The sequence below is a fragment of the Fringilla coelebs genome, assembly GCF_963513975.1.
Source record: "Fringilla coelebs genome assembly, chromosome: 14".
Lineage (NCBI taxonomy): Eukaryota > Metazoa > Chordata > Aves > Passeriformes > Fringillidae > Fringilla > Fringilla coelebs.
In genome coordinates, this window is record NC_140040.1 from 9195645 (window position 1) to 9253126 (window position 57482).

At 41.7% G+C, this 57482-nt stretch overlaps 1 protein-coding gene across 2 annotated transcripts; it reads left to right on the forward strand.

The window, feature by feature from the left end:
• Window positions 1-10098: 10098 nt before the first annotated feature.
• On the forward strand, window positions 10099-56712 carry SLC12A4 (solute carrier family 12 member 4; the record flags this gene model as incomplete). Of its 2 annotated transcripts, none has more annotated exons than XM_084215437.1 (24): window positions 10099-10372; window positions 30018-30112; window positions 31387-31518; window positions 37317-37463; window positions 38040-38094; window positions 38431-38561; window positions 39180-39421; window positions 41357-41571; window positions 42461-42625; window positions 42704-42802; window positions 44371-44428; window positions 45057-45231; window positions 45616-45734; window positions 46217-46315; window positions 46626-46745; window positions 47377-47481; window positions 48428-48596; window positions 49835-50030; window positions 50710-50879; window positions 51045-51176; window positions 51273-51380; window positions 52028-52212; window positions 55145-55278; window positions 55566-56712. In XM_084215437.1, the coding sequence occupies 24 exons, from the start codon at window positions 10099-10101 to the stop codon at window positions 55655-55657; spliced, it is 3417 nt and encodes a 1138-aa protein (XP_084071563.1). In that variant the 3' UTR covers window positions 55658-56712. The 2 variants fall into 2 exon arrangements, with proteins under 2 accessions (XP_084071563.1, XP_084071564.1); XM_084215438.1 differs by lacking the exon at window positions 10099-10372 and adding an exon at window positions 26467-26638.
• Between the last annotated feature and the right edge of the window lie 770 nt (window positions 56713-57482).

The following is a 57482-nucleotide window of genomic DNA, read 5'->3' on the forward strand; positions in this document are numbered from 1 at the left end:
ACTGGAGTCCAGAACTAGCAGTTTCACTCAGGAACTAGAGATTAGGATTAAGACATCTGTGCCAAGTAGTTTCCAAATATTGCTTCCTGTTAAATCATACAAATTCCATCCATAGCTGATGGCTTACTCAGAGAAGACCGTCCCCTGCCATATGGAGAAGAGTGCTTTTTTGGTTTGCTTGGGGTTTTGTCTTGTTTTTTAAGATGACAAGATGAGTGACAGGCCTATTCCAGTTTGAACTGCATGCCTACAGCCAGCTTTAGAGACCCATCCTGCAGTACTAAACTCCTCTTTTTGAACCCTGATCAGGACAGTGGGCAACTGGACAATTACTGAAGGGTGGAGCTAGATCTCTTACATTCAGGTGCAGGCAACGCTGTAGATACTATTCTATAATTTGAGGACAACAGTTTGCAGCATTTTCATGATGATGGGAACAAGAACAAGTCAGGACAAAGCAGGAATTCTGGCTAGTAAGAGGGTGGTGGAAACCTTTTTGACATTTAAACAATTATCCTAATCAATAACATGTTTTAGTATTTCATTTCTATTCTAGCTGGCTAAAATGACCAATGGATTCATAGACATGAGATTAGACTGAGATATTTTTATTACAAATCTGCTGTTTTGGCCTTTGGAATATGTTTTGAAATACACAAGGTATGTGTGAATAGAAGCTCCTGTTGCAGAGAAGAGCATATATTGAAATAGGCCTACTCTTCATAGGCTCAAAACTGATATTTTAATCAAATATACTGAGATGTATTATGAAATTATAAAATGGCACTACCATATCTTTTTATGGTCAGTTCCCAGTGCTTGCTGGAAAATGCTTTCCCATTATACTTGCTGTTAGTGGTGGTTTGTGATACCAATTTTTATTTACTAATATGACATCTACAGAGTTTAGACTTAGTGTAGAATAAAAGCCCTGTAGTTGATCTAAGGAAAGCATTTGTAAACACAAAAAGTATTTAACAACAAGAGAAGGCTGAGCATGAACAGGATGAAAAACCAGCACTTTGGCTTTTTTCTAGAGGAATGTGAGACTGTTCCTACCATCTATTTCTGTACTCTGTGTACAAGTAGGAACGACCCTGTTCTTTTATAGCTTCAAAATTAAGCTTCATTAATTTTTTTAATAAGATGGTCTCCTTCATAAATATATTCTAATTATACTTCTATATGTTACCAAATTCTTTACAAATAATGAGGAACGACCTAGTTGCGCAGAAGCCAACTTTAAAAGAATAGTTTCTCAAGAAATACTGATCCAGGATATGCATGTAAAAAGGGGAATTACTGATTCAGAAGTCTGGCCTCCCTGATATTACTTGACTGTAATGAGAATGTTTAACTGGTAAAATGATTAATTCAATTGGGCAAACATTTAATTCCCATCAGTTCTTGTTCTACTAGGTTCATAAGCCATTGGAAAGCTTCCATACATGGTCTCTTTTCTCAGAACTAGGGCTCTGATATTTGCTTCATTACACAAAATGTAAGATGTTTCTTTATTTCTTCCAGCTGTTTTCTTTATGCTGTGTTGTCACTTTACTGCCTGCTAATTTTTACTTTTTTACCTTCCCATACTACAGCATGGACTAAAAATACATATTCCTTTTCTTAAAGGCACATAAAATACTTTTCTATGACTTCTTATCTATAATGTATCACACTCGTTTGCTGACTGTTTGTGCAACAAGTAATTTGTAACCTTATGGCAAAACAGAGACATGAAATTTCAATAAAATATTGTTTAAAATTGTGTAAGGGTACTGAGGTAATCTCACAAAACAGTGTAGGTGTTCAGAGGCCCATGAGACCCTGAAAGAACCTCACACCCCTGTGGCAGAAAAAAGGCCAGAGTAACATGAGGACTCTAGGTCGATAACAAAGGGAAGGGTTGCCCTTCAAGCCCCTGCTTGAAATTCAAGTAGGTTTAATCCTGGATGTAGGCAGTCAGGCTCATCTAAATTCAGATATTGCTAAACCCATCCAAGCAAGTGCCCATGGGAAGGGAACAGTCACTGCAGTGAGTCCATGAGGACAGTGGTGCCTGCAGCAAATCCCTGCTCCAGCTGTCAAGGGATGGAGAGCAAGGCAAAAGAGGAACCAGGTGGGGTGCCTGCATCAGGGTTAGGATAACCTCTGCCTCACAGCGCCTCACACACGTGTGTTGTGATCTAAAAGTGATCTTTATTACCAGTTACAATGGTAATTCAGAATGATTCAAATAAGCTGCTTGTGAGAAACAAAATCAGATGGCAAAACCAACAGATGAAATCTTGTGCACTGATTATCCATGTTATCTAGCTTATTAAATAGATGAACCTCATTTATTTTTCTTATATTATCAAAACCACACAACTTGAAGCATGGTAGGAAGACATCTTATTAGAAATTAATTTCAAAAGTGAAACCATGTAAGATACAGCTGTGACTGCTCTCAGAAAAACCAGTGACCCTTCACTCTGGTGCTAGTGTCTCCAGCCCTGACAGCAACTTGTAGTCTTCACAACTCTGCATTTGTAACAACTCAAGCACAAAATGATTGTACTCTGTTTCCTGCCTCCCAATGGGAGGATGATTCATGCTGCAATTGAATGCCTTTGCCCTGCCCCAATTAATAACAGCCATTTGCATTGGTAATTCAAATGCATTCAAGTTCAGCTGACAGATTCTATTATGGCTGCTGGTATCAGTGAAGTACCAGATATAATTGAGATGCAAACTTTGTAATAAGCTCTGCTGGCTGCCAAATGAAAGAATGCAAGTCATGACTTACCTCTTCTAAATAACAAGTTGTGCTAACATGAATTCTGAAAATATTTATTAATATTTCTGTAAATCTCAAAATCTATGTACTGTGAAGCACCTCAGGCTGATTTTCAAAAGACCCAGAGTTGAAGGCATCTTAAACAATCGAAGGCTCATGCTTTTACATATGTGATATGAGCAGCCAAGAACTACAGGCGTAATATTGATGCAGACTATTGATTTGGTTCTAAAAGGTTGGTGCCAGGGCCCTTCCCCCAGTACTATCCTTTTCCTGACTAATGGACTTGTAGCATCCACAGAAATAAATCACTTCTGAGTAGTCCCATCTGGGCAAGTGGTGATGCTAGAAACCAAACCTCCAAAGTCTGACACACATGACAATTCTGTCACCTAAAATCTGGGTAGTTCAGCTCCTGTACCAAATTTCCACCCAGCAGGTGACTTGTCTGGGCCATGGCAGGACTCCTGCATGTTTTACATTGGACACAAACTACTCAGCTCTGCTTAACGCCTACATTCCTCCTTGCATGCCATTGAGCTGCTCCAGCAACACGCCAGCATATTTCTGTTTCAAGGCCAGCAAACACTGTGCATTAAGTCTAACCCCCTATATTCATATGAGTTTATTAACTTTTGATATTTCACCTAAGGTTCAGCGAGCATCTGCCCCACAGAACCGACTTTGCCGAGCCAGCTGTCGCATCCCCTCCTGCTGTGGAGTGAGGAGCAGAGCCCCAGCAGCTCATGCCAGAGCCAGCTGAGGCTGCTGCACTGCTCTGTCCCCGGCTGCAAGTTGCCTCCCCCGTTCCTGGAGATAGCACTGGTGTTTGTCTAAGCCGGTTCAGCGAGCTGGTCTTGCAGAAAACTTTTCTCCTTCAAGGGATGAGTTTCCCGCTGATGGTGTCAGTGATCGGGTTAACCATACTCATTGTTTGGGGAGGGGAGGAGTGAAAAAGCAGAGTGAGACTGCAGAAACTTGGATTTCTTCCATTTGCTATGGAAAGCAGCAGTTCTGTTTGCTCTTCTCTGGATTTATACATATGGAAGTGATCAAATTGCTTCAAATTCTGAAAACATAACATGTTTAAACTACAAAAGAAGCAAACAACCAGAAGATTCTTCCCACTAATGGTGGCTTTTATTTGCTCTTAAGATTTGTTGGATTTAATTTGCAGACCCAGAGCAGTATTTTAGTTGATCTTCTGAACCGTTTCCAGGGCAGACTGTGGTCCTGGATAACCCTGCTTGGACTGTTCCGGAAGGCTTGATTCAGTGGTTCAAGAATTATCTTTTTCTTTTTTTTCTTTCTAACTTTTTTTTTAATCTGGTCTTCATTTTTTGTCTTATCTAGAAGCCTTACAACTACATAGAACAACTTGACATGGGAATAGTAATTTGCTGGTATTATAATGATATTTTTTTTCATCTTCTGACACCAGAGAAATGGAAAAAGTTCCTCGCTGACCTTCATATTTATTTATAACTTCATTATGACTTTTTTTGTTGTTTGTTTGCAAACAAAAGCTACAACAAACCCCTCCCAAAAATTGTGACCTCAGAGAGGTATTGGACTTGGTTCAGTTGCTTCTCTGTCACGAGACAACAAATAGTGGAGGGGAAAAAAAACCCCCAAGCTAAGTAAACAAAGTTCAGCAACAGAAAAATGTGGCTGCTTCTAATTAAGGCTCTGGCCCTAACAATCAGAACTCAAATGAGAGGGCACTTAATTCCATTCTTTTGCTGTTGTCTCTCCCCAGACTGTTTTTTAAACTCCATTAAGATGATTCTTTCCTCTATATAATGGATATTTTCCTCTGAAGCCCTTTCTCAGCACCTGGTCTATCAGTTTTCATAAAACATTTCTTTTGTCGATTCTGCAATTAAAGTAAAGGTTAAGCCCAGGAAACAAGAATTCAAATTCCCCTGAGGGTTGCTGCTGAGAAACAAAATAAAGATCAAACTAAGTGAAATTAAAACTGAAGCTAATACAAGTTTCATCACACAAATCAAAAGAAAGTCCCTTTAGTCTGGAATACAAACATTTGAAAAAAGTTTAATGCAGCTTTGGATTTGGATTAATCTTCCTGAGTTTCCTTCTGTAGATAAACTCAGCATCTCATTAATCTTGTCTAGGCCTGTGCTCAGTTTCCTCTCTGAGCCCTTTATTAAAAATTAAATAGACCATGACAAATCTACCCATGCTAAAAATGCAACTGATATGAAAATTGATCCACAGAAAAGTATTTTTTTCCAGCATCTTTATTCTACTTCATCTAAAAATTACTGCCACATTTAACAAGTTTGTTGTAGAAAACCTTGATATAGTTGTTCTTATTTGAGTGTGCAGAACCTGGGTGAGTAGGAAGGAAATGGTATCTCAAAGACTAAGCAACTTTTCAGTTTCTAAAGATGAGATTAAGGTTTTTTGCAGAAATGGTTATTCTGTGCATCAAATACAGTTATAAATAATTTTACAAGTGAAGCAGAAGTTCCTCAAAGTAAATAAACTTTGAAGGTAAGTGGCACCATAGTGTCCTCTTGTGGTCTTTTAATGTTTAAGCTGTGATATGTTTTCTAGCAGAATAGCAAAATTTCCAGTTGTCTTTAGCAGAAGAGCTCCTGCCTTGCTCAGTGTGCCCTTTCCTTGCCTCACTTTTCTCCTGGAAAAGGCCCATGGAGGATTGCACATTGCATCTCCATGGATGCTGCTGTCGTGGTCCTCTCCAAAGGATCTCTTCCAGCCACTGCCTGGGCTTGCCATGGGCACTGGATCCTGCTCTTTGTGAGTGGGAAACCTTTACAGCCAGGCTGCCATTCCAGCCTGCTCTGCCCACAAGGCTGGTGTGATCCTCACACGTGGAGAAGCAGGAATGTGCTGAAAACCAAAGTTCACTCTGGTGAAATGCTGGCCACGAACTGGCAGAATTCCTGCCAAGCCTGATGTCCTGGGAAACTATGCCTTGGCAGAAGTGAATTTTGTTTTGTTATTTTATTTCTGATGGTCAGCTCTTGGCCATTTGTCACCCAGGTTCCACTCTAGTGGGAAAAATCTTTCAAACCAATAAATAATGGTTAAAGATTTCTTGCTGTGTTAGGGGCAACATAATTTCAGAGATGAATTAAAAAATGTATCTGAACTGCAGTGTAATGACTTATTCCTACAGATGATACTTTTCACTTGGTCTTGATTCTCCCAGTTAGAAAAACCAAAACTATTTAAAATTAGATAGCTCTCCATGAAATTCAGGAAGAATGGAAGGTAAGAAAAGCTGTCCTCAAATACATTTTCAGATGCTGTGTTTATCCTTTAAACAAATCACTTGCTTTGAGAAGGAGTTGAAATGACGCTGCTTTTTGTTATTTTGTTGTTTGATTGAGGTTAACATCCCATGTGGCAGGTCTGGGAGCTACCAACCCTCCAGAGCTGTACCAGGGCCTTCCATGTGTGCAGCACACCCCGGCTGAACCCTTGGAAGGGCTAACAAACACTGAGGGCAGTGCTCTCCTGGAGGAACCTCCCAGTGCTGCCTGCAGGGAAGGGATGAACCCCTGCACACAGAGCCCAGCCTGGCTGACAGCTGGGGATGTCTGCAGCCCCTGTCTCATGCTGGGCTCTGAAAGCCAAGCTCCTTTTTTAGTGCTTCAGAGGTGGGCACCTGCAGTCAGAAGTGTTCAAGGCAAACTTGACCTCGCTTGCCTGCCCTGAGGATTTCTATCAGGCTCCACAGCAGCTGACTGAACTGCCCTTCTGGAAGACTCAGAGTTTCTCACACAGCCTTTGAGTTGAAAACACAGTTTCTACTGTGGAAGGGCACTGACCTTTCAGCTGGAAGCTTTACCTGCTCAAGGTAGTTCACAAATATCCAGTGGCTTACTAATGAAGAACTGAACTGTGCCTTTGATTACATGATTTGCAGTTAGGACCAATTTAAAAGCAGTTCCTGGTTGTGTATCAGAGGGGAGAGGATGGATTTGCTGATCTTCAGGCTGCTGATTTCACTGATGCTGTAAATGTAAACTGGACTACTGAAAATACAGACCTTTTCTCTTCTAATAATCTAATAAGATTCTGCAGAGCTGAACTCCTTTTTTTTATTCTGTGAAACCACCAGGCTTTTTTCTTAGAAGTGCAGTTTTTCTCTGTTGATACTGGAGTGGGGTGTGTAGAAAGATTAAAAAAAAAAAGAAATTAAAATTATGGTCTCTTTTATGGGCTTTTTGTTTTCACTGACCAGTCTGTACCTATATAAAACCATAATCCCAAAATCTATTTAGCTTTGTAAAAAACAGGTAATTTTCATCCCTATTATTTAATGAGAAGATAGCAGTGCTGTTTCAGGTAAATATTGTAGATCATCCAGTTTCATTCCAGCATCATATTCATATCAGACAACTTTTGATAGCCCCTCATACCATTCAGAGTAACAGTCATTATCCTCAGGAAAAAAAAATAAAATTAATCACCCAGGTTGAAATTGTGTTCTCTTACAAACCAGATGCTAGACAAAGTTGATCTGGGTAGATAACTTCTCAGCTCTAAATACAGTTTTTCTGCAAGTCAGTAAAGGACCCTTGTCTTTAGACAAAGAAATATTTTTGCTTCAATAGACTTGAATGGTTTCCTAGGGCTCAATTCTCTGCTAAGGCATTTGGATATAGGTTCCATTCCAGAGAAGGGAGTTGCTGGTATATAAGCATGAGCCTAAATTTTTTTAAACTTTTTCTGCTCATGGGTTACAATTTCAGTGCTACTGATTCTATGATACTAAAATGTTTTGTGGTGGCAAAGATGCAGTTTTGGTGCCTAAAGAGTGGTGTCTCCTTGCCACATCTGCTTTCAAAAGTGCCATGAGAGGGAAGCACCCATTTTAATACTTCTTTCTGAATAAGCAGGACTCCAAAAACATTAATTTTGGAGACTTATTTCTTGCAGTCCCTGCCTCTTTTTCTAGGCCAGCTTACTTAGAGCAGACACCTTCACTCAAAAGCTTTATAAAGTGGAAAAGAGAAAAGAAGACTGAACATGAACAAACATGCTTAATGGTGAATTAGTGTCTTGTCCCTTTTCTATATAAAATTACTTGTCCCCTGTCAATTAATTTTCCTGTTTTCTTGGTGGGGTTTAGCTTGTTAGGTCAAACCTTTCATGAACACTAATTCAACCATAGAGGGTAAAACAGAAAATGCCACTTTTTGGCCTATTGTTCTACTTTCCTCTGGGGGATACAATTATTGCTTACTCAGAGAAATTGCAAGTAAAACTTTATAGATCTCAGGGGATCCCATTTACAAACATGCTCATTTTGGGGTTACTGGAAAAAAAAAATCTCAACCTAAGTCTTCGAGAAACTAGGAGTTTTCAACAGAGGAAATTCTGTTATTTTTTTTTAATCTCCTCCAGAACTGATAAGGCTGTTTACAGAGATACACACGGCCACATGAAGATCCTTGTTGTTTCCTCCAACAGAGCTAAGTGTCAAAAGTAAAATGCAGGTTATATGAAAGCACAGGAGTCTTAGAAGTCTTTCCACCTGTCTGATCAATACCAAGAGGTGGAATTACTCTCACTTGCCCCAGAGGTGGTCCACCAGCAACCTTGTGCTAAGTGAACTGAGAGACCTCGACCCCCTTGGCAGCAGTTGCTCCACAGCATGGATCCTTCATGCTCATTTCAAACCCCAATTAATTAAAAGTAGACTTATTAGTCAGTTCTCGTGAACAAAGCATTCTCCCTCATGTTTGTCTCTCTCCTGCTCATTACAAACTTTTCTTCCTCTCAGTGACCTGGGGGGTGCTTTGTCAGAAAGGCAGGACATATTCAGAAAGCTGGGGGCAAGGTGGGAGCACAGGAAAGGTCCAGCCTTAGCCCCTTCCTCTGCTCTAAGCTTTGCATCCTCCTGTAGACTCCTGCGTGATCCAAAGACAAATCTTACACCTGTGCTGGAATGTCTTGTCACTGTACACCCATTTCTTGAGTAGGGAACATTTCAGTCTACAGAAATCTACAGAATTAGTTTGAATAATTAGTAAAACACACAAACTGTTTTCCAGAGTTTTTTCCTGATGATTACACAACACATTAAAAAGACATCCTTCCACTGTCAAGGCCAGCTTTTAAAAGCAGATAATAAATGGCTTTATCCCCTATTAATTCAAGTTTAAACGCCACGTGAAGGCTACCATATGCGAAATGAAGGCCAAGATAACTGCTGCTGGTGCCAGCTTCTACAAATGTGAAGGAAATATCTAATTTTGCTCACTCGGGGGGAAGACGTTGGGTGGCGGGCGTGCCCTGAGCTTTACGGAGGGGATGTCACCGCTCTGCCTCCAGAGTGGGACCGAGCAGTGGTGTCCCCCGGCTCCGCAGCCCCGGGTGAGCGGCAGGGCCACGCTCCATCCGTCGGCTGCCTTAGCAACCGGCTGCTTTGCATCCAGCTACCGACACCCTCGGCCCCGGCCCGCATGCAAATCTCCGCGGGCAGCGCCCTGCCCGCGCTCCCCGCACGCCTCCGGCGCTGCCATGTTCGCCGTTCCCCGCGGGCTTGCTCCGCTTGCCACGTCCCTGTGCATCTTTTCGTGTCGCCGGGGCCGGAGCGAGCACAAGGGAAACCGCGGCGCTGCCACCGCAGGCACAGGAAGCGGGGACAGCTGCAGATGGCCCGGTACCGGCACCCTGCACAGCCCCGGCTCTCGGGGCGCCACTGCGCCTTCCGCCCGTTCGCCAGCCCCCAGCCGGGCTGGAACCGGCTGCTGGGAGCCGTGATATCTCTAACTAGGGATAACTAGCCGTGATATCTCTAACTAGGGATAACTAGCCGTGATATCTCTAGCTCTCACTGCCCGGCCCGGCGGGGCTCTCGGGTCCCCTGCCCGCCGCTCACTTGCTGATGCTCGCCCGCACCATCCCGTCCCTCCGGGCACCTCGGGACCACCCTGCTCCATCCCCACCGCCGCTCTCCGCGCATCGCTCCCGCCTAGCAAATGGCGGCGGCGGCAGGGGAGGGAGCCCGGGCCACGATGGAGGGGAAATTTCCTCCCCGAGGCGGCCCGGCAGCGTCCGCAAGGGAGGGCGGCGGGCGGCGGGCGCCCGCCCCGCCCCGCCCCGCTCCCACCGCCCCCGGGCCCGGCTCCTGTCACGATGAATGCGGGAGGAAGGCTCCCCCTTCCCCTCGCTGGCCTCGCCGCCTCCGGCCCCTCCTCCGCGCCCCCGCTGCTGAGCGCGGCCGCCCGGCGGAGCGACCCCCGCCCCCGCGCCCGGTGCTCGCCCGGCGGCCCCGGGGGCGGCGGGATCCGCACCGCCCCGGCGCTCGCACTGGAATGGGTGGAGTTGAGGAGCGCGGTTTCCTGAGAGGAAGTGACCGCACGGGGCAGGAATGCGCCGCCGGCTCCGCGCCGCGTCCCGCCTGCCTCGCCGCGGTGCCGCGGGGAGCCCTCTCCGCCCCGCCAGCCATGCCGCACTTCACCGTGGTGCCGGTGGAGGACAAGCCCCGCGCCGAGTACGACAGCGTAGAAGGGCTCAGCTGGGTGGACTACCGGGAGCCGGCCGCGGCGCCCGCCCCCGGCGATTCCTACGACACCGTCAGCTCCGACGGTGAGCGGGCACGGCCGGGCGGGGGGCGGCGGTGCCCACGCTCCGGGGCTCGGGGAGCCCGGCTCCCGCCCCGCTGCCGCCGGCTGCGGCAGAGACAAAGAAGGCGGGGGCGCTGGCGGTGGCTGCCGGGCTGCTCGGGGCGCCGCGCCCGGGGGAGGAGCCCCCCGGGTGCGCCGGGCGGCGGCGGCTCCGCTGTTGCCACGGCCGGGACGCGGAGCCCGGCGCGCTGGGGCAGCGCTGCCGCCCGTGTCAGCCCGCGGGCCGGGCCGGGCCGGGCCGAGCGGGGGCAGCGCAGCCCGCCCGGCGCAGCGGGGATGCCCTGGACGCGGGGTTCCCCGGAGCGCACAGGAGCCAGCCCGGGGTTCCCTCCGCCCCCCCCAGGCGCTTGGTGATAGCCCGGGGTGCGGCGGGGAGCGCGGCTGGCTCGGGGTATAGCTCTTATCGGTGCTCCCACAAGCTGCCTTCTCCAGAGGTGATAAGAGTACGTGGAGATAGGCTCGGATGTTTTCAGAGCTCCACTGCCAAAATAAACGGGTGATAGAGAATTCAGGTATATTAGCCGAATTTAACGGTGTCTGCTTTACTTGTTTATATCATCCTAAAAACGCGGCTGCCCTGCAAGGTCTCACTCCCGCAAACCGGGCCCTTGAATACTACTACAGCAAGTGCTTTGTGCCTGTGTGGCTGTCTCAACCGCTCCTGCCAGGCAGAGCTGCTTTTTCTTAGGGGTTAATTTATTCCAATTTCAGAAGGAGATCACGTAAGTAGGAGGGGATTTTGGGTGGTGAGAAGTACATTCTTTAACTAGGCAGCTGATATGAGTGCTTAGCCTGTCTTGGTGTTTTGCTGTGACTTTTAGATATAAATCATGTTAAATACAGTGAGTGTTTCTAGTGGGAATGTGAAGGACACTTAGATTCGGGCAGTAGTATAGTCCTGGTACAAGGTTGTTTTAGCTCTTTGTGCAATCTGTTCCCTTTTTTTTTTCTGCCTTGGTTATGTTTAGCTTTCTGTAACCTTTAGGAAGAGGATCTTCCCATGGGCTCATCTGATGAATCTTACTTACCCTCTGTGAATCATGAGTGACTCTAGGCAACAAAAGAAAAAGCAGTAAACACCTGACCTGATCTTCCTTGCCAGTGCAGTCAAACTTCTCAGACTGCACATGTTACTGAATGTACAGTAATCCCTGAAGGGAGCCTGCACTGCTCAGGCCTGTGCTTAAGGAAGGCAACAAGGTTATTTTGCTGAGTGATACTCAACTGTCATAAGAACAAAGTTCAGTTCCTGCCTTGTTGACTTGCTCATTTCTCTGAGAATACGCTTTTCAATCTCTGATTGTACAATTTTCAATCTCCAGTCTCCAATGCATGTGCATTCGGAGTTTCTTTCTTTGTATCATTTTCAAGGAAATTTTAGATTTTGAAGACCAAGTAGCTTACATAGCTCTAATGCCCGTTCTTTCCATGCCTAGTGTGGGTGTTTTAGGGTGATGAAAGGCAGGTGCTTTTCCCAAGCTGTCTGTTACTACAGACAGTTTGAGGCACTAGCCCTGAAGGCTGTGCAGGGCCTTTAATTTGTTTTGTAAAATAGGACTGTTTTACTCTCAGGCTGCTTACCATGCAGTCCCTGTGTGTATGAAAGTAACAGGTGTTTTTTACCCATCTCAGCAGGTCGAGGTGGACACCTCGTGGGATGCTTTTTCCAGTAGCTAGCTTTGGCCATGGGTTGGTAAGTGTGGCTTGTAGAAGCTGCTGCCATGGTGGATAAAGGAAGGCCAACTCAAACCACCTCTTATTTAGGTATGAGGCTGCCTGTAGGATGTGTGCAACCTACCCACTTCAGGGTACCCACTTGGCTCCTGTCACAGTCCATCAGTCAAGCCGTGGCCTCTAACGTGCTGCTGTCCCAGGTGCAGTGCACAGCCATGCTGCTGGAAGTTAGCTGAGTCTCTCTATTTTAAAGCTGATAAATATCTAGTACTTTCTCTACTAATATATGGTAGCTAGGTCTGTTTTTGTTTGAACTCTAACTGCCTTCCATTTTTTAATTTACTTTCACAGTAATTAAGTATTGTTTCATATCCTCGGGGTGTGTGTATAAAGATATGTGCCTTGCCTACCTGTCCTGACAAGCATGTTCTTCCTTACTAGCTTTTTCTGTTTTTCTCTGGTTTCTTGGGTTTGTAGCTCTGAGCTCAATCTTGTGTTATTCGCTTTGGTGCTGGTTTCTACATCCTGTGCAGTTACCCTGGCCTCTCACACAGGGGGTGTTGATGATATGACACAGTGCAGGTGGCAGCTCCTGTTGAAGGCAGAATGTCTCAGAGCTGTTCAGCACTGGCAGACTGGAGGCAAGAGGGGGACCCTGCTGAGCCTTCTGTGGCAGCTGATTACCTGGCTCATGGAGGGATTTGTTGGTGTTGGGGATGCCCCTGATTGGAGATAAGATAACCTGTTTGCCTTGAGTGCAGAGTTCAAGTTGTAGGTTGTGGCCTTACCGAAGTGCACACAGTTGTTTCTGACACATGGATGCACCCAGAGCTGCCTGAGCAGTGCCCATGGTCCAGGCTGGCTGTGCCATCCAGCAGCCCCACCACAGGCAGTGTGAGAAACGGCTTGCAGTTGTTCTGGTGAACCTTCTGCTGGGAAGATTTTATTTTGTCAAGTTGCTATTCAGAACCTGATTTCAGGACTTGTTTGGATTGCTCAGTTTGGTTGGATTGGTTGAGGTGACTCAGTAAGGACGTGGCCCTTCCAGAGTGTGGCCATGGCACTGGAGCTGTTTATAGCTGCTCTGTAACAGTCTGCAGGCTGTGTTGTGCAGTGCTCCTTGCAGGATATCTTAGGCTGTTGCTTATGATTCTGGTGGATTCTTTTTTTAGTTTGATCTTTTTACCGCTGCCTTCATTTGTCATATCTCTGGTTTTGAAGGCTTTTTTTTTTCCTAAATTTTGCTTTTTTTAGGACATCAAGTTTCACATCTGCAGATGTGAAACTGTTCTGCAACAGAATTTCTTGTCAACCATTTCCATAAGAAGACATTAGTCAGTGTGCAATAATTTAGCCTTGTCAGATAGTTCCAGTGCTTGCTTATGAATAAAATCAGCCTTTTATTTCTAAGTAGGTTCCACTGACTGCCAGTGCTTGTAATAGACTTTGACATCTTTCATTTAGAAAAAGAAGTACAAAGAATTATCCTGTGATCCTATGATAAACACGTGAGCCCTTCTTTATGGATCGTCAGGGATGAGAAATGTGAATTTGGCATCTCCACTGTCTTTGAAATAAAGCCAACATATTAGGTTGGGTACACAGGGCAAAAAGAGGGACAGTGGGGTCTGAATAGTGTTTAAAAAACCAAATACACTTTGCTGTATTAGAAATCTCAGCTCCACAGTCATTGTGCACCCAGTTAACCAAAGTGTGGCAGTGTCATGTGTCCTGTGGGAAGTTATTTATCTTCCCTTGACTTTTGTGTGGAAATGAGACACTAATCAGCTTGGTGTCACTAACTAGCTTTGGTCAGCTGCCACCCTTGGTTTTGCCAAGGAATTGCTCTGCTTATGTTCCAGTTATCACATGGCTTCTTCCAAGCCCAGAGTTCTCTGACCAGAGACCTTTACCTTGAGCTTACATTCTGTGTCAGTGTGCTCAGTGTTCTTGTGCAGCAGCAGCAGCAGATTGTGCTGCTCATTTGCAGTGAGCTGCTTTGGAAAGTGTGGGTAAAGTTCTGGTGTGATAGCAGCGTGCTTTTACTTTAAACTTCCTGGTTCACTGCTTTAATGTGTGGTAATTTACTAGTAAAGATTTTAAGTCTTTTGCAAGATTTGAAACTAAGCTCACATGAGATGTGTCTGAAGATACTTTTAATGGGGACACATAAATCATTCAAAAATTCTTCTTCAGAGGGCCTAATTCTTACATGTAGGTGTTTTGGCCAGGTTCAGAGATTAGATAAAATTTGTCACGTAATAAATTAGACAGTAGGGCTAAACAGGACAGCAGAAACATATCCAAATTTCATTTAAGTTTTCTTAAGAACTTCTGCTGGCAGCAGTATGGCTAAATGGCACTGTTATGGTGGTCATAGTGGAATATATTTGCATAACCTCTGTAGCACAAGTGTCTTCAGCATTTTTTGTGTTGCCTAAAAGCTGCAGAAAGGTCATAGAGGAGGCAGCCTGGGGTGGAGTTGAGGCAGAACCTCTGAATTGTTTCAGAGAAAAGAAAGTAACCTGAGAATAGCAATACTGATGTCAGTGAACTGTCTTTTCTGGTGGCTTGTTAACTGTTCTCTTACTGAAAATGGAATGGAGACTGCATCTTTTTCACTATAGTGGCATTTTGATGGGAAGGGTTTCTTTTCTGTTCTGCTGGCGTCTGGTTTCCCTTCTGTGAAAAGTATGATGTGTAAATTTGGAGATATTAAAGGTGTCCTGTCAGTGGTGAATATGTCAATATTTATTTCTTTTCAGAAAGAGTACTTGTGGGATCCACAGCAATAGTTATGGCTTTCAGTGCAGATCCTGTAAGGGGTTTTAGCAGCAGGGTCATACTATAGAAGTCCTGGAAGGTTTTTTTGTTGTTAGGGCTTTTTTCCTTTTCTTTCCTTTTTTCTTTTTTCAATTCTTTTGCTTTCTATTTGAGCAATCGGCAATTAGCACAGCAATGATTGCAGTGCTAAATTCCAGAATGCTTTTCTCAGCAATACAGGTGCATAGAGAAGTGGACTCTTGCTTCAGATAAGGAAAGATAAGAGTTTGGCATGTAGAAAATGAGAGTGGAAAAGTGCTTTGTGACATAATTAGCTGTTTGTAATAGCTGGGTGGGTGAAGGAGGTGGTATATACTTTTTTATACCCTGTAATCAAAGGAATTTTTCTGAGGAGCTCATTTTCCTGGAGCCCATGGTCGATATCTCTATTTTATTTTATTGGCTTGTAGCGTAGTAAGGTTTAGTTTGTTAAAATGCTTGTCTAGGAAAACAAAAAAGTTCTTGTTGCTGCATAAACTGCTACTTTTGCTGGGCATGTCTCCTACTTCTTCTAATTTGTGCAGTGATTAGGACTGAACTGGAGAGGCTGCAGCTGTCCAGTACCAAGGGGATCGTGGTGCCAGCTGCTGGTGAACAGGAGACTTAGCTAAATATAGGAATTCATGGGCCTTTTTGTGGGTTCTCTGGTATTTCAGCTATTTGAACAAGCTCTGGGAAGAATCTCTGTGATATGTCTGAGTGATGTGAAAGCAGCTCCCGTGCCCGTGTGTGCATGGGTCTGCATGGTGCAAAAACCTAAGGGAAGATTGTTGAAAAAACCCCAACACCCCTCTGCTGGTCTTTTGCAGCTGCAGATTTTTGGTGTTTTGGAGAACACCTGCATTAGAAGGCCAAGCAGTTGCACATGAAAAGACATAGATTTTCTACCTAATTCTCTCTGCCTGTGCTTGCTAAGCTGCCATTCCAAACTTGAGTTGAGTCTAAGTTTGAGAATATTTTAATAATGCTGAAGTGATATCTCCTATACAACCTCTGAACTTTTCTGGAGCATTTTAAGTACATTTTGGGTGTCTTGTGTTTGTATTACGTCTCTCTCTCATGGATAAAATTGATCTGTGTGTGTTATTAAATTTCCCCTTACAAATTTCTTCAGTGTTTCACTTCCTCAAAGAAAATAGTGACGTCTGCTTTCTTTTCCCTGCTGCAACAAAATTAAAGCATAAGTTTTTTGTGTGCTTTTCAATGTAGAATTTAATATTGGCTTTTGCTCTAAAGTTCTGTGTAGAATGAAGACTAAGGAAGTTTGCAGTCTCATAGACTAGGAAATGTAGCCAAACCTAATAAATTTAGCCTAGTAAATGTAGCCAAACCTAAAAATGTAGCCTAATAAATGCTGTTGGATGAGGTTGGAACAACCACCTTGAGGAAGATCAGAGTCAGTGATCACTGCCTTGTTTTGAAGTGCAAGTAACAGGATGGGGGATACCCAGTGCCACAGGGAGAGGCAAGCTGCATTTGGTGACTTTTCCAAGACCAAGTTAAGGATTTACCTCTGGTTTTGATTGTGATGCAACAAATAATATGCAGACTGCTTTAAATTAGAGAAAAATTGCTATTAGCACCAATACGTGGAGCAAGATTTCTTTGATCAAAGGGTCCATGTCTTCAACTTGCTGGTTCAAGGTTGCTCTTTAAATACTTTGTTCTGTGACCTGAATTACAGAGAAAAAAAAAAAGCGCCATTTTAAGACATGGTTTAAAGCCTTTTTGAATTACATTTTAGGGGTGTTTTGAATTACATTTTAGGGGTGTTTCCTTTGTCTTCAGTAACCTCTGAATTGGAAATTTTGCGTCTCTTAATTGTATTAAGCTGATTTTTATTCTCAGATAATAAAGTTTCAGGGTGGTTTTTTTGTTTGATTTAGTAAAACCTCTTTCTTAATTATTAGTTTTCAATAGGCAACTGTTTAAATGCTGCCAAGTGATCCCTTAGCAATGAGTAGTACTGTTCTTGTTCTTTCAGTTGAGCTGCTTTGGATGATTTCTTTCAGCATACTTGGATTTTGTCATGCATGGAGAACTGAGCATCTTTCACAGTGGCTGCTGTAGCAATTGCCGAGCAAACAATATCTTTGTTTTAAGCAAGCAACATAAAATACATACACCAAAAAATTAGTCTTTTCACAGACTCAAGTACGTGACAATTAATGTGTCTGTCTTTAAATTTAAAAGGTCTACACGAAAATACAGCCCTTAAATGCATGTAGGGTAAACCTCTGTGGAATTTGAAAATGACAACATTTTGTATACTGTAACTGCATATGTATATATGTAACTGTGTCTGGTGGTTACTTTGTAACTTGTGTATTTGTTCCCTATAGCTTTTATTTTAAACACTGTTTTACAAGTTTCAAACTTTCACTTCTGGACAATAAAAAGAAGTTCCTGGAGTGAATGGAGTAGCATGTTTTTCCTAACAGGGCTTTAGATTTTGTGGTGGGTTCTAGGTAGGGCTTGGAAAAGAAGGTTGTTTACTTTCCAGCGGTGTTAAATCATGTCTGAGCAGCAGAGGTACAGGTCAGAACAGTTCTGGGAATACATTTTCTCAAATTTTTGTTGCTGTTCAAGGTACCAGGTGGAGTTCTTTCTTAATCATCTTTTGATCTTCTTTGTGTTCTGTAGGACAGAGAGATGGAATTTGACATGCAGAATAAAGTGCTAATTGCCCCAAAAAGCTTTTACTCAATTAGCTTGTGGATGAATGGGGAAGTTTGATAACTTGGCAGTTATGCTCTGCTGACTGGATGCAGCTTTAGACTTATTGAAAATTTAAATGAAATGGCATTTTGCTGAGGAGAAGATAAGAGGCCAGTGCCAGGCAGGGCTGGGCAAGGAGTGAGGGAGGAGGTGGCTGGGGGTGGTGGAGGGGTGGTCATCATCCCACCTCTGTGTGATGGTCACAGAGCTGCTCCAGGAAGCTCCTCCGTGTAAGGCATGGCGTGCCAGCATTCCCACAGGTATTCACATTTTGGGGTTGCCGTGTCTCCAGGGTTTTTGGCCCACAGCTCCATCCTCTGGAATGCAGAACACTTAATTTGCTCCTTTCCCTCCACCCAAGTGACCTGCATTGTCCTAGAAGCCCAGCTCTTTCATTGATTGGCACATGGTCTGTCCTGTCATGAGGATGCCATCCATCGATTGCTTTAGAAAGGAGAATCAAAGCTGTGAGCTGCTGGTGCAGGCTGCCTTGCAGGGATTGTGTAACCACATCCTGGCAGAGGAGCAATGCAGAGCTGTGTAGGGCACTCTGTGCTGTGAATAGGTTCAAGGTAATTATGCCTCAACAAGACTACATGTTTTTTTTCCCCTGCAGTCTAATTACCAACCTTCAGTTTCATCTCCTACCAGTAGCCAGCAATTTCTTCTGTTTATCTGAGGGATTTAGAGCATCATTCAATCACTGCATTTACCCTCTTATCATGAAGCAGACCATACAACCTTCTGACTTTCCCTTCTATGTCAAAGGAAAAAAAGGATTTTTATGGTGTGCCTCTAGAAGCTGCTCATTTACTCAGTTAAGAAGGGCAAACTTGTTGAGACTTACTCTTGCATACTTTACATTGCTGATTGCTGCAGTTAAACACAGTTTTTATGCCCTGCAGTATAATTATTTTCCATAAAATTATCTATAGCAATGCTACTTTGTTTTATGACCCTGTCTCTGTTTGCAAGCTGAGTAGCCCTGTGTGCAAAGTCCACCTCTGGTCAGATCTGAGTCAGGACTGGGAGTAATTCAAGAGGATGGCTCAGCTGCTGCTGTCTCTGATGGAGGACAGCACATCACTGTCTCTCTTCTGCCTTCCCTTTGCATTCAGGAGCTTCATCTTGCTGATCCTCTTCTAAATGGTATAATTGATCTTATTTTTCTCCTGCTTGCTGTAGTATATATTTGTGTCCAGAGCTGACACAGAGGTAGAAGTTTGTTGTCTTGCAGATCTGATTTTAGAATCTACTACTCCTGTATCTTTTTGGCTTTGTTCTGCTAAGGTTTGACCTGTCCAGTCTGATTTCACAAGGTGAAGTGTTTGGCAGTGGTACCACTTGACCACTCCCACCCCCTCAACAGCATCCCTTCCTTTCCTTTGATTCCTGTTTGTGTTCCGTGCCCTGTGCTGGGCCGTGGCTGCTTCGAGAGCATCACAAGCCAACCCTTGCTTCAGCTCCTGCATGGAACTTTTATCTTGTCTTCTTTGTCTGGGCCAGCACAAACCACTCACTCCTGATGTGTTTCTGTGTTCCAGGGAATCTGGTGACAATGTCAAGGGTTAACTTCTGAGGCATGGTGGCCAGACATGAAAGGAGGTGTAGTTGAGCCATGTTTGGTAAATCCCAATTCTGTGTAACCAGACAGTGGGATGATTATCTGCCTTGTGTTAAGATGCCTTTTAGCACACATGCAAGGAGCTTTAAAGCTGTAACTCAAGGCAACACAGAGAGAATTATTTGATTGCAGTATTTTGCCTTTGCCCTTTAAAGACACTGTATTGTAGACTTTTTTGGTAGAAGCATTTATTTAGTGGGAGCAAAATCACTATTATACATGTTGGAGTGTTTTCTGACTTAGATTGTGTTCAACTGACTGGTGAAGCCTAAAAATGATCTAATGTTGCTGATTGCTCTTTGAAGAGTTTCTCTAAGCTATTGTGTTATACCCACTTTGCTCTGATGCTCTTGCAAACAGATGAACTTTCTGTAAAATGATGGTAAAAGCCACTGTGGTTTCTGCAGATATCTGACATCTGTGCTGTGTTGCACTGTGGGAAATGTGCTGTTTTGGGAGACTTGTGGGCTCTTTGTAAATGTGTGTCAAAATATTTGTCTTTTAGAAGAACAGTGGTTTTCTCTTTATCATGTGCAATGTCAGAGCTCTCTCCACCCTCTGAGATGTTCAGTGGGAAGGAGTGACTCCCTTTGCTTGGAGAAGTATCCTGCTGACTTGTAATTTCTCTAAGTATTATGACCAGAGTTAGAGTGAGTTTTGGCTGTTTATAGCACTTCACACTGGATGGTCATCCTTGGATTTGCTTAACTTTTATTTTTTCTTTTTTTTTTTCCTCCTCCTTGAAACCCTCTCCCTTTCCTTTTTCCTTGGCTTAAAAAAACACAAAACTCTCGTGAACTTTGTTTCCAAATGGAGCACAGTACTTCTCAAATGTAAGAAATATCTGATGTTCAGCACTTTCTGTATGAGTTAACTGACTTAAAACCAATGACATTCAGGGTTTCACAATCTTGGAAGTGGTTACCAATGACTTTCTGCTGTCTTCCCGGAATGGATGATGGTAGATAGATGTCTGTAAATGTACATTGTATGGTATGCAATGCACAGAATGCACATACATTGAAATGTTCAAAGTAACTAAATCTCCTTTCTTCTGTCATTTTCTGCATGTCTGGAGCATATTTAGCATCCTGGCTCTTACCTTATTTCTTTCCACTTGTTCTCTGGAGGAAATTTTTTGGGCTGGTGGCAATGCTGGCTTTTAGTGGTCACTGTTCCCATCTGCTTTCTCTCACTCCAAGGTTTGTGCCTGTACAATTCTTTGTGTTGAGCTGGAGGAGGGAACAGGTATGTCCAAAACGGTGGTGTGTATTTTTTGGGCTTTTTTTTGTTTGTTTGTTGTTGTTCTCTTTTGTACTGTGAAGTCATGGTCAGTTGAACATGTATAGAGCTGAAAAGAATTTTCTCTATTTGCTCTCAGAAAGAAAGGTGAATTTGAATTGAATGTTGCATGGAATCTGCATACTGGTCTCATAGATGTATGTTGCATAGGTTGGTTTTTATAGTGCGATTTTTTTTTTTCATCTGGCAGTGACAGGTTATATTATGAAAGCTCCCAAGTGATGTGAGTTCCTAAATCCAATTTCTCAAAAGTGACTTGGCATCTTTAATTACACAGGTATTCCTGGTGACTGCACCTACCTCATCATGTAGCTCAGTCTTAGTGAGGTGTGTGCAGGTATGCAGAGGATCTCCTTGTGCATGGGCAGAATGGTGGGGGCTCTGGTAGCTATGAAGTGCTTAGAATCAGTGAGTTAGTATTTCTTGTGTATCTTATATAAACCTTCCATTTCATCCTGCTGTTTCTTTTTTTTTTTTTTTTTGTGATCTCACATGCGGTTCATCCATTAATGGGTCATCCTATTCTAATGTATTGAAGATGGAAAGAAACTGATCACTGTTTTCACTTGAAAGCTGAAATGCCTGCAGGGCTAACGTCACAGAGCTACTCTTTTTGTGGCACTAGCAGGTTTAAAACCCTGTCTGGTTCCACACTCAGCAAGCAGCAGATTTGTGGCACACTTTTCTGAGTAAGGGTGCAAGCAACTACAATGTGCCTCTTAAATGTGGCTGTGCTTGGATTTCACAAGTAGCATTTTCTCTAAGATCCTGATTTTTGTGTATTTTTTGTGTTGAAAGGATTATAATGCCAGGATTATATCAGTGTCAGCTTAACTTTCAGTAAGGACCTCTTGCTTCTTGGAAGAGATCAGCCCAATTCAACATTGCAGCCAGCACTTTGGCAGGGCAGGCAGAAACAGTTCTTTTGGAAATACAGTATTATTAAAGTTGTCCAATCCTCAAGACTTCACAGAGGAAGCATTTACTAAAGCATGTGCTAAGAGCTGGAAGAAGGATAATGGTAAACCAAGTTACTGAAAATGTCAAAGAACTATTGCTAAAGGGTAAGTATTTTATGTTGATATTAGCACCTACAAAGAATGGTCAGTGTTCTGAAGCTATCAGTGTATCTTAACTGAAAAATCAAGTCATAATGCTTTCTGAAACACAGGGTTATTAAATTGTTAAATTCTTCAAGTTGTGTAGGGTCAGACAACCTGATGGGTAAGGCTGTTCTCTAATCTAGTTTTGAAAAGTACAGTAGAAGTCTTCACACTTCCCTCGTGTTTATGTAGGGATAAATCCATGATCTGTGCTTAATTGTAGACGTAATTTTTTACTCTGCTCCAGCCTATCTGTTGCATAGGATATTGTCTGGGAAAGTTTTGGCTGTTCCTTTCAAGCAGAGCACAAGCAAGTGCCATCTTTTAAACTCTGAACTGGTTCAGAGGAATGACTAAATTATCAATAATACAGCTTTTTATTTTAGTTTCTGGGTACAGTTATGTTTTGTTTGTATCACTTCTATAGGTGCCACCGCTGTTGCTGATGATAAATGTGTACTGCAATGTAGTATGTAATAAGTCTTAAGAATCACTTCTTTACTAGTTGGGTAACATCCAGTAAACTCAAAACTATATTGAGTGTCAATTAACAGTGAAGTAACCAATGTTATTACACAGCATAATAATGTTATAACAGTGAATGAACAGTATATACCATTAACATGGGCATGGGTGTCAGTGCTTTGGTGTTTAAGCTGCAGTTTCTGATGGAAGTGTGTGTCTGGAGCAGATGTGAGTGTTCAGTGTTGCTGAACTGATTGTTTGAGCCTGTGTTTCAAGTACAGAGGATCTCAAAGCTCTCCAGGGAAAGATCTGTCCTTTCATTCTGCTCTGCTTTCCTCTCATAAGCCTCATTGTTGCATGGGTTCTTATCTGGAGTGACTTTGGCCTTTATTTTGATAAAATACTGGGTCAGCTGGGGTTTTACACCTTGTGCTTTCCTCCACCTTCAGTGAAAATTGCCTGGTGGCCCAAGGTCTTGTGTGAACTGGCATTAACAGATTTCAATTAGTTATTTCAGTAGCAATGCCTAGTTTGTAGTGTGAATGAGCTTTGTCTAACGAGATGCAATAGTGGTTATTTCCTATTTCTGGTGTAAATACAATAATCCTATTAAAAAAAACCCCACACCTAAACCAGCCCAGCCTCGAAAGAATTTAGTAGAGTTTTAAAAACATTTTGAGAAATGTTTTTTACTGAGCTTGGAATCACTTTGCTACTTTTGTCCTTTTCCTACTGCAAAATAAAGAAATTATTGTTTTCAGTTTTTAAAAATATGAAAGTTGAGTCATGACTTTCTGTTTTTTCTTGAAAAAAGTGCTGTGGGTATAACTGACTACTTTGTAGCTAAAGTGAAAATAAGTATTCTTCGTTATCAGATCCCGTGATGTCAGCTGTCTGTTCTGCTGCCATAAATGAGTTTGTAACCAGAATTTTCATTTTAGAAATTCTTTGGGTTTCTTTTGGCTAGTTGTGTGTTGTCCATGGAGAAACAAGTATTTCTAATGGGCTGCCTTTTTTTATTATTGCTTAAAGTTATCTTGATTTTGGACTGCTGCTGATGTTGGATTAGGATTTTGCTAAATTGATGAAAGTAATTTAAGATGGAAGCAATGTCTGATTTCTGTTAATGAAATGCCAAGGTGGTGATATCTGCAAAAGCATAATTGTGCATTGAATTGTGAATTATTTGGTACAGTCTCACGAACGAACCAAGAAAAATATTCCATAACAGTTCTGAGAATGAATGAATTTTGTTTAGTCCAGCCACATGTGAGGAACCACATGAATAGAAGCAGACTTGGAATGTATTTAAATCAAATTGTTGTCTGCATGTTTGTTAGGTTAGCCTAGGATGACAGTCTCTTGGTTTGCTTCAGCAGTACTCCTGGGTGCTTGGCTGTGAGATGTGGAGATACCAGGGTTCTTGGGCTGCTGGCAAAGTCCAGGAAGCTTGTTGAGGGTTTTCTGTTTCTCAGCAATTCCCAGACCTGCAGGTCTTGATGGCCTGTGAGTGATGAGCAGAACACTCTGAACATCACACAGCCTTTGGGAGGAACAGTGTGAGCATGATCCTCATTGACATCTGGGAAATGGTGTCTCAAGAGCTGTTAAAAACAAACCAAACCCCCAAAGTATGATAAAAATGGACATGGGCAGCTTTTTATATGAAAAATTTATCCTTTATATGAAAACTTTATTCCAAGGCTGTGAACAAATGCCCTCAAAAATCTGACTAATAAAATCTGATTGTGCAATCATTTCTGTTTGGAGCAATCCCATTGTTTCTCCTTTTTTTTTTCCCAGTAGAATACCCACCTTTGGTGTATTCATTTGCTTCTCGGTCTTGTGGGAACAGTTAAGTGTAGCAAACCTATTTTGATTTTGTGGTCAAAAATCAAAGTAAATTGTGTCTTAATTGCCACTTGTGTAGAAATTTGCAGAACTTACTGACACATGAACACCTGAGAAAGCACAAATAAATCAGAACAGAACTAACTTGCTTTCCAAAGTGGGATACATTTTGCCTGTCTTAAAATATCTATAAATCAGGGTTTTATTTAGGTTAGGCTCTCTTTAGAGGTAATTTGCAGCGTGTCAAGGTGCATGCACAGGAGAGGCACTGCAGGGGTCAGCTAAGTGAGCCATCTCCTTCTGAGTGAGGAGTGAGCCTGTGTGATTAGTTGGCTTCAACAGCCTGCTGTTAGATTGCTCTTATTGAGGGAAACCTGCAGCAACTACTTGGGTATCAACTCTAATTTCTAATCTTAGATTCCAGTGTTACTAGTAGATGAAATATTATAAGTATGAATATCAAGTATTATAAGTATGAAGATCAAGTAGTGTTCCCTGTGCATGAAAATGGCTCAGTTTGTGCCCTTAACTATCACAGGTTTTGTGGCCAGTAATACTTGTGAAATAGTGTCTGAATAATATCAAAACATGGTGTTAGCTGTTAGACAGGCTGTTTCATCACAGTGTTTGTTACTGTGGTGGACACAAAGGAGCCTGTAGATGCATAGTACAATTACACATGAGGTGCTAACTCTTACACTGCTCCAGAAATTAAATTGCATTCAGGGGAGGAGTGTTGGGCTGTCCTTTGAGCTGATTTTCTAGGAAATACCTGCTGTTTGTTGGTTATAAAGGGGTAAATAAACCAATGTGTTTCTTGGTCAAGCTGAACATTTCCGTTCCAGCTCTGACCTGAACTCTGATTTGCACTGAAATTATCTGAAGAAATTTAGTCCCTCACTTAAGACTTGGCACTTGGCGCTTGAGGCAGGGAGGATTGTGGCAGCCCTGCATGCCACTCTCACCTGTCCCAGCAGTGTCTGGAGCTTTGTGCAGCTTTCCTGCCTCCAGAGCACGTTGGAGGCTGTGTTCCTCCTGAGATGCTGGGAGCAGGCTGTGTGTGCCTCTGCCAGCCGGCGTGAGCTCAGCTGGGATGTGCCTGGAGAAGCAAAGTGGCAGAAGTTTCTTATCAAAGTTCAGCCCTCTTCAGAATGTGCTTTTTCTTTAGTGTTTTAACCTTGCTGTAGCTTAAGTGACATTGCTGTGTTCACTTTGGTATCTGTCTGGGTCAGACTAAAGCTGGTCAGGCTCTGTCCATCTGTGCCTTCAGCACTTTTTATCTTGCCAGGTAGATGAAGTTTCCATAAGAAGTGGGTGAGCATCTCTGGGTTAGTCATGACCTGGTGGAAGAATCTGTAGTTTTTTTAAGATGTACTAATTTCTGTTTCTTTATCTGAATGTGATGAAGTAGGGGAGTGGTGGTTTTTTGTAAGGGTGTTTAGAAACTGGCAGTAGAGAAAAATAAAAGCTTGACAGGTCAAGTCATGCAGCTGCTTTTGCAACCTTCTCAATGATTATTTTAGTCTGGCAGAGTAGGCCTTATCATTGTCAAGTTTCCTGGTCTTTTCTTTACAATACCATGTAAAGTATGTGTCACTGTGCCTAATTGTTCAGCTTTCATTTATCCTCACTAATCTGTCTTTTAGTTACTTTCATATATGCCTTTTGTCTGTAATTCTCTCTAAATTCTGGATTTCATCCCTCAGTTATTTAAGAAAACACAATGGCTTGCACAAAAGGCTTGCATTCAGCATGCTCAAGCAGTGAAACTGGCCTAATCCTCTTCCAGAAGGAAAGCAGTACCATGAAGAGCATCCTCTGTGTTCTTAATACTTTTTAATTTTTTTTTTTAGTAAAGACAACATTAACCTTTTGGAGAAGAACAAAGTAAAACCAGTCAGTAGAATATCTGCCACAGTTTAGTCACAGTGTTTTGTCTTGGCTGTGACGCAAAAGTTTGGACATCCATTTATTGCTTTTATTCTGTATCCTGAGCCTGTGTGTTTGCATGTGTGGGAGCATGCACACTTGAGTGTTTAGGGTTTTGTTCCATGGATCATCTCTGATGTTTTAGGTGATCCACAGGATGAGGAGCTTGTTCTCTGGACCTGTGCCCATATCTGAGTAGGGGAGTAGAATGTTCAGGGAACTCTGCTGGAGATGTTTAGATAAACTGTATAGTTGACGTGGTGTTTGCAAATAGAATTATCTGATTTGGAAGAGAACTGGTAGCATTCAGAAATAAAATGCCTTAATTATTGAAAGATACTGAAGACTGAGAAGCAATGAAACAAGTGAAGAGGAAGCATTAACCTACTTGGAATACAGCTTGAAGACCTCAAAATTTGAGATTAATTAGGGACTAAGGCAAATAAATTATTCTCTGTTGCAGAGTATTTAGCTCCCTCTTTGAGCAATGTTCCTTGCAAATCAATCTTGCATGATGGAAACTAACACCATAGCTACTGGCCAGGACCAAAGACTTGATAACTAAGGATGTGGAGCCCTGTGTGCATGTCACAGGATGGTGCTGGCCCAGGAGACCTCGTGCCTCAGGATGTGAAGTGTCCCCGGGTGAAGCTGGGGCAGGAATTCCCCAGGGTAGCTTTCCGAGGTCACATCCGCTCCCTCCCCAAACTGATGGAGATAACGCGCTCCTCCCGTGCAAGTAAGTCTCTCTGAAGCTGTGCTGCTGCTCACTGGCAGAGGGAATATACTGGAGAAAGTTTTTTCTGCACTGTGCTGCTGTCTGGTGTGTTTTGTCAAAGTACAGTTGTGATTGTTGTTGAGGAAATGGTCGTTTGCTGGGGGTTTTACTCCTGGAATGGAAATACAATATGAGAAGAGAGAAAGGGAGAGAAAGCTTTGATTTAGAACATGTCTGTAAAGAAGGGACTGCATTGAACATGCAGCTGGGGTGAAGGTGATTTTTGGCTGTCATTTAATTAGCTGTATTTAAGTTAGCAGTGTAGTAGTCTTGAGTTAGCACACATCTCTGCAGCATCAGTTGTGCTTATTCCATCCTCGTGGAACTAGGATGTCACTGTGAAGAACTTGCATATAAACTTACCCTCCTTCACTTCCTGTGGAAAGTGTACAGTGTTTGAGAGGGACTTTAAAGTGGCACTTCAGTAGATCAGCAGGAAAGTTCACTTTTATTTTTGCATTGTCTGCAGTAATTCATATGTATGTTATTTCAGGACAATGGAGCTGGTGCTGTGAATGTGGTAAAAAGCCAGTTGTACTTCTCTGTCATCTGAACCATCGAGAAGGAAATGTGCCCTAGCAATTGCAAAATCAATACTATATTTCCAGTCACTAGTTCTACTGAATTTTCTATTCAGTTTGGGCTTCCTTAGTGCAGGATGGTATATAAAGCCAGCATGCCAAGGGGTCACATTTGGAAGGACAGTCTAGTAGGAAGGGTCTGAGTGATGATTGAACATATAAATGGAGAATGAGAGAGAAGATGGAAGCTCTTTATAGAAAGGGAGAGAGGTCTTCTGAACAGATCAATTGTGAAAAATTCACTGGTGGTAAAATGAAGATGCATCTAAAAATAATAACAATCAAGCTGCAGATTCATTTTAAGTCATTGGTCTTTGTCAGGCTCAAGGAGATGGTATGAAGTAACCTTTCTTAACTAAGGAGAGGTTATGTGGATTATGATAACAAGGGTATTTAGAAAGAGCAAAAGAATTATAAACTTGTTTAAAAAACTGAGATTGAATGTATGAATGTACCTTGGCCACAGCAGGATTTCGTCCATGAAATGGTTGAGAGTTTCTCCAAGTGTTTTAACTAAAAGAACACCCATTATGCTGACTTGAGACAGTGATAAGGTAGGGTTCCCAGTGCAAGGAGGAAAACTAAAGCAGCAAAGAATTGTTTTAAAAACCACTCAGTGATTGGAAACCCCCCCCCAAAAAAAAACCCAGGCTGATATTTCAAACAGTGTCACCAGAGCCAGTATATAGGGTTTCCTATATAGTGTATAATACAGGAATTGAGGAAACAAACCAAAGTTGCTCATGACCTTGCTGTGTTCAATAAATGTAATGGAGAAGACACTGCAGAGACCAAAGTCTTGAAGAATCAAACAGACAGTATGCTGTTGATGTCATAATTTGCACCATCATTTGTATCCAATTTAATGAGTAAAAGGTGTATGGCAGATAATTCCATTTCCTCAGCAAAAATTGTAAATGTACTTTAGCCACAACAGGATGGGGAGACTGCAGCACACACTGCAGCAAAATTGATCTGGTATATTCCAGTATAGGCATAACAAATACAGCAAGCAAGCAGTTTTTGCAGATTTTAACCTTTGCTTAAGTTGATAACTGTTTGAGTTTGATGCTGTGTTGTTAAGCTTACTGATGTTTTTCTAGTAATGTAAAAAAATTCTACAATTCCAGCAAAGTGAGCATCTCTTATAAGTAGGTGGGGTCAGCAAATAAGCTGAGCCCCCTTGTTCAAGGCAGCTGCTCATGAACATTTTGGGGTTAGTTGTCAGAGCTGTGAGAAGGGCACTAGGCACAGAGACACAATAGGCTGCTCTTTTCATATATTTTTGGTTGGCTAAGTATTTACTTACAGAAGCTTAAAAATCCCTCTGTTCTTTGTGAATATTGTTTTTCCGACAGTTTTGTTCAAAGCACCTGTCAGCAATTTCCAGAAAATTGTGCTGCTTTCCATGTATGCCTTCCCCTCAGTAAGAGCAGGACTGAATGTTCTCATAATTTTTTGGCTTATAACAATTACTTTTGTAACAGTGTGGTTTGTGCTGATCACTATGTGTAGGGGAGGACTCTCCTCTTTGCCTGTTAGGTTAATTTTGTAAGTTGATTCAAATTTCAAAATGCAGAGAGATTTTCACTTGAATTGTATTACAATAATTTGGTGTAGCCTTATTGAATTGATTACTGTTATAAATGAAAAGATGCACCCAAAAGTCCAGATGTTTAATCTCTTGATTTTGGTGTATTCATTGTAGAGTATTTTAACTTGTAGTATTTTCATTTGAGATAATGTCTTTTTCTTTCATTTTTAATTTCTGTAGTGGTTACATCTTTTGTAAATAGAAAAAGGTATTCTTTGGATTAATCCTTTCTTAAGGAGATGCTCTTGGAAATAATTCATTTGTATTGGCTGGGAGAGCAGGGAGTGAAGAGGTACAGGCAAAAGAGAAGAATTTTTGTTTGTTGAGCAGAGGGTAATGGGAGACATAGGTCCAAGAACTTATTTTGAAGATGGAAATCAGTTTAATTTTTTTCCCCCTCAGAGGTTGTTTTAAACTATAGTGCCCTTGGTGTTTTTTTTCTTTTTTCTTTTTTTTTTTTCTTTTTGTTACTACTTGCTACAGAAAACTCTACTCATCTTCCATGTTCTATTTTTTTTTTTAACCTTGTTCATTGCATATGGGAATGCTCTGATTTTAGTGTATATTATATTAGGTTTCAATACAGGGGTGCAAAAGGAGCCTGAAGTATGCACAGCTTAAATGTTCAGAACACTGTAAGGGTGTTGAATGTCTGGGGATTAGTGGGCATAGTGAATAGCAAACTGCATTTAAGAACTAAAAAGGTGCTTTTTGGGCTGTTTTGTGTTGTCATTACAGCATCTGGTCTTTGAAGTGTTCAATCTTACTAAATGTATCTAACTGGGTTGGACACACAGCTCAAAGGCTGCTGTTGTCATTAGCAGTCATTTCTAAATGCACAGGAGCTGTCCCAGTGCCTGTCGCTATTCTATACAAAAAGTTACAGAGGCAAGCACACACAAGGCATACACAGCATTGTAGCTGTGACCCTACTTGTAAATTTTACTTTGAGGTGACTTTTTATTCTATTTTAATGAAACAGAGGCGTAGAAATAGAAATAACTCTACCTCGAGAATAACACCTTTGGTATTGTTAACATTGTATGACTTGAGATACTAAAAAGAAACCTATTCACTTAACCAAATGAGTTTTTTCACTGTGGATTCTTCAAGGTTACAGCATCATTCTCAGCTTATCAAAACCTGCTTCTTTTTTTCTTCACAGGTCATGGCAACCATAAAGAAAACAGTCCTTTCCTGAACAGTTCAGAAGCTGGCAAGGGAGGTGATTACTATGACAGAAATCTGGCCTTGTTTGAGGTAATTTCTAGCTGGTTTTTGTACTTCTAATGTGATTTGTGATCTTCAGTGATGGGAGGGATTGAGCCTCTTTGTGTCCATCTGTAGTCAGGGGCCCCAGTAGGCAGGGGGATCCTGTGAGGTGGCAGAGCTCAGGTGTGGTGACAGCTGGGTCTGTGAGGCAGGGTTATAACTCTGTAAGGCTGTAAACATCTGGAATTAAGGAGGGCAGACACTCCTGCTGGAGGCCTTTTCCATAAGCACAGGACCACAGCAGGTGTGCAGGCTCTTCTGTGGCACAAAGCAGAGGGAGGATCCACCTGGATCCCAAAGGCCATGCTGCTCTCCTGAACAGGAGGTACACGTTGTCTCAGCCCCTTTCTGGAAGGAGCTGTAATCAGGTTTTTAAACATGTCAGCTGCAGGTCAGATCACAGGACAGAGTAAGAAAAGGGGTGCTTGGCTCATGTCTTCCCTTGAGGGGTGACCCTGTTTGGGGTCCATTTCTGCATCATGCACAAAGCACATCATGCTGCTGATCCCCCCAGAAGCTGTTCAAGGTGATACCTAAAGATATGATCAAGCTGCAGACAGTGAAATCTTTCTCAATTGGTTTTTATTTCCTGTGTGGAAAGTTGTTTCTCTTTACCATGCAATTCCTTATCAGACATGCAAGACTTTAGTTTTAAAGAGAAAGGGGATGATTTTGGTCTGGGGCTTTTTTCCTCCCCCTGCCTCAACCCAGAAACAAAATTGGATGGGATGAGTGTACAGGTGGGAGGCCCTCCATACATGTGGCTTTAGGGAATTTTGTCTAGATCCACATGAATTAGATAACATAGTTTGGAAAATTTAGTAAAATCATCAGAGAGCAGACATGTCTACAATAAGCAGAGTTTAATCACTAGATCTCTGATTTGTTTGGCAGCTTGACCTTTTTAAAAGTATATCTGTTGATGTAAGTTGACATTAGAGATACATGCAAGCTACACATTCATTTTCTCACAGTTCCAAGGCTCAGACTTCTTCATTGCTGTAATTATACTTTTCAGCACCTAAGGAGAATGATTCACATGGTGCAGACATTTTGGCCCTTTCCTATCAGAGCTGCCCTCCTTTCAGAAGCTTAAAGCCTCTCACCAGTGGCTGAGGCACAGTGAAATATTCTGTCATTTCCTGGATGATTTTTCTGGTGTGTTCCCTGGTAGCCTCAGGCATGCCCAGGAAGGTGTGATCCCAGCCACTCTTCAGAAATGCTGTGAACTGCAGGAGTTGACTTGTTGTTTTCTTCCACAGGAGGAGCTTGATATACGACCAAAAGTGTCATCTCTGCTTGGCAAGTTGGTCAACTACACAAATCTTACTCAAGGTGTCAAGGAACATGAGGAGGCAGAAAGTACGGATGGATCGAAGAAGAAAGTATCAAAAGTAAGTCAAGATTCTCTCCATGGCCAAAAGTGATGAATGGGATGAGTCCTTGTGTGATTTTTGGGGAACTGGCCTCCCTTCTGCTTGTTCTTAACCTCTCTCAGGAGCCATGACAATGTTGCAGAGAAATGCCATAGAAGCTGTAGGGACCCAGTGTCACAGGGAACTGGGGCTTGGTGTGGATTTAGATAAGAAGGCTTTTAGTGGGCTACAAATAAAAACTCAACAACCCCCCCAGCTTTCTCCTAGTGCTGTTTTAGCTGCCCATCTGACACATCTCTACAAGGCTGGTAGGTGATGACACAGGGTTTGCAGGAGACAACACCTGTCTAGAGTGGAGGGTGGAGCTCAGATTGGACACCCTGGGGCAGCTCAGGAGTCATTCTGGTGTCAGGCACTTAGGCAACTGAGTTTTGCCCCAAAGCATCTGCATTTAGATGGCTGGCCCTGGAATGGCTGCAGCAGGTGAGGTTGGATTGTTGGTAGTTGATTTCTATCAGGAGGGCAGTGTTTAACTGCTCCTTTCCCCTCTGGCAGAGCCACAGGTGCTTTGGTTACTGCTGCACCTGCAAGTGGTGTGCTTGCATTTTATGGCTTGCAGGCCTGTCAGTTTGTTTACAAGTTCTGTCAAAAGAAAGGTTTCCAAAAAAGCTAAGATAGCACTTGAATTCTGCAGGTTTTCTGGCATTGTCCTCCAAAGTTTGAGCCATTTCAGAAAGAGATGGCAGTGATAAAGTTGCAAACCAATAGTTTTCACTTGAGAGCAATAGTGCTCTCAAGGAGCAAGCATGTTACCCCGTGCTGAATGCCCTTACTCACACTCCAGTTCCTTACTCTGCAGTTTTACACTGGGGATAACAAAATTCTTTTGTCAACGTGAAGCTTAAAATTCAATTTTATTTGAGACCACATCCACTAAAAGTGCTGCAATATTGTGGTTAATTTTACATCATGACAGGACTGAGCTAAGGTCACCTGGTGAAGTAGCTGCATTCTAGTCCTATAAACTGACATTAAAAAAGTAAATTAAACATTTTAATTATGATTTTCTTTTGTGTGGTACTTGCTGTTACAATAATGGCTGAGTCTTGTCCAAAGCTTTTACCTTCACAGTACTAATTAGGAATGTCAGCTGTATCTCTGTTTTAGCCTGCTTTTGGTGGGAATAATGTCAGGCATCAGCTGGTAATATGGTATTATTGCATAATCTGAAATAATTTTCATCCTCTTGCTATCAGAAGCAGATTGATTATTTCCATGACAAAAGTAGAATGGTGGAGGATACAATAGATACAGTTGTTGTGGTTTTGAGGAGGTTCTGATCACTTTTACTCTTTATTTCCTTAGTAATTGCCTGACCAGAATACCAGGGTAAGCTAGTCCCTTGCTTCCCTGATGGAAAAAGGATTGGGAGAATTTGGCAATGGGACTGTAGCATAGAGTTGGTTGAGGCAAATGTATATAAAACTTCACAGGGTAAAAATGGGTCAAATACCAGAAAACTCAGAACTTGTTTTCAATCCCTGGTAGAATACCATGCATTGTATGGTGTTATTATTTCTGCATTTAGGTATGATTCATGCTTGCATATTTTCAAGCTGATAACTGCCATTAAAAAGGACTATTATCTTTATTAAAGCTTTGCTTCTATGGCAATATGGAGTTCAGTTTTAATAACTGTGTTTTCCTGAATTATGCTTTCCCATGTCCCAAAAATGTGTGTTCACAGACCTCTCAGATGTTTTTTGTAGGATGGGTTTGGTGACCCTTCCAAAAGTGACAGTATCATGCTGTATTAATATCTCAGTGTTTTCTGTGTAAGCACTGCAGTTTCCTTAGGCAAACCTTTGTCTGCATGTCTGTCTCTGGGATAAATTACATCAGCTGCAATATCATAACTGCAGCTTGAATTTCTTCTCCCTCTCTTGCCATGAGCAATATAAAATTTTAACCATCATGCAGAATATAAGATGACTGAAAACCTTGGCCAATAATTATAACCATTAAACCCAGGAAGTTTAAAGGCACTAACTGGACAAGGGTATGGATTGAAGGTATTTAGAACAGAATTCTTCTACATACTTCTTTTAGTCATTTTTGAAGTATAAATCACTGTGCTGCTGTTCCCTTATACTTCCCATTTGAGCATGAGGAGTCTGACAGTCTATTCCAGCACCAGCAGGTCTGTTTTTAATGGATAGACCCCTGTTAACTCTCCCTTGGTGGGTGCTGCACTGGGTGTGCTCAGCTGGTGTGACAAAGAGTGACCTGCCTGTCACTTGCTGGAATTGGCATCTCATTGGCAAGAGCTGGAGCAAGGCAGATGAGCAGGCTCTAGATATGATATTTAAAAATGATCTGAGGAAAGAAATCCTTTCTGTAAGTGACTGTAATTCTCTGAGCAGGTAAGACAGGTCTCTCTCAGTGAGGACCTTTTGGGACCTAGCACAGCCCTGCCTGCCAAATCACATCCTTTCAAATTCATTTCAGTGCTAAACATCTTGATATGAACATCTTATCTTGTTTCAGCAACCCCACTAAATACTTCTGGTAGTAGCATTCTCTGCTAGGCACACATCAGGTAAAATTGCCACAACTGCAATGTAATAAGGTGGAAATTGGGTTGCTTTTTCTTTTCTAAACACAGTTTTGCAATAAAGCACATCACAGTCACTGTGCTGTAGAAATATCCCCTTCTCAAAATCAAATTGTTTTGGTTCATGTATCTTTAACAAGGCAGTTAATTTCTGTGCTGCTGTCTGTCCTCATGCTAGAGAGCAACCATGAGAGCTGTCATTGCTGATCAATGTCCCTCAGCCCTGCAGCCAAGGGCTTTAATAACCCATCACACTGGCACAATGGAAATAGTGTCCTTCAGACTCAGATCAATATTTACATAAATTATGTGTCTGCAGCTGATGAGAGTGAACAGAAACATGATCTACATCGCTGAAATTGAGACTGTTTTCCAGATTTTTCTGTCCCTTCTGGGTTGTTCTAAAATGGTGTTCTTCAAAATGTCTTTCTTTTATTTCCTTTATGCAGCATGGGGTGTTACATTTTTTCATGTGGTTGCTGTTGAGGCTGAACATCATAATACCCATGTTTAAGGTCACATTCTGTTGAAACTTCAGCACTGGTTTAGTATCACTTAGTGATGAAAAAAAGGATCAAGTCACTGCAGATTACTGGTGTTCAATATTTCTGTGAACAAGCTGGTTCGAGTAATATTTGTAAATCGTTCTTTCTTATGAATAATTTGGTTTTTTCTAAGATAATCCAGACTAAACTCTTAGGCCTGAGATGCACTCAGTAATGCTTGCTTGGGCAGACACTTGGGCGTTTCCTAGGCTGCTCTGCTCTGCAGTGGTCTCACAAGTGTACAGCTGATGCACAATTTCTCTTCCTCTGTGGTGGAAGTGAGCTTGAAACTTGATAGACCTGAGAGGCCATTTAGGAGGGTGGGGGAGAAGGTAATGGAACAGTGGAGCAAAGCTGCAGGGACCACATAGGGCAGAAGGCAGGAAAGAGCTGAGCTGAAGTGGATTCCTATGCAAAGGAAGCAGGTGTTGGGAGGTGTGTATAGGGCAGGCTGAGATCTCAGCTGCTTTCCTGGGTGTGGAGGACTGTCACGTAGAAAACACAAAAACCACGGTCCCATTTACTTCTCCTGTGGAGGAGCAACAGGATGGGCTTCTTTTCCCAGATGCCAGTTTTGACAAACTCTTTAACTCCTTTATCCTGAGATACCTACATATCTGATAAATTCACTTGATAGGCTCAGAGATGTTGTGAGAGAGGGACTGATGGATGAATGGGCAGATAGATGATGATAAAATTATGTGGAATGTGTCCCTGAGAGGCAAAGTGTGCATTAATGTGACAGTGGGAAGCCCCTGTGCTGGGCAATGTCTATTTAGTCCTTTCTGAATTTATGTTTTTGGGGTTAAAGACACAGTGTAAATCAGATGAAAGTGTTGGAATCAAAAGTATCTACACCTTCCCTTCCTTGAGGAAACAAGTACACTGTAAATAATATTCCATGAAGATCCTTCTCAATTATACCTCTGGAATAACTCAGTAAAAAATCCTTACCTTGCCCTGATCAGGACACTTGTATAACAAGTGTCATTTCTGTTACTGTGAGACAATTCATTTTGTCCTCATACATAGTCCTGGCAAAGCTGATCAGGTAGGATATTTAGGATGGTAATTTGTATAAAATGGCAGGTGATGGTTTAGGGAATTAATTTGTTTTGTTACTGTGGCACTGGAACAGCTGAGGAGCAGCTCTGGCCCTGTGCTTGCAGGTCTCATAGGGTAACTGCCCTGCAAACCCTCAGCACATCATTCTGTCATCCACTTTCCTTCAGGAGGTTCACCTGAGCTGTGGTGTGTATGAGAAAAGTCTGGTTGATCTGTTTCAGCTTCAGTCAAGGAATTCAAAGCTGACTTCAAAAAATTCAGTCAGCAGCTCCTGGCACTTCTCACAAAGAACAGCTCAGGTCATGTTCTTGGGCACTGTTCTGTTTCATGTCTGGCAGGGCAGGTTTCTAGTGCAGATGAGGAAATTCTGGATTGTAACATGTAATTGCAAGTTGAAGCACTAAATTCCTTGGTTGCTTTTGACCTGGTGATCTTAAACATGTGATTCTTTAAGGGTTTTGCTTTGTGTAATGAAATACACTCTTGAGTTGCCTTATGTAAAGTTTTTGGCACACATTTTATTGCCTGTCTTACATACTGTTGCTTTGGGTTCTTGACTTCATTTGTCTATAAAGGTGCTATTTATTTTTGCACCTAGTTAATCCTGTGTGGAGTCAAATTTGAACAAGTTTTGTCATCTCCCTTTAATATCCTTCTCATTTGACTGATTATTCAAGGGCGTCTTTAAATGCTGTCTTTCTAATGTGTTTTGGAATTCATGTCTATTTATAGAAGGGAGTATGAAAAGGGATGAGCCTTTCAGAAATGACATTCTATTCCCCCTGTGTTTTAGAATTCAGTATAATTTTAAGTGCAAAAGGAAACCTTAAAAAGTAGAAGCAATGGAATGGCTTGGCAGGAAACCACAGAGATTCTGGACTCTGAAATGCTGCTGGTGCCAGGTGCACCAATGCAACAAACATTTTTATATTCCTTGGAATAAAGCCCTTACCAGTGGTGGCATTTTGATGCCATTATTTTGGTGATTATTCTTCAGGACGCTGTCTTGAAGGCCAGTCATGGGCAGGTCCTGTGAAGTCATGTCACTTGTGTTTTCTCAGTCACTGACAAAAGCAATTCAGAGTCTGATGCTGACATTGAACTTAAGAAAGGGTAGAACCATTAGTTTTATATAAAATTTATAAAATGGAAGAAAACACATTATCCATGTCTCCAGATTGCTTCCAAATCTTTTCTAGTTGTAACATGACAAAAGTATGTTTTCCTAGTTTGTGAACTCTGGGCAGTAGGATAAGGATCTGTCTTGAGGTCTGCAGCACTTGACATGTTTCATACTGAAAATTCTATGGGTCTACAAAAAACCAAATAAATGTATCCCCTGTTGTTACTAGTTAGTGTTAAATATTGAGGTTAATTAGTTAAGCATGTGACAGGGACAGCATTTTGTTCAGAAATTCATGATTTTGGAGTTTATGTTGTATTTTGTGGAAGTCCAGCACAACAGTATTTGAATATGTCTACCTTCGGTTTCCCAGGTTTCTACCCCTAAAAAAAAATGAACTTCAAGGCCTTTTTGGTTACCTCTGCTTTGAATCATTTCAGTTAATGAATATCAACTATTTTTTTTCCAGTCACCCAGCATGGGCACCCTGATGGGGGTGTATTTGCCATGCATGCAGAATATCTTCGGGGTTATTCTCTTCCTTCGGCTGACTTGGATGGTGGGAATGGCTGGAGTTCTTCAGTCCTTCCTGATTGTATTGCTTTGCTGCTGTTGTGTAAGTACTTAGGTACAGTAATGCATGCAACAAAACCTCTGTGAAACTACTGAGAAACTTGGGGAGGCAGCATTGTAGGTGCTTGTGTAAGGAAAAGTCAGATTTAAGCCAGGCACTTTTGCCATGTTTGTAGCTGCAGGATTTTTTAATTTTTTTTTTTTTTACTGTTACTTCCAAACTGGCAAACTGTAGTGTAAATACACTCTTACAAATAGTGTTTGTTCAGCAAATAGCTGTTTTCCATGCCTGCCCCAGGTGTGGGCTGCCTGCTTTGCTGGACCAGCCTTGTTTGGAATCACAGCTCTGCAGATGGAGGAGCACCTGCATTCCCTTATCTTGCTTTGTCTGCAGACACCACAGTTGGACCTGATAAAGCAGGGGCCATCTCTCAAACAGAAGTCTCAACAGCTCAGTGATTAAATTCCTGCTGCCCTTGTTTTCTTTTAGATAGTGAGAGGCAGAATAAATAGAAATGCTGTATCATGTATGCAGAGGCAGCTTTATTTTATCAAGAAATAAGTTATGTTTTAAAAAATGTTGTTGACACAATTGCTTCCTTTTCCCTGTTTTCCCCAGACTATGTTGACAACCATATCAATGAGTGCAATTGCCACGAATGGTGTTGTTCCAGGTAAGTGTAGTTAGCAAGTGTCTCAGTTGTCTTAAAAAGGTAGAAAAAAACCCCAAAACCTAAGTTGCTATAACTGTTAACACGGTTTTATTCTAGAGAAATTTGCTTAATCCAGAATACAAAGTCTGAATTAATATCTAGTATTTCTTCTTGTTATCAATCAGGCTAAAGATCAATTTATTTGGTTTTTACCTGTGTGCTAGCAAAAAAAGATACTTCAGTTGAACCTCAAAATAGTAGATACACTGTATATAACTCTGTTGTATTCTTTTTGTCAATGTTTAAACATTTATAGCAATAAATTATAATTTTGCTCTCACTTTTCTTGTTTTACAGCTGGTGGCTCCTATTTCATGATATCCAGGTCATTGGGCCCAGAGTTTGGTGGAGCTGTAGGGCTGTGTTTTTATTTGGGAACAACATTTGCAGGAGCCATGTATATCCTTGGTGCCATTGAGATTTTATTGGTGAGTAGTACCAGAGCAATCCTGCTTTAAAGACAAATCATGTATAGAAAGTTCCCCAGTACTCATGTCCCATATTTGCATACACATTTACAGGAAGAGACTGGAAGGTCTCCAGTTCCTTGGTGCCCAGTTCTTTCCTCTTGTGCTTCCCTTTGGAAGCTGCACACTCTGAGTGTGCAGACTGGGAGCTCTTCTGACAAGGCAGATGAAAGTGTGACTTAATCCACAACTCATGCTCACCTTTGAGCACGAGTTGCACTGCTGACATAGAAAGGGATGTTATCTCTTGGCTTTTCCTGTTAAAGATTCCCAGTGAAGAGCATGCTGCAGAATGCAAAGTGATTTACATCTCTAGTACAGTACACAATCCCAGTCTACATTTGCATTGTTAAATACCTTAAAATTCCCTAAAAAGTGTCAGTGACTGTAGTTGGCCACTACTAAAAAAGCAGATGTTTTCCTGTTGGCTGTATTTTAGTCACTTCTGTAATCTTCCAACTGTGGAGCTTAAATACTACAGTTATTTAAACAGTTATTAACTAGTTTATAGTTAATTGTTATAACATAGAGTTCTGTGCTGGTGCTCCTCCAGCTCACTTTTGCTTTCTCCTGTTTCAGACATACATTGTGCCACAAGCAGCGATTTTTCATCCCTCTGGTGCCCACGATGCATCCAGTGCCATGCTGAACAACATGAGGGTCTATGGCACTGTGTTCCTCATCCTGATGGCAGTGGTGGTGTTTGTAGGTGTGAAGTATGTTAACAAATTTGCTTCCCTCTTCTTGGCCTGTGTGGTAATATCCATCCTGTCCATTTATGCTGGAGCTATCAAGTCCATCTTTGATCCACCTGAATTTCCGTGAGTAGCCTTTCTGGATGGGGGCTGTGGCTTTGCCTGTGGGTCTGGAAGTTGAGCTTTCATGTTGGTAACTTAAAGCTTGTGCCTGATACATTGGTGAAACTCCTTTTTTAGAGAATTACATCCAATATTTTGGCTGTGGCTTTGCCTGTGGGTCTGCCAGTTGGGCTTTCTTGTTGGTTACTTAAAGCTTGTGCCTGATACATTGGTGAAGCTCCTTTTTTAGAGAATCACTTCCAATACTTTTGGCTGTGTATAATGACAGTGTGCAGAGCTCATGGAACTGAAGTTTCTTAGGTTAAAATGAACATATTATTACACTTAAATTTAAACTGTTTTGGTAGAAGGAAGTCTCGTGGTGAGGCTGATGGAGGCTGGCTCTGCTCTGCTTCCTGCAAAGCCAATCCAGCCTCTTGGCCTGCAGCTGTTGGGATTTGAGGGATGGTGTTGCTGGGTTATTTGTGAGTTCTTAGGGAGCAGTTTGGCAGGTCCCTTTTCCCCCAGTCAGAAACCACACGCTGCCCTCGTGGCTGGAAATTGGTGCTGCGGTCAACCCCTCGCTGAGAAACTGGGCACCTCTTGGGAGTGGGATGTGGGGCTCCACAAAAGCTTCCCCTGCTCTGTGAGGAGCCTGCCCTGCACCCAGCAGGAGCTCCTTGGCATGTTGGCAGCTAAACATGGAATCAGCTAAAGATGGAATCAGCTTCTTCAACTCAGAGCTGGGGCAGCATAATGTGGATGTATGGAATGCAAACTGTGTTTTCTGATACTGCTGACAAGAGATGAATGGAATGGAAATAGGGGAGTTGGATCTGCATAATTATTCACATCTTGAAGTGCTTTGACCATGACTAAGTACTTGCAGCCCTCAAGTGTTCCCTTTGGATATTTAAGGCCCAATGATTATAGTGTTTTACAACAGTGAAGGTTTACAGCAATAAAAGTAAAACAATGTCTCTACATACCCCTCATTATCTCTTAGATTGTTCTTGAATGTTTTCCCTATCTTTCTTCTTGGAGTGTGATCCTTTTTTATTCTTTTTTCTGAAGTAACCAGATAGTGTATTTATTTTTAATTTTGTAGGGGAAGGCTTCTTGGAAGTTACAGTTCACAGGCCTGCAAACTGTGCAAGAACAGCCTTGTGTTTTCCATTTTCCTGTCTTCAGTGATAAATAGGACCTGTGAAACAATTTAAATGGAATTAAAATTAATTAAAGTTAAAATTAAAGAAGCTTTATTTTCCTCTGGGTGTTTTCTGACAGTGGGAAGAAAAGCTAAATGAACTTTTAGGAGCAGGAAGCTGTTACATTACATCACTGTCTTGTGGAATTGTCTTTAGAGAAGATTAAAAATTTTTCAGTGCTGAAACAAATGATGTTTGTGGTTAAATGAAACAACAGGCAGTGGAGGATTTTAGCAATTAAAGACAATATCTGCTGACAAGAAGAACCTTTGCTTATTGTGATTTTAATATGTGTTCCTAATTCTGAATCTAAAATGTCTATATTGCAATTCAAGCATTGCAATTTAGAAACTGGGCTAATGAGATTCCAAATATCTTTAGATATTCAAAGTATCTAATAATTTGAATCCTGGTGCTCTTCACATTTCTTCCACTCCAGTAGTTCTGTTTAATAAAAAAAAAGAAACCAATGCCAAACAACAAAAAACCTGAAAGTTGTCCTAATTGTTCCCTTTTATTCTTTAACATAAATCAATCAAATTCCATAAATCAAAAAAGTAGCTTTATATTTCTGGCCCTTAAAGGGACAGATACAGTCTTTGTTGTGCTACCACCATCCTTTTGGAGGTGAGAAATGATGTAGCACAGTAGAGCCACTTGACGTTTCCACATTATATAAAAGGATAAGTATGGGCAAGTGTGGATTCCATTTTCCCATCCAAAATCTCTGGCGTTCATGTTTCCCTTCCAGGATTTGCATGTTGGGCAACAGGACTCTGTCAAGAGATCAATTTGATGTTTGTGCCAAAACTGTAGTTAAGGATAACATGACTGTGGCCTCCAAGCTTTGGGAACTCTTCTGCCACAGCACAAACTTAACCACCGAACACTGTGATGAGTATTTCCTGATGAACAACGTCTCGGAGATAGCAGGAATTCCAGGAGCTGCTAGTGGCATTTTAATAGGTATGGTAGAAGCTTTTTTTTCCCTTAAAGAGGAGGCATGCTGAGCAGCTGAAATGGGTCAAACTCTTCCCTGCTGGTTAAGAAAAAAGGAATGAAGAAAAGTAATTACAGTGAAGAAAATGGTCTTCAATAAAGAGAGTCTTATAACCTTTAAAAAGAGGAGATGGAACTTTTGTGCTGATACAGTATTTGTCTCCTGTAAAATTGATTAAATTTCGCTTGTTCATCTCATAATTTCAGTCAGCTGTAATTTTAATTTATACTGACATGAATACATTATTAAAATTTTTAGAACTCTACAGTGACAGCTCTCTTTAGACAGGTTTAGATTATGCCCTGAAAGGTAAGAGTATTTTTATAGAAATAATGTGTCTCCTTCTTTGCCCACTCCTGAATAAAGTATAATTGAAAAGTGTTCGTTATTGACATGAACACCAGAGAGCAGGTGCTGAGTGCCAAAGGTTCCCATTTCCACAGAAACCAGCAGTCTAGTTTCTAAGATTATAAGAAGACCTGGCATTTGTTAGTGAAATTTCAAATGCCAAACATATAATTCTGTAATTCTTCCAGTGACTGAAGAGCAAACCCATTTCTGTCTAGAAAACTGGTTGATATTGCTTTGCATTCTCTGAGCTACTGTGTTGTGTGGTGGCTCATAAAAATGTTCAGTGTATTTGCTTGGGTTGAAGTAGGCATGAGGTTAAAAGAATGTGACATGTAGTAATAATAAAGTTTAAGTTGCTTCTGTAGACTATTGATACATATTTGTGGTTTTCCTGTGTTGATCACTGATTGCATTTATAACCCTCAGTTGTAAACCCATTATAATGAGGGCAGGTTTGAACTGAAACATGCTTTTCTTTTCTGTGGTCTGATAATAACCTTGAAGACAACTTATGGAGCAATTATTTGGAGAAAGGAGAGATACTGGAGAGAGCACATCAGCCCTCTGTGGATGTGGCAGGCCAGAAGAACAACCTGCACCTGTACGTGCTCTCAGATATCACCACGTCATTCATGGTGCTGGTTGGCATCTTCTTCCCTTCAGTGACTGGTGAGGATGCTGCATGAGGGAGCTGCTGGGGCTCTGAGCTTCCTCCTGCCCTGTGATCTTACCAAAATGTACTTTCAGGTATCATGGCTGGTTCAAACAGATCAGGGGACCTCAAAGATGCACAGAAGTCCATCCCTGTTGGAACAATTCTTGCCATTGTCACCACATCACTAGTCTGTATCCTTTTCAAATTATTGGTGTGCTGGGACATTGTGTCTGATTTCTGGAACTGCTTTCAGCTCACCAAATTGTCAGTTGCAAGTATGATTGGCCAGCAGGAAAAAAAACCCAAAACAACGGAACAATAATCCTTGAGCTGAAAGAATTGTAATTATTATCCTGTTACTTTCCATCCCCTTTTTTGTGATGAGTTCTTTTCTTTTGCATTCCCATTGCTGTTCTTTGCTACACAGTGATCTCTAGCTTTTCATGCTGGTGCTGTACTTGGAGTTTTGTTTTTTAGGTTGCAGTGAAACATTAAGGTGAGGGGACACTTTAATGGGAGAGTTCATTAATTTCAGTTCCTTAAAAAAAAAATCCTTTGCTTTGGAGTGACTTTAAGGAATGTAGGTTTTCTTTGACATTTTAGAACAAGATAAACTGGAGTCAGAAATTAGGCAATGTTCCCAAGTGTTTTTTCAGCTCTCCAGGACTTAGGAATACTGTCTTCATCTCTGCTCTCCTGCTCAAGAAGAGATAAACCAAGATTTCAGCTTTATCTAGCTCTTGGTGTCCTAAAAGACAATTTATCAACATAGAAAACTAAAAAAAAATAAGTCAAAAGAGCTTTCTGAATCATTTCACCAAAGGGCAGCTGACTGAGACAGTGACTCTCCTGGAAATTCTGCTGTTTCATTCCTGTTTTTTGCCAAAACTTGCCAAACTGTAAATCAGGATGCAGCTTGCTTGTCCCAGCTCTTTAGGAGTGGAGCATTTCCCTGCTGTCACTTTGGGAGTTGACCCTGTACCAAGAAGTCAGCGTTTCCTGTGGCTGTAATAAATATTAAAAGAGGTCACAGCCTTAACCCCCAGCTCTGCTGGCGGCTCTGGCCTCACCCAGTGGGTGCCGGGATGTGTCCCTGGGTGTTCGTGCCACACCAGGGGGACACTGTCACTTTCAGAAGCAGAGTTTTACTGTGATTGCAGTTTGTAACTTATGCTGCATTTTGGGGTAGAATTCAAGATTTAACCATTTGTGTGAACTTAATTCACAAGGACAAAAACTTTACTGGAGCGCCAGATCCAAAAAGCCTGAGGTATTTTGTGCTCCCCAGTGCAGAAGCAGTGCAGTTAATAACAAACCTGATAGCCAAAGACTTATTGGTGATGTGAATGCCAGCAGAGATACAAAAAAAGAATGTGCAAGGTAATGGTTTGCTGTATGTTCAAAATATCAGACACAGGAGAAGGAGAGAGAAAAGAAAGATTTTAATATCAGCTTCTGTACTAATAGAAGATGAAATTGACTTTTTAGTATAAAAATGCTTCGTTTGATTTTTTCTCTTTTATCATAGCATTTAAACCTGTCCTTTTTAAAAACTAAAACTTAGAAGAAGCTTTCTCTGTAGCATTAGGAGGTGCATGTGAGCAGTGAGACATTAATTTCCTTGCCAGCTTTACCATGTACTTGTGGAGAAGCTGGAGTGCAAGTGCCACAGGATGGAGGCACATACTGTCCTTTCCACAATACTTTCATCTGCCATATCTAAATAAATTCTGCTTCCTTAGCACACTCTGTCCTCCAGACTTCAGTTGTGTGTTATTATTTGGAGCCTGCATAGAAGGTGTTGTCCTAAGAGATAAGTAAGTGTTACTGTTTTAATGGTCTCCTTTGTTTTACTTGTTTTTACAATGTAGGTGTGTTCTTGCCTGTTTTCTCTGCCTGCCCCACTCCCCTCTTTGTTGTTTTTTTCTTTTTAATTGATTTGTAAAATTTTTAAAAAAAATTTTACTTCTGGGTGCCTTTTAAACCATATTTGTGTGTAAATTGTAAGCGCAGCTTTTGGAATCATCTTGTATTCAGTTTGATATTTTCTGGCATGGCGCCCTCAGATTTTCAATCCTGTGTCTTAGTTCTTATGGGTTTTTTTTTTGTAATTGTAAAAAATAGTGTGATAATAATGCAAGAACTTTAAAATATGTGTAATGAAAAGACATGTTGAAATCAAGCTGAAGACACTTCCAATCTGTATATCAGGGATATTTGATCACTTGCTTAGATATGAGATATTTGATTAGATATGAGATTATTTGCTCTGTGTTCTCTAGTTAAGAAAATAATATGGTATTATTAATAATACAGCTTGGCACATTAAAATATGGCATTATTAATAATAGTATTTAAGTGACATGCTAAAAGTGCCCTGAAAACCCCAGAGATGGGTCTCAGAGCAGCCCTCGGAGTACGAGAGCGGGTGTGTTGCTGCCGCAGGTTCGGCGACGCGGTGAACAGGAACCTGGTGGTGGGCACGCTGTCCTGGCCCTCGCCCTGGGTCATCGTCATCGGCTCCTTCTTCTCCACCTGCGGCGCGGGGCTGCAGAGCCTCACCGGGGCGCCCCGGCTGCTGCAGGCCATCGCCAAGGACAACATCATCCCCTTCCTCTGGGTTCGTACCTGCACAGCCTCCTGCTCCTGCTGCCTCCCCACCTGCCTGGCTGGCTTCACGCCCTTAAAACCAGATCTGTTCTCCCCAGTTTGCCCCGTGCTGAAGGGAGGGGCACTATTTTATTTTGATGGGGTTTTTTTCTTTTGTTGGAAACAAAGAATACTTTGAAGGATTCTTAACTAGACTTATGGGGTAAATTTATCTAGAAGTTGAACATGTAATTTTGTGAAGCATGGCAAGCCATTAGAATAATTAGGCTTCTTGCTCTAGAGAAGGAAGTACATAGGAGAATTACTGTTGATTAAAAGAAATACAATTTTCTTTTTTTCCATTGCAACCTTATGAAATACCAGGAAGATGTGCTTAATGTTTCTGTTTCTTCAGATCTTTGGTCATGGAAAAGCGAATGGTGAACCGACGTGGGCTCTTCTGTTAACAGCATTAATTGCTGAGCTGGGAATCCTTATTGCTTCACTTGACATGGTGGCTCCAATTCTCTCAATGTAAGAAACAGCCTGGTTGCTATCTCACTGGAGGAGTAGAAATGCTCTTGAGTTTTGCTAGTTTGATTTGTCTTCAGAAATATATCTTATACCAGTAAAGCAAATTCCCAGAGCCTGAGTTCCACATCTGTAATTTCTATGAATCCTCTGACTTCAGGCTCTACATATAAATCTATTTGTTTCTGTTCTGGAATATTCTGTGAATGAGCAAGTTTTTATTATGTTTTTATTTGGTTTGACAAAACATTTTAATCACAGAACAATGACAGCATTATGTTGTGAACAGATCTAACTTGATCCAATTAAAAAATTGTTCCAGCTACTTCATGCTGATAGTTCAGGCTAATAAAAATCAGAGGGGTAGGGGTACAGGGCATGGGAGAGGGCAGTGGGGTTTTGACTTGAAATCAATCATGTAATCATAGTATATGCCAGGATCTGTAAATGTGCATGCTAAAAGGTTTTGCACTTCTGTTTTGCAGGTTTTTCTTGATGTGTTACCTCTTTGTTAATCTTGCATGTGCAGTCCAGACACTTCTGCGAACCCCAAACTGGCGGCCCCGCTTTAAATACTACCACTGGTGAGTGGAGGGCAGGCACCTCACTGAGCCTGCAATCTGCACCTGGGAACCTTCTTCAGGAGGGCAGGGAGCATCTTTTATTGCTCTGGGTATCAGCTGTAACAAGAGCCAGACTCAGATTTGTCATGGCACAAGAGTTTCATTTTAACAACAGGACACTAAAACTGGTGGGACTGGGGACATCCAGGGCTTTACTTTCACTGCCAGCTCAGCACAGACAGTTTAAAGAAAAAAGAGCAAGAATGTAATTGACTTGTTTTTTAAGCTTTTCTGCTCCACTACTTATTAATACCTTTGCTTTTCATTTTAGGGCCCTCTCATTTTTAGGCATGAGTATTTGCCTGGCACTGATGTTCATTTCATCCTGGTATTATGCTTTGGTGGCTATGCTTATTGCAGGCATGATTTACAAGTACATTGAGTACCAAGGGTAAGTATTACCTGGATAAGAAAGGGTAAGAGGGAGGCTGGATCTCTTTAATGAATTATCTCTGGAGTCTTCACATTTGGAAAAGGAACTGTCCAGAGATGACTTGGATATGAATCACAGGAAGTAGAAAGCTGGTTGGGATCTATCTGCTGTGTACTGAGCATGATTACTTCAGGCCCAGAACAGCTGATGCCAACCATTATATTCCAATCTGGAATATAATGGAAAGGTCTGTCTAGAACAGTCCTTGAATTGGCTGCTTGGGTTGCTGGAGATCAGCATTGGATGGAGTCAGGCTGTAGTGTGGCTTTCTAACTTAATTTGGCCTATTGACTAAATTAAATGTTGAAATGCCAGATGTTTGCGTATGCTTGGGAAGCCTTCTCTGTAGTGTTGATTACAAATTAAGCCCAGAATTGTGGTTCATCATATATATTTTACTGAAACATTTTCACTTTTCTTATGTGATCTGCGGTGTCGCAGACATTCGTGCACAAATTATAAATGCAGATGCCATACATGTCATGTTATTAAACCCCCTGTAAGGTGCTCAGATCTCCATAGCCTGATGTCAGTGTGCAGGTGAGTGCTCCTGGAGCCGTGTGTTGGCTGAAGTGTTTGTTCTTCACAGTGCAGAGAAGGAGTGGGGCGATGGCATCCGGGGCCTGTCGCTCAGCGCTGCCAGATACGCCTTGCTCAGACTGGAGGAGGGCCCTCCACACACCAAGAACTGGAGGTACTCACCTGGACTGGTGAAATGGTTATCTGCTTACACTCAAGGAATTAAACTGGACCCTAAACAAGATGTGTGAATGAACTTAAATGCCCAGGATATTAAAAAAAGTGTTGAGTTTGCAGTAAGTGGTCCTGTCACTGCCAAGCTGTCGCTGTGTCGACCCTGTATGGGCAGACTTTTAGTGTCCTCTGGATCTTTAACTGGACTCCAAATTGGTGAACTCAGAAGTGGAACCTGGGGAAAATGGAGGTCTGTGAGTACAGAGGTGTAGAGGCCAGGAAATGAGCAGTGGCCAACATTATTCCTTCTGATGTCATCCCTTCTTGGTGTTGAAAGCAGAGTGGGCAAGAACCTTCTTCTTGGTTGGGCATTGCACAACCCTTGGGCTCTGAACAAGAGCAATAGGAATCCATCAAAGACAGAGTTTTATATATCTTATTCAGACTGAAAGTGACCTGATTGATTGTGTAGCAATACCTTAAGGAACAGCAGGCAGGTGGGATCTGTGTTTAGATGAAAATATTTGTGTTTTCCATGTGCCAGGTTTCTGGAGACAGAATACAGATATTTTCTTGGCACAAGTATCCTGATAGATCTGGGAGAACAGCCCTACAGTATGAACACTGTGTGGGCTCCAGTAATACTTAAAAGAGCCTTGAAAAACATGCCTGTAAATAAAACACTAATGCAAGCCTCTCAAGCTGAGTATATCAGCAGGTTTTATTACTCTCAGCACAATGCAGCAGCAGAATTCCCACAGTTTCACATCTACTTTTAACCAAGAGAAACTAAATATTAAGTGAAATCCCTCGAATGTATGAGAGACAGAAAGAATGTTTCAGAGTTAAAATTTAAGCTCAATATAAGTGATGAGAAGCAGTTTTTTAACATGTATTTTTGTTATAACTTAAGTTAAAAAATACATTGTCTTTTTTATTTTCTCCAGGCCTCAGTTGCTGGTGCTTCTGAAACTTGATGAAGATTTGCATGTAAAATACCCAAGACTGTTAACATTTGCATCCCAGCTAAAAGCTGGTAAAGGTTTGACTATCATAGGATCAGTCATCCAAGGGAATTTCTTGGAAACTTATGGAGAAGCCCAGGCTGCTGAGCAGGTCAGTGTCCTAAATCCTGAAGTAGAAAGGGGTGAGTGGGCAGGTAATGCAAAATTTTGTTTCGTAATCATACGTGGAAAAAAGCATCTTGATAAAGTTTCCATGAGACACAGAACAAGTTCAGCAGTGCTACAGCTGTTCAGGAAGGGACTTGCATAAATGTTTCAGCTGCCAGTTGTGCCTTTGGGAATGCAGATCAATGCTCACCATTGTAAACAGCCTTACTGCATAAAACTGCCTTCATTTATAGGAAATAATGACTGTAGAAGTTTCTGTGTGCTGCTTAATCGAGGGAAGGGGACTATTTAGTTTTCTGAATATTCCAAGTAAAAAGTTTTTTTGTGGAAAGAGTGATAAAGTAGTGGAATGGTCTGCCTGGGGAGGTGGTGGAGTCACCACCCCTGGATGCTATGGTTTAGTTGAGGTGTTAGGGCATGGGTTGGACTTGATGATCTTAAAGGTCTCCTCCAACCTAGTGATTCTGTGCTTCTGTGATTTCAGTAACTGTTAAACTTAGCAAATGTGTTCTTTTTTAGTGTGTTGATAAATTTATTACAAAAACCATTGAAGGATGGTCCTGAAATTTTTTTAATAAATTACTTGATCTTCCTCATTGTGTAAACATGACATCATAGCCCTGTTTACATCTGTATAGCTTCAGTGTATTCACTTTCTTCCCCAGAGGCTTTTTCTGTAGGAAAGTTGTTACAAAAGGAAAGCTAATTAATCGGCTGTATGTTGATTGAGTGTATTTAGTTTTTAAACCAATTAAAGGTATACTTGCTTGTGTGGGGGATTTGGTGCTTATATTTGTAAATTTAGTATAACACAGCATGGTATATGGGAATCTGAAACTGGAAATCCAAATAAAGTCAATTTGCCTTGGGTTTAAAAAGGTGAATGTTATAGAATTAGAAAATGGGAAGTGAAATAGTTCCACAGATATCACTATCTACTAATTTGAATAAGAGATGATACCACAAACCAAAAAATCCTTACTTTAATCTGTTAGAAATTGTGATGTTTGTAAAGAAACTGTGTTTTAAACAAGTGGGTGTTTTCTCTTTTGTTTTATAAAGGACATCTGATGAGCAGAACTTTGTATTGTAATCTGCTTAACCTATGGACATGTGAACCCGGAATTTGCATTGTAATTTCATGACAGAGAAATATTCTGTCTATAAAGGAGTTCCTTTTGGAAAGGAAAACTGAGATTTTTTTCCTTTTCTGTCTTTCAGACTATTAAGAATATGATGGAAATTGAGAAGGTTAAAGGATTTTGTCAAGTAGTTGTAGCCAATAAAGTTCGGGAAGGAATTGCTCACTTGATCCAGTCCTGTGGACTTGGTGGCATGAAGCACAACACTGTGGTTTTGGGGTGGCCCTATGGCTGGAGACAGAGTGAAGATCCAAGGTCTTGGAAGACATTTATAGGTGAGCTTTAAAGATTTGGTGTGATCAGACGTTGTGAAGAGAGGTGTTTATTACACACTTGGGATTTTAACAGAATCTTTGTAAGACTGGTTTTGAGTTTGTCTTTTTTTCTGGTATTGATGGTAAAGCAGGTATTTTCTCACAAAACTGCTCTGTTTGAAATACTAGTTCCTTTAGGTAGAAGACCTAAGAAAGATCTTCAAAGATTAATCTAGCAGCTAAAACTCATGTGTCTAATGAATGGTTAAAAAATTATGGTCTTGAGACATGCCAGTTTTGTGGCAAACTGTAGTTTGTTTCCTGGCTAATCTCTGTTTTGTCAGTGGTTCTAACCTATCCTTCTCTAGTGGATAACACTCTCCTTGCCTCTCTCTCCTTCTGCTGTGGTCCAGTTACTTAATCAAATTAGAACAGAGCAGATGCTGTCTCCTCATACTTAGCTTTGAAGGTTGCTGCTTTACTTTCCAGTGTGAAATAAGGCTTGTGTTCTGTGAGTCGGCCTTATCCTGGCTTTGTCACTGGGACTGACCTGTCTGTGCAAGCCTTGCTGTACATACTTTTCTTTATTTAAGGGATGACTTTTATGGTGGGCTGACACTTGCTCAGTGAGCAGTGTTTTTCTAGCCATAAGTGACTCTTGCAGAATTGGAAGTGACTGTGTTCTTCCCCTCCTGGGCAGGTACTGTTCGCTGCACAACTGCAGCTCATCTGGCTCTGCTGGTTCCCAAAAATGTCTCTTTCTACCCCAGCAACCACGAGCGTTACAACGAAGGCAACATTGATGTGTGGTGGATTGTGCATGATGGAGGCATGTTGATGTTGCTTCCTTTTCTTCTCAAACAGCACAAAGTAAGCAGCTACACAGAGAATGTCTCCCCACCTATTTCTGCATTCTTTAGTTTAAAGAAACATGCTCCAGTTGTAGAGCCTGTATTGATAAATGGGAATGGACATGTTGCTAAGTTTCTGTTTTGTGCTGGTTCAAATAACTGAGAGTTGGTGTTCCCTCACCAGGTTTGGAGAAAATGCAAAATGAGAATTTTTACTGTTGCTCAGATGGATGATAACAGCATCCAGATGAAGAAAGATTTGGCTACTTTCCTCTATCAGCTCCGAATAGAGGCAGAGGTAGAAGTGGTAGAAATGGTAAGGGAATTGAGCCCATTTTTCACTTTATTATGCATGTGATGATGTTTGCTTATGACTTGATTACAAACACAATATTTGTCCTTATTTCTGCAGCACAATAGTGATATCTCAGCATATACTTATGAGAGAACTCTTATGATGGAGCAGAGATCTCAGATGCTGAGGCAAATGAGGCTGACAAAAACTGAGAGGGAAAGGGAGGTATGTCATTTGTGGTTGTTCTCTATGGGCTGCTGAGGGGGATGACACAAAGAGCTTCCTAGCAGTGTGTTATGTAGCTGCTGCTCAAATTTAACTCCCGTGCTCTAAAGATGTAAGGAAATACTTTTAGTGTAGCTTTGTTTCCCAAAATTGCATGTAGTTCTTGTTTTTTTTCCTTTATATCTGGTATTTGTCTCAATTTATAGCATATCCTGTTTTCCTACTGAAGATGTCTTTCCAGTTTGGACTTTTAGGACGTGTAACTATGATGTCTATGACACGTAGCTTTGAAAGACGAGCCGTCTTTTTTTTAGTTGTAAAAACTAAAATACTTTTTTTTTTGGGCTGGTTGTGTCTGTTGTTCCTGACCATGTCACGATGTGAGCTGGACTGACATTTTTTTCTTGTATAGATACAGGCTTCTGTCAGTCCAAATTCTGGCTTACACCCATCAAAACTGTTCAAAGTCAGTTTGGTATGTAAGACTTTTGGCTAGGGCAGGTGCCTGGTATCTGAACTCTCCTGAAGGCTTAATTGAGTGAGCAAAATAAAAGATAGAATGGAACAAAATGTCTATAATTATTTAAAGCACACCAGAGAACATAAAATAAAGTCTGAGTTCACCTGGCCACTCATGTGCCCTCCAGGCTCAGCTCGTCAAGGACAGACATTCAATAGCACGTCTGGAGAGCCTCTACTCAGATGAGGAGGATGAGGGGGACCCTGTTCCTGAGAATATCCAGATGACCTGGACAAAGGAGAAATGTGATGCTGAGAAGCGGAACCGAGGCAGTGCTGTGGGGAGCTTCAGAGATCTCATCGCCATTAAGCCGTGAGTCTTCTCTAAGTCTACACTTTGCATCTCCTGAAGCTCTGCATGTGCTGTGCTTTTATTATCTCTTGTTTCCTCATCCTTGGTGTGGACTCGTGCTATAATCATTGAGACCTGGCTATGAAAAGAAATGTGCACACATCCCTCAGTATTTCACTTGGTAGAGCCAAATGCTAAACTGGAACTGTTAAATCCTGTGACAACTTCCCTACTGTCTCCCAAATCCCTCGATGAAACACACTGATAATTTCACTGATCTAATCAGAATTTAAAAGAAAAGATGATAATTTCACTGTCTGGTGTGTAGTGTGGATGTTTAACCCATAGAGGAAGAAGCTGTGGAGATGGTGATGAATGACTTGGAGCAGCATCTGTGTGTGATAAACCCTCTGAGAGTTGCTGCTGCAGGAGCACTGGCATGTAACAACAGCTGGGGTGCTACCACTGAAGAGTGAGAAGTAAAGGTCTATTTTGGCTTTGTGTAAAACTGTGAATCTCCTGTGGCTTCTTTGATGTCCTGCATCTCACATGAAGAGCTCAGTCAGTTTTGCATACTTGGCAAAGTTCCAGATTTTTTTTCCTCATAAATCAGAATTCAAATCTGTTTTAGGCTGAATCCTACTGTAGAAATTCTGCTGAATTTGGTGTTAACTACCTGTACTTTTTCCTCTTCCATGCTTTCAGAGGGTGGGAAATCGTGTAAGTTTGCTATTTAAATTAGAAGTACATTAAGATGGTTGAGAGGAAAGACTTAATTTTCTCAGATAAAAGCAGGAAAACTGTGTGTATTGATGGAAGAAAAGGCACTAGAGTTGAGCAGTCTTAGCAATGTTTTAAAGGGAGCAGGATTAGCTACTTAAGCTAAGTATCATTATAAGTAGGATGTAACAAACTACAAGAGTTGTCCTGATGAGAACTAAGGATAGAAAACAATTCCAGTCTGAACCTATTTTCCTAAGCAGAGTGTGACACAAGCAGGAGGCATTATTACTCATTTAGAGAAGCTCTCATTGCACAACACTGCTAGGATGTTAGTTCTGGCAGTTCTGGGCACTAAACAAGCCCTTTCTTGTAGCCTACACCTTCAAATCACTGGGGAGATGCCAGTTTTAAATATCACCTTAGAGAAAACCACACATTTCGTTTTCATCTTCCTTTCCAAAAACTATACTTAGCTAACAACTGCTACGTTCCTGCTGCTGGTTTTTTCCTCACTTCCTGTAAACATAATCTGGCCTCAGTGTTGTCCCTGGCTTTCTGAAGCTGATGTGGTGAAGACAGAGGGTGTCCTTGATCCAAATTGAATAAGAACATGAAGTAACAGAGAGGTAATTCACAGTGGGTAAATTATTCTGTTAGCATAATAAACATGGTTTTTCCCACCACATCTTCTTTCTGTGCATATAAATTTTGTTTTTGCAAATCTGAATATTCAGAAGAGCAGCAAGGTTACTAAAGAGTTCACTCATCATGCAGAGCTGAATCAATGAAAGCACAGATTCATATTTCATTTGTTTCTACTAATACTTATTTTTATTACATTAATATGAGGACAAAAACTCAAGTGGAAAAGCCTCAAAAGTATAAATATATTCTAATAAAGTATAAATAAAATAAATAAATAAAAGTATAAATATATTCTAATATATAAACTTGGATAAGTTTATTTATTTCTGGATTCCTTTTATGTTACCAAAATAATGGTTGATTTCCTGTAAGAAGGCTTGAAATCCCCAAAGGTTACTTTTGAATTTTGTTCTTGCATGAATTGATGTTATTTTGTGTTAATATATTCCAAATAATTCATGCTTTTACCTCTTTTAGCCTGGATTCTTACAAAGCAGAGATGTGTGAGATTATGCTGCACCTATTTCCCTTTTCTCCCCTAACTTTTGAACTAAATGACTCCTCAAGTTTGAAAATGTGATCAAGATTAGAGACACCTGGGTAAAAGTGTTTCCTGTAAACAGCCAGGCAGAGAGATTGATTAGTGTCCTGAAGGAGGGCTTAACATCCATAGAACCCTCCAGAAAAGCCCCTTACATCCAGCCTGTTCTGGGCTGCCATCCTGTTTCCCCATTTCTGTGACTGCAGTCTGCAGTGGCCCAGCCTTTCTCTGGAGATGCCAACTGCTGTTCAACACCAGGAGGGAAGTGTGCTGCTGGCAAGTGTGGCTGAGCACGGTGGTGCCAGGCTCCTGCTGGTTCCCAGGTCACTGAGAGAGTTTGGTGCTGGTTCCCAGGTCACTGAGAGAGTTTGGTGCTGGTTCCCAGGCCACTGAGAGAGTTTGGTGCTGGTTCCCAGGTCACTGAGAGAGTTTGGTGCTGGTTCCCAGGCCACTGAGAGGGTTTGGTGCTGGTTCCCAGGTCACTGAGAGAGTTTGGTGCTGGTTCCCAGGCCACTGAGAGAGTTTGGTGCTGGTTCCCAGGTCACTGAGAGAGTTTGGTGCTGGTTCCCAGGTCACTGAGAGAGTTTGGTGATGGTTCCCAGGCCACTGAGAGAGTTTGGTGCTGCTGGGTCTGGAGAGGTGCCTGTGCTGCCAGGGATGAGGGCTCCTGGCAGGGCTGCCCACATGGGAGGCTCTGCAGTCATGACTGAGCCTGGCTGAAGAGCACATCCCCAACTGTGTTCTAATTTCTTATGCAACACTAAATTATCTTTATCAAGCATGCTTTTTGAAGAGCACTGTAACTTTCTAAACTGGACTTGACTGCAGAGATCTTAAAACCAGCAGACTCTCTGTAGCTGAGTAAGTCTGGGAAATGTCTTAATGTATCTTCATCTTAAAGTTTGAAGGAAATCACTGTGTTGAGTTGACATTTAAGAGGATATTTAGGAAATTTGAGTATGCTTTTTTTTAGAGGACCTTTTTAATAATGCAGTGCTCAGAGGTGTGTTTCTAACAGTAAGTCTGGATGTGCTTCTCCTACAGGAACCAGTCCAATGTCCGAAGGATGCACACAGCAGTGAAGCTCAATGAAGTCATTGTAACTAGATCCCATGATGCCAGACTTGTGCTCCTCAACATGCCTGGTCCTCCAAAGAATACTGATGGAGATGAAAACTGTATCCTTTCAGGCAAGGCCTGGGCCACACAGAAGGTTTTTCTTTAGTCTGTTCTCTTGAATTCATTTGGCCACCAGTGCTGTTGAGCTGTAATATGTGACAAAGTTTTCCCTGAGTGGAGGGTACTGGCTTGTTGCTGTAAAGTGGTAATTGCTTATAACACAAACTCACACTATTTTGGTCCTTAGAGGGGTTACCTGCACTAAGTGAGACCAGAGCTGAGGGCTGTGAGCTGGCCCTGTGTATTTTGGTTTTGATGTTTTTTGTCCTTGACTTTACTGAAACAGACATGGAGTTTCTGGAAGTCTTGACTGAGGGCCTGGAGAGGGTACTGCTTGTGAGAGGTGGTGGCCGAGAAGTCATCACCATTTACTCCTGATTTAGAAGCTTCCAGCCCTGGGCTATATTTTCCTTCTTTTTGGCCATTACGGACATTCCAGTTTTAAACAGAGAAGAAAAAAAAAGGTTTTTTGCCTAACTTTCTCCTCATCCAGTCCTGTTCATTGTTTTTCCATTTGCGACATACATATCTTTTGGGATTGCAGTATTTGTTACACCATCCAATTAGCAACATAAATTGTGAAGCTGCCACATTATTCAGTTTCTGCTTTGGTACCCCAGCATTTGTGCATGTAGTTTTAACACTAAACCTATTTTTAGTCAGCACTGCTATGTGCAGTATTTTTAGTAACTGTATGTAAAGTTAGGACATGAAAGCCAGTTACTGTAAAAAGATTAAAAAAGCTTTTTATATTAGGTTTGGGGGATAGAAGTGCATTATATAGCAGCTAGTTTCTGCTGAAGTTCAGCTATAAAGCATTTTCTAAGAGCACACTGAAGTAAGAGAGGACTGAAAAAGCTTTCCTTTTCTGGGTTTATTTCCAGAACTAAACTCTCAGTATTGGGTAAGAATTTATACTTTTAATACATTTATTGATAGAGATTTAAATAAATTATGTTGACATAGTTGAAATTATGTATGTAGCTTGCTAAAAGTTTTGTTGCTTCTGAGACTTCAGGTTCTGTGAGGCCAGATCCCTATTTATTTTTGTATTTATTTGTCAGAAATATTGGATATGCAGATGCAGACTGTTTAGGAGAACAGAGATCTCACAATAAATTCTGAATCACCAGTGGATTGAAGGACCAGCCCTGTGCAGTTCTTCCATGCTTTAAATTTCTTGCAGACCATCCATCAAAAGTACTTTGGGCATGTTGGAGTCCCGTGTAGAGCCAGGTGCTGAGCTGCACGCACAGCGATGGGATTGCACTTGCACCAGTACAGGGACCTGCTGCTTCATTGTTTGCTTTATGCCCTTAGAGGGGAAAGAAGAAAAGAAGACCCATATAAACCAATAAGTCTCTGGAGATTTTATCAAGCCCATTAAGTTGTACTTTATGTACAGAACATTCGTATTTTTTCAATAAAATGTTGCATACACTTTGAACCTGCTCTCTGTTCTGTGAGTGGGGTGGGTTGGGTTGTGCAGCTGGAGCCTCTGCCCTGGTCCAGCGTTGGCACTGCTGGACCCAGCAGGTGAGGGCCAAGGGGCTGGGTGCTCACCCAGAGGGCACAAGTCCTGCCAGCTTCGACTTCGGAGCAGCTGGGTGTGTGTGTGTGAGGAGGGAAGCCTCTGGCGCTGCCAGAACCCCCAGCACACAGAACTCTGTCCCTGCAGACTATTGAACACGCACAAGCTGGTGCCCCCTCAAGATGCCTGTGTCTGGGAGCGTGGTGATCCAAACCAGGGGCAGGTGTGAACCAACATCCCAGGGAGCTGGGAGAAAGGAAGGGATTGACCCATTTCTGTCCCATGGGCTCTGGCTAGGGGGTGTGCTGGTTCTGCTGTGCTGGTACTCCTGGGTATTTCGCTGATCACAGCATGACATTTGTCTGAGAGATGCAAACCTGAGAAACTATCCAGGCTTTTATCTTAAATAACTTAATAAAAATGCTGTTCAGAGGAGTTTAATAGTTAAAGCCTGTTTGTTCTCTCTGTAAAGGACATACCTGATGGGTCCAGGATGGTATTCATCTGTGCCAGCATCCCTTTGAGACAACAGCCAGGAAATACCTCTGGGGTGTGCTCTCTATTGGGTACTTTATTTTAACAAGTCTTTGCTTTTTTGATTTTGAAAGCCAAAATCAATATCACACTTTCAAACCGATGAAAAGAATAAAGCTTTCTTAATTGCAACTACTG